Genomic DNA, 72,089 nt, shown 5'->3' on the forward strand with positions numbered 1-72,089 from the left:
GAAACAAGAATCAGAGAGAGGTGAAGGTGCTCCACAGAGAAATACGGGCATAAAGCTCACGGAGCCACTGAGTCCCTGATGCCCCTGCTGAGTCTCATTCCATGCAACTGTCTCATTGGTTAATGGCAATGGTACTTCAGGCTTCTTTTGGAAAGAGGAAGTGTGTCACCTCCAGATAACCCTCTCGACTTTCAGGGTCACCACTCCTCCTGGGAGCCTCACAACAAACTGAGAACAGGACAGGCAAGTCCAGCACATATTGCACCCGGAGGCTTGATCCCACTTGTCCAAGGCCACCAGGCAGGAACCAGAAACCTGGCTCTTCACATATCTCCTGGCTGATGCCCTTGCTAGACATCTGCTTGTGCCTTCTCTGTCTGGAGCAGCAGCAAAGGAATGTCAGGCATTCACTCTGAGCCACTGGATTTTCAAGGAGTCACAGGGTCACACTGAGCCGGAAACAAAAGGAAAAAAAAACCCACCTTCACAGCTTCCAGGAGATGTGCAGCCTGTCTCCCCGGACTGCTTGCTCCTCATCACAACTGTGACAAAATGCTATTTTCCTTTCAGTGGTGTGCACAGGTGCCAATCCAAATGAATATTATTCACACACTTCTGTCCAAATACTGTGAAGTCTTCAAAGGTTGATTAAACCTCTGACATTGTTGCTTTCTTTCTCCTCCACTCGCCACCAGGTGAAGACCTCCCTCCTGTGACCTCACTCCTCCTGTCTCCCTGTCCTTCTCCTGGCATCCCATACTTCCTGCACTGGAATGCAGGTGTCCCAGGAGAGGAGGGTGTCCAGTCTCCTGGGAGGGGGGAGGGAGAATGGCAGGGAGCCTGGCTTGGACTGGGGTTTGCTGAGGACTTAGGGAACAGGGTGCCCTGAGGGCACCTTGTGTGTGATGGGGGCTAGGGAGGGGGCTCTTAAGGGTGAGGAAAATGTGGGATTTGATTTTGATTATCCAGCAAAAATCCATTTCCTGCTAGTAATGACTGGATGGTACATATTGGAAATCACAGCCTCCCTGCTCGACTCTCCCGTGTCATTAGTCCCCAGTGGAGCGATGTCTCATTGGAAATCACACCTGGTGAAATGAGGCATGGTGCGCGACTCTACAGACCTGCCATCCTGTGCAGAATGAGACTGGCAACTTGGAGGGACCCACCCGGCACGGGCCAGGGATCCCTTGATAACTCAGAACAGACAGTAATGCTGGGTCATTTCTCAGGTTTTCCTTAATCTTACCTGTCACGGGGGTGGGGGTCAGAGCAGCTCCATACCACCTGCAGGACTTCTTCTCGAAGTACAGGGTGCCCAAGGGTGTGCTGCAGTTAGTCAGTGCAGAGGAATGACAGGGTGAAAGTCTAGGGGCCTTCCAGTGCTCATGGAATGCTACTGTCTAGGGGATGGTGTGCTGGGGATGGAACTCAGCGCTAGGCACATACTGGGCAGGTGCACCACCACTGAGCGTCAATCCAACTAGCAACATTTCTCTAAGCAGTTCTCTTTGGTTTGCTTTGGCATCCATAGCCCTTTCTTTTGGTGACAGCATTCCAAGTTTCCCTTGTGCATCTACACCTTCCCCACTCCAGTCCAGAGGTTTCCATGGGTTTCCTCTCCCCACCCTCCAGCCTACCTCAGGGATGCACGTGAGACCAAGCGTTGGCCAATTAGCATTTGGCCTTGATGGTTGATCCAAAGGTTGGTAAGGAAAGCCCAGCGGAATACCGGACAGTGGGAGGGAAGGAGGCTTTCTCTTCTTCACTGGGGCTGTTAAGCTGATAAGATCTACACGGGGGGCCACAACAGACTGCCTTGGTGCCACATGGAGTAAGGACACCAGTGGTTAGTAAAGGGGAAGGAAGAGTGGAGAAACCTATACAATCACCTGATTTGCAGCTAATGCTCCAGCAAGGTTCAGAAGGGGAGATGATGTATTTTTGAACAGATGGTGCTGGGTTAACCACAGGATCATATGGGGAAGAGTGAACCTTCGCCTCTAACCCACACCATTCACAAAAACTACCACATGAAGGAACGTTGACCTAAACACGAAAACTAAACCAATCGAGTTTCTAGATAACAGAGGAGAATATATTCACTACTTGGGCATAGTCTGTGTTTCTTTCAGCAGGATATATATGCACACACAGAAAACTAAGCATGCAATAATATTCAGTTGGATTTTATTAATTATTTTATTCTATTATTTAAGAACTTTGACTCATAAAGACACCATTAAGAGAGAGAAACAGTCAGCTATAGGCTGAGGAAGGCAGTTTCCACTGGTCTATCACAAAAGGAACCTTAATATTCAGAATATGACATAATGAACTACAAATTAGTAAGTAAAAAAGGCAGGCAATTCAATTAAAAATGCAGGTAGGGGTATAAGTTGGGAAACCTGCCTCGGGAAACTCTTTGGAAGTACCACTAAGGCTAAGCATATATATATATATATATATATATATACTCTATTTTCTGGCAATTCTACCCCTGGGTAGACATATCATATAGAAACCAGTTGCTTTTGTCTACCAAATATATACACAAATATGCTCATAGGTACTTTATTTAACATAGCCACAGTTGGAAACTTAAAGTCATTGTGTTCATCAACAACAAGTTGTGGTGTATTCATATAATGGAAAATACACAGTCATGAAGAGAATAAAGTCTTGCTACACAGAAGAAGGATACATTTCACATCTGTGACCTTGACTTTCAGCCATATGACAGTAGCACAGAGCTACCCTTAAGGGCTATGGTGGCACCAAAGGAAGACTTACGGGATGTGAAAATTCTCTATTTTGATCTGGATGGTGATTTTATGTGGCAAGATTCACTGAACTATGCACTTAAGATCTGTACATATCACTGTATTAAATTATTCCACAACTTGATTAAAAAAGGATAATAAAGAGAAAGAAGGGACTGATTCTTGAGAATATCATCTGAGCACCTGGATCCAGCCATGCCTGAAGATAAACTCCTGGGCTTCTTAAGAGCCAGTGAATTGCTTTAATTTCTGTGCCCCATTTATTTCTCTTGAGTCAGTTTGTGCTGAGTATTTCTCACCTGCTGCTAACACTGCTCGTGTCTACCATCCCCCAGCTTCTAGGTCAGTTTTACTCCTTTAGCCCAAGTAGAGGGGCAAAGTCCTACGTTAAGATGGGACTTGAGGGAGGCAAGTTTCTCAGTCTCTCTAATTCCGCTAGCAGTACACCTTCAGCAGGACTCCTGTGGGAACCCTTTGTGCCTTGTGTGATGTCAGCTCTTTCCTCACACAGCAGGTCAGGTCCCCTGTTGTGGAGTCTCAGTGCCTTCCACTACTTTCTGGTCCTCATTTGATTCTTACTGGTGGCTGTGACAGCCTTGGACCAGTGTCTGTTCTGCTCCCTACCATCTTTAGTGTCAAGGTCATCTGGAGGGTGTATAAAGTCCTAGGAAGCTGTGTTGTGGAGCCTCGGTCTATAGAAACAATTTAAGTTATGGGTGGTCAGCTCATCAGTACCATCCTGGGGTGTGTGTTTCTTGGGACCCCTTGAAAGAAACATGGCCACAACCAGAAGCAGCAGCAGGCTCCACATTCCTGGGGGACATTCTGTAGGTGTGAGTTGCTCGAGAATCTGGTAGCCCTGGGAGTGAGTTGTGTGTGTGTGAGTGTGTGTGTGTGTGTGTGTGCACACGCTGGGGCACATGCCTGGAGGTGGGGTGGGGAGAAACAGGGAGGGGTTTGTGTAAGGCTCAGGATTCCTGAACTGATTACCTTCCAGTTGTCTCTTCCCCACTAGGTCAAATTCCAAACTCCAGTGGGTACCAGGCACTGGAGAGAGACTTAAAAGGTCCCAGGAAGATGTCCAGAGCAAGAGGGTCCCTTTTGCCCAAGTCTAAGGTCAAGACTACCTACCCTGCGCAGCATTCAACACGTCGGAAATAGTCAATTCGTATCCCTCTGAATAAATGAGCCAATGAAAAGGTTTCCTGAGGATTATATAACACATGGCAAGTGCTCAACAATATGGGGTGGTTTATTATTATTCCTGAGAGGCAGGGATCCTTTTGGCTCCCGAGTCCCCTAATGCAAGGGAGTTGGGTAATGGGGTCTTGTGACGATGGCTTGCTTGGGTCAGCTTCTCATGGGGTCGGGTTTGGGAACAGTCCCCATTGTGGCCCTGTCACAGAGGATAGATTCCCAAGGAGGAACAAAGGGGCCTGGAAATCAGGTCAGGGAGAAAAATACCCTTTTGGGGTTATTTAGCGCTTGTTAATTGGTCACCTCGTTAGCAGCCCATCTGCAGCCTGATGGCGGCGAGTGAGCGGGCGAGGGGAGGGGCCGCCCTGGCCGAGGCCGCTCCGCAGACTCGGTAATAAGGACGGAGCAATTACCGGAACTTCGAGAGCCAATTCCCGTCAGGAGCGCGCCAGGCCGGGCTTTGTCCTACCGAGAGGAGGAAAAGGTCAGCGAGCTCCGTAGGAGGAGGGAAAAGAGCCCTCCGCAGCGCAGGAGCCTGCCCGAGGGAGGGAGGCAAAGAAAAGGAGGGCTCCGTGGAGGTGAAAAACTAAAGAAAGAGTGACATTTGGAAGTTTCTCCGAATGAGAGGAGGAGAATAATGAAATAAAATTACAAGGGAGAAGGAGCCGGCGAACAAACCAGGAGAGAAGACGGGGAAGAGCGTCCCAGGGGCAGGACCGCAGGAAAGCGGCCACCGAGCAGCTCTGCAGGGGCCCCGAGGACCCAAGCCCATCACAAACCTCTCACCCCAGTTTCTCCACGTGTCCAGTGAGGTCTGACCCCCTGTGGGTCCCTGGCTCTGTGCCATGCAGGGGTGTGAGCCGGGAAGGGGTCTCTGCTACTTTTCTCCATCCCCTCCCGCCTGCTCTGCACCTGGATGTTCCTCTGAATGTCCCAGCGGCCGACACCAAGGTGGAGCCCTGTGGCCAGCTCTGGTCAACGGGCTGTGAACAGCTCAGGTGTCATTTCTAAGCTGAAGCACAGAAAAGCCAGCAGATTACCCTCCAGTTGTCTCTTCCCCACTAGGACAAATTCCAAAGGCCAGATCCAAGTGACTGAGGGGAACAGAGGTCATCGCTGCCCCATCTGGGATGTGGATCATGAATGTGGTTTGTTAGACACTGACGGGTGGGCTGGCTTGCCACTTAAGCATACTGAAGTCTGTCCTGAAGACAAAGCGAGGTGTGGGTCAGTAGCCATCGTATTGCAAAGGACCAAGGCTGAAATAGAAGTCCAGGGCTGGGCCATGTGCCTGAACCAGGCGTGGTCACCTCTGCCCTGCTTGGCTGTTCTTGCAGTTCCTGGGAGTCCCTCGCTTCCTTGATATCTATGTACACTTGTTCAACACCCTCATTCACTAAGATGAAAGGACGCCTGTCTCCTTGATCGGGTGGAACCCAAGGAACTGAAAGAAACATCAGTCTTTGTGAGCTCTGCCTGTGGATCAGCTCTCTGGGCCTGAGTGCCACGGGCTAAGGTGTGGGGTCCTTCTTAATTCAGGTGCAAATGTCTTTCATAGCGTGTGGTCTGCCCTACCAGGTGGAGGCCTTCAGGGAATAAGTGGAACTGTCAAGCCAGCGTTCTCCCTTCCTAAATGCCTCAGAACCTGCTGGGCTTGGGATCTCTGATGGATGGAATGATTTCCTCTATGTTTCTTGGCCCAGGCACCAAATCAGTCTCCCATATACTCTCTCCTTCCCTGGGAAGAAGCAAGACACCAACAATGATAAACTCAAACTCTATCCAGAAAGACCCTGGCTTCAAGGGGTACATTTTTACATAGAAACAGGAGCAATATGGAGGCCCCAGTGAGAGAGATGGGGACCCATCAGCCCTCTTTCTCTCCTTTCCCGATAGCCTTCCTGCCTGCACCCCCAGACTGCCTCCCTTCAGTTCCCTCCTGATTGCTGAATCTGTTCCAAGGCTCCGAGCACTGTCCCCAGATCCTTTGCTCCTCAGTTTGCCTGGCTCCCCTCCACCCTTATCACCCACAGCAGTGGGTATTCATTATTTAAACAACCCGGGCCTCTGAAGTCTTATTTATCCAACATCTTTCCACAGCATATGTCAAAATTTACAGTAAGTGCATTCATCCCATAATAAACATTTGGCTTTGCTGGTCCACCGGCGGCAGGGCTAATTAGGGAGAGCGATTCCCTTGTTATCTGAAGGGAGGTCAGATACAGCAATTAGCATCCTCGAATAGCTTTCATAATTGTGACTTGGAGGCTGGGCCCTTTGGTGCCAGGTGGGGAAGAGAAGTTGGCAGGGAGGAAAGGGGAGACTTCCCCAGCAAGTCCTGGGAATCCAGAGCTGTTCCATTCAAAGCAGGCAAGTTTATTTTATTTTATTTTTTTTCCGGACTCCCAAGTCTCTGCTTGCAGTCTGAGCCCCCTTGACTCCTGAGAATGATCTCCCACCCACATCTGTCTACCCAGGCCTCTCTGTGAGTGTTTAAGAGGGCACTTCCTCTTGGAAATCCTGCCATTGCTTCAGACTCAAAGCATCCAAAGCAAATGGATACATCTAGAAACCAGCACTTTAGGGATTGAAAGAAGCTTAAAGATCATCTGGCTACTCTCTCATCCCCTCCCTTGATGGTGTCTAGATCATCTCTTCCAAACTGTTGTTCAGCTTTGGTGGGCTACTCTGACTCCCTTCCCTGGGCATGGAAGAGCTGAGTGCTCTGGCTTGGGTTGGGTTCTCTGGAATCCAGACTGACCCTGAATATGGCTGGGATGGTTCTTGAAGCAGGCCGTGTGTGTCATCCCTGGACATGGCAAACTTGGTTGAAGGCAGAGAAGCCAAGGGGTAGGAGCAAGTGAACATGAGAAAAGCCAGGCCCAGATCTGAAGCAAAAGGTGGTAGGAACAGAAGCAAACAGGAGCAGTAGGGTCTGGAGGACGGCTGTTCAGGGGTTCCCAAGACTCTGAGGTTCCACGATTCACTAGAAGGACTTGCAGAACTCAGCAAAATGGCTATGCTCACATTTACGAAGTATTCCAAGGAAAGGGAACAGCTGGAAATCACCAGCAGGAAAGTTGCATAGGCTAAGTCCAGGAGAACTTCCTGCACAGTTCTGTGGCTGTCCCTCCCAAAGGAGTCATGGAGACAGCAACTAATTCTTGCAGAAACAATGTGCAGCACAAAGCATTGCCAACCAGATAAGCTCATGTGAAACTCAGTGTCTAGTTTTTATCGGGGCTTGGTCATATAGACACTAAGGTTACCTCCCCAGAGCTAGGCAGGACCAAACCTTGTCCGCCCTGAGAAATAAACCTAAAGAAGAAGCTGAGGAAGTATCAGAAAAGTAAGCCCCAAGGGGCATGGAGGTCTAGGCTTGCCTGGGGAGAAACCGCCCCCATTTCCTTAGGCATGGGTTGGAGAGACCAGCATCAAGTCCAGAAAAGATCTTGCAGGGACTTCTCCACCTGGGAATGGGTTGGTGTAAGAGGAAATCTAAGGGAGGAGGCCACTTAAACATGGCACTGGAGTGAGGGCCTGCAGCTTGTTGCTTCTGCCCCACTGGAGCAGAAGTGTGCTGTTTGAGAAGTGGTAAGTATACTGTGGTCCTGGAGTGTGGGGACTCTGGCTTTTAAAGCCTGTCTCTGTGGTTTATGAGCTTTGTCATTTGTGGCACGTTACGTAACATCTTTGCGAACTGGTTCTCTCACCTGCACCCTGAGGATGGTCACCATCATTCCTGGGTCATCAGGGTACAGTGAGATTGGGCAAGATGAACATGAGGTGATTGGTAGCTGTCTTTACCACCACCATTTTCATCTCCTGGTGGAGCAGAGATCATCTTTTGATGCTCTTTTTTCTCATATTGAGATAAAACCTGTTTCTTTTTCTTCTTCTTCTTTTTTTATTAGCTTACTCATCACCCTATTCTAGCTCTCCTTCCTGATCTTCCATTTCTGTCAGTTATATTACCATTTTTTTTCAGGACTATCAATTATTCATTGGTTCATTTATTCCTTTACTCATTCATTCAAAACATGCATGTTGATATTTGTCTTTGATATTGATGTTATGCTCAATGCCAGGGATAGAAGGAAACAGAAGACTCTTCTCACTTTCAAAGGACTTATAGTTAAGTGAGGTAGCAACCAATTACATTAGATAAATAGCTAACATGGTTGGGTTGGCAAATGTACTAAGTTCTTGGTGGCTTAAGAGAAGCAGTGATGTGTTTTGTCTATTCCTTCACCTCCCAATGCATCTTCACACTTGCCTTATTCTCCCCTGGAGGTCACTTCCACCTTCTCCCCTTCCTTTCTGTTCTTACTGCTGTGTGTTGAAGGATTGTGAACAGGTCAAATCCCAGGTTGGAGCTCACAATGACTGCCAGCGCTGTCCTCCAGGGCTGTGCTCAGGGCATTCCAAGGCTGTGTCTGGGTAGGTGAGACTTGATAACTCTGCCTGTCGGAAGAGAATTTGGAAATCTGTGGCTGTTTACAGCCTGACCTACCACCTGTGCACATCCAGGGCTCAGACAAGGTGTATGCCTTGGCCTCCTCACCAAGCCCCGCCCGTGCATGCTCTCGCTGTCACACTCCATGAGTCACATCTGGGGGGTGATTCTTCACTTGAAATAGTATAGTTACTAGACAGGAATTAGCCTTTGAGATCTCTGGTGTCCCCCTTGCCATCCCCAACCTGGGTTAATACATTAGTGTTAACTTGTTGACTGACAAGCCTTCTAGGTGATTTATGGAGGGTCAATGCATCGACAAAACCTTCCATGTGATGAAAGTCCTTGCCATGTTGCCCTGAAGTCCCTGAGGAGATGATATGAGGCTAATGAAGCACACCTGCTCTCTCGCCACCTCTCTGCTGCTTCACTCAGCCCCGTGTTACAGCAATACCCCTGCCTCTTCCCTCTGCAATGCCAAGCAAAATAGCCAAGTGGATCTGGGAGGGCTCCCAGCCTGGCTGGGACCAGAGGGATGGAAGTGGAATTAAGTTGTGGTGCTCCCACTGTTAAAGCTGCCTTCAAAGAGATGAGAGCTCAGAGAGTAGTCTCTTTGTGAAAAGGGAGGATTGGGGGATCTTGGCGGGGAACAGGGAGCTCCAGGGAGAAGTCAAATGCAGAGAATTTGAGAGCCATTATCATTCCACAGATCAGACCTCCTATGATCCAAGTACAGGAGAACTGGAAGGTTCTCTGGAACAGGGAAATGTATAGTTTGGGCAAGAGCCTATGGGAGCCAACCCTGGTGACAAAGACTGTGGCTATCCATTCCCTAGGAAACTTGGAAGGGCTGACGAAGACTGCAAGGCCCTAGCTATGAAGATCTGGAAATGGGGTGCTCAAAACTGTGAAAAAGTGAATCCACAATGTTTAGAAACTAGCATTGAGGAAATGTTCAGTAGGCAGGGTTCGATGAGAAAGAAGGAAAGCGCTACTGAAAATTGTCAAGGCCCTCATGCATCACACATTTCTTCAGGCACGTGATCTGAACAGCTGCTATGTACTAAGAATAGCATTAGGCACTGGAGACACAAAGAGAAATAAGTCACAGTCCTTGGTGTGGGGGCCACAGAAGCCAGTCAGGATTCTGAAGTGTAGGGGACAGGGCAAGGAGGGAGAGAAGACACAGACTTGGAGAGGTCAACTGGGGTAGGCAATGAAGTACATAGAACACGGTGCTGGAGAATTGGCTTTACCCAGAGGCAGACGGGGAGGCGCTGGGGAATTTTACTTATGGGAAAACGTGTTTCTTAAGGCTCTGGTGGCAGCATGGAGGAGGCTTATAAGGGAGAGAGCTGACGTCATGGAAGCAACAAGAGGACGAGAGGAATTCAAGGGACATTTGGAGGAAGAATTGATTTGAGGAGCACCCAGAAGGCTGTCCTGCACAAGGAACCGTTGTCACTGAAGGAAACCACTCAACCTTGGCAGGGTAGGGAAGCAAGAGAAACTAGCGAAGAAGAATTATGACCCACAATACCAAACGGAATGAGGAACCCATTCCCTCACCTCCTGTGAACATCCACTGGTAGTAAGAGGCCAGAGAGAAAAGCGCTGCCGGCAAGTGGCTCTGGGCTCGGGAGCACACACAACTTTATATATTACTAGTTGTGCAAGATTGACACATCTCTTAACTTCCCAGAGACTCAATTTCTTTATCTTCAAAATGGGCTCAAATTCTGTCTGCCTGATCCGATGGTTTTGAGGATGAAGCGAAGACTACAGGTGTAGCATTTAGTATATGTTTCAATGAAGCAAAGTCTTGACCACTGCCAGCTACTGTATTTGTAACTGGGGATTAGTGGGCAACAAGAATATGCAGGGTCCTTTTACTTGGAAGGCTGGAAGGACAGGGTGGGAGCTGGAAGCAGCCTGGTCAGCTGAGGGTTAGCCTGCCAGCAGTAATACAGTCATCTTAGAATCTAAGAGCTGAGCACCGCTGAATGTAGAAGCAATTCCTGGGCCTTTGCCTTTTGCTGAAGTTTGAATGTATCCCCTAACAGTTCCTGTGTTGGAAACTTAATCCCCACAGTCATACATTAAAGGCCACTGGAGGTGGGCCTTTGGGAAGCAATTAGAATAGATGAGGTCGTGAGGATGGGGCTCCATGGTGGCACTGATAGCTTTACAAGAAGAGGAGGAGAGGCCTGAGCTAGCCTCTTACTCCATCTCACCGTGTGATGCCCTCTACTACGGTAAGATACAGCAGGAGGGTCTATCAGATGCCAAGGAGGTGCTGGAGTCATACTCTTGGACTTTCAGCCTCCGGAAATGTAAGCAAAATAAACTTCTATTTATTATCAATTATCTAGTCTCAGGTATTTTAGCACCAGAAAATGGATGGAGATAACTTGTGTTGCAGATATTTCTCCTCCAACTTCTCTGAGAGATTTCTGTGTCTCCTGTATTTCCAGAAGAAATATCATAGAACAAGAGAGGAGAAATTTCAATAAACTCAGTTTGTTGCCCTGACTTCATCCTGAATGACAACATAAGGCACTGTATGAAGTGCCATGTTAGAAGTCCCATGTTAATCAGAACCCAAGCCTCAGTCATTCTCTCTCACATGGAGGCTATCCCCTTATTGAGAGGTAAAGGGCAATTCTCTTAAGAGATATCTAGACCTTCTGTGGGCACCTTCTAAAGAGGACTAGGAAGTGGGTCATAAGCTTACCAGGCTGCCTTTGGAATTTACTTTCTTTACGCACCTGTCAACTTCTCTAAGACATCCGTGGACAGGGGAAGAACCCCAAGCCTCAGGTTTACCCATCATCGCTTGGTACCTCACTTTCACCGTGTGATTTCCTTATGCCTCCACTATGAAGTGATCAGGATCCTACATTTTTTTTCTCCTTTTACTCTTTCTCCTCTTTCACTCCTCCATAATCTTCTGTTTACTGAGAGCTAACTATATGCTATATTCTCGTACCATATCTCATTTAATTCCTACACATCCCTGTGAGGAGGGAGAAAACCAAGATATGGAGAAATGAATAAATTATCCAGGGTCATCTAGCTAAAGATTGGCAGTGTCAAGATTCACACTTATGGGCTGGGGTTGTAGCTCAGTGGTAGAGTGCTTACTTTGCATGTGTGAGATACTGGGTTCAATCCTCAGAACCACTAAAAAAATAAATAAATAAAATAAAGATAAAAAAGATTTACACTTACTCTGTTAATTTAAAAGCATGTAATACAATCATCTCAAAATCTAAGAACTGAGCACACTTCTTCATCTGAAGGCCAGCAGTACTCAAAATATAGCTCATGGATGTCTGGGGTTCTCTAGATTCTTTATAGGGGTCTATGAGACCAAAAATATTTTCATGATGTTTTTTGTCTTTTTTAGTGTGTTGAATTTTGCACTGATGGTGCAAAGTGAATAGTAGGTAAAACGTCTTAGCCTAAAGCAAGTTAGTGATACTAAACTGTGCAATTAAATATGATATCCCTCACTGCATTTGCAGAGCGAAAATCCCACTTTTACTTGACAATGTGTTGATGAGGCAGTAAAAAAATATTAATTTCCTTAAATCTTGACATTTATATCCATGTCCATTTGATACTATGCAATAAACTGGGAAGTATGTAAAAAAATAATTTATACTAAATTGTGTCTTAAGGAAAAGCAGACGTGTGAACTAGGACTGAATTCTTCAAAAAGTGCCCTTTACTTGAAAGAATGGCTGATGGACAAATGATGACTGTCCAGGCTTGGGTATTTGAAAAACACTTTCTTGCAGATAAATGGAGTGAGACTGTGGTTTCAAGGAAAGCAATTGACAGCATTGGTCATCATAGATAAAACTCATGTTCTAAAGCATATTAGAGTTTAGGCAATTCTGTATTCAGACTATGTCAGTCATGGTCTAGTCAGGAGAGAGAAACTACCTACCAATTTGAGTAGGGAAGGCTTAATTTAAAGAATGAACTGTTTATGAGAATAGAGGAGAATAAAGAATACCCTAAGAGTAAGGAATAGTACCCAAAGAAGTAAGAGAGTTGAGAGGACTATCTCCTTTAGGCTGGGATTCACATTCACTGGAGCAGGTGTCTATGCAGCCCACTGAGTGTGGAGAAGTTACTCTGGGTCAGAGCCCATTCAAGTTGGTGGGTCAAGTCTGGTGGGCAGGAAACTCCTGTGTAGTGTCAATGGAACTTGCCGGACACTGTGGTGAGGGAAAGTTGAACATTCTGGACCACAGAGCTCCCCAAGAATCTCCTCTGGGTTCTGGGGGCTTCCCTAGGAGAGGTACTGTAGCAGTGGGCAGATCTGCGTTGGAGGTCTCTTTCTGAGATGCCAAGGGAAGCAGCTGACATGAGATGTCATGAGATGTCATTCAGTGTCCTCCATGCTGCTGGCTGTCATGCACCAGAGGAGCAAGCTGAGAAGATCACTAGGAATCTAGAAGAAAAGCCTTTTCCTTCTCCAGTATCCTCCCACTGTTGTCTACGGTTGAAACTTCCACCTGGTAAGGATGAGATGTACCAGGATCCAGCAGGAATGAAGTTGGACTCGAGGCTGAGCAGTGATCATTTGATATCTGACACAGTCCACCCCTTTGCCTACTCAGCTTCTGCACATTCTTGAACTTCTGTGCAACATTGAGACCATCCTCTTTTTACCTAGCAAGACACAACTGTCCTCTGAACAAGTGAAACTGTCACCCTCCACCAAACAAGGAGAGGCACAGTCTCAACACATATTATATCAGTTGCTGGGTATATCAACATCTCTTTAAATTTAGTTATGGTACCACTAATTCCTAAACACTAAATTATGACGTTAATCTCCAACAGCTTGTGTACAATCTGATAATGAGGACTCATCCCCAGCAACCTGCCATCTCCCCATAGCAGGCCTTCCAGGGAACTCCCCTGCGTGGTGTAGCGCTTCTCTGCGGGCAGCGCACCAGAAGGAAGCTTCCTGGTGAGTTCCGTAGATTCCCCAGCTGGCTTGCCAGTTTGCTCAACAACACCCCTGATGATGGCTTCCCTGCAAATTCCATCAGCATCCCTGCAGGGGTTCCCTGATTTCCAGTTCCCCATTTCCCAATCTCAGCCTGAGTGTGTTCTGGCTTTGGTCCAGGGCTACCTCTCTGCCATCCAGTGGGCAGCAACCACACCTTCTCCAGTGAAGTCTGAGTCCCAGGGGCACTTGCACTGTGAACTCTCTATTGTTTAAAGGTTTTTCTAGTGCAATCATAGGTGGTATTAACCAGTATGATTTTCCAATACTGTATCATGAAATAGATCAACATTTGCGAGATCTGCATAACTCAGGGAACCAGGATTTCTAAGTGATCAATTCATAATGTAAAATTCCATTCAAAGAGTGAGATAGATCAATGGATTTTAATGTGATGGCATATGAAAAGGTTTCGGATTCCAATCTGCAACTAACCTTTGAGAAACTACTATTTGTTGAGTCTTGATATAATTTCCATGAACATAAACAATGCTTGCAGATTGGAGAAGGTTTGAAAATACTCCTCCCTTTTCCAATTACATATTTGTAGGAGACTGTATTTTCTTCAGACACTTCAACAAAACGGCATATCACAACAGAATGTATCTAGAAGTAGCTATGGAATCCAGCTGTTTTCTATTAAGGAAGACATTAAAGAAATCTGTGAAAGTGGAAAACAAAGCCACTGTTCTAATTTTGTTTTGGAAAAAAAAATTTAAAACCCATATTTCACACATTAACATGTGATGTATATTTTATTGTTATATTCAAAACAATTAATAAATGTTTTAAAATGTCTCACCTCTAGTTTCTGGTATGGTAAATATGGAATGATGTAACCTACACAGCACAAGCTCTTTGGGGCCTTGATAATCTTAAGACCACAAATCATGGGAGCCGCTGTTCTAGACTTGAGTAACTTTCCTTCCCAATGTGAAGACCCTGAACTTGCAAGTGAAGAGCAGGGAAGGTCTTGGGTCATTCTAGTCATGAGGATAACTTTGTGGCAGGGATTTAAAAATTCACAGATATTTACATTCAGTTGCCTAGAGATGCTTGGGAGAGACTCAGCCCATTCTATTGCCCTGAACTTGCCTTCTGGCATTTTCCTTCTGCTAATGTTTGATTCCTGTGCGCAACCTGAGCACTGGAGAGGAGGATCTTGTTGTTTAGAGGAAGATTGTTCTGAGAGAGAGTTGCTGATGACCTTGTGAGGAGGAACTTCAGTTGTCTGGGGGAGCAGTTCTAAGGACACCTGATGTGAGCCTCAGAACGATCTTCTGCTCTGGTTAACATTTCTTCCCTTGTCCTCCTAGGCTTCCCATCTACCCAAGACAACCTGCTGCTGCTGATCTGTACTCCCTTTTGTCTAAAAACATACTGTTTTCACCTCTCCCCAGTTGAATGTAGTTATCTATGTATCTTTTTGGATTTCTTTATGCTAAACTTTAAGGGAGGATGCCAGAGATACCCTTGGCACAAGAGAAAGGAATAAAGACTTGGTCATTTGGTACTTTCAGACAGGTGCTCATTGACCTGAGATGCCAGTGTAAAAGTCTGAGTACAAAGTCTTTGCATTGAAAGTAATGTACAGTGGCAGATTGTCTCATCTTTGCTTGTTGTATCAAGTGCAGAAGCTGTTCTTGGAAGGGCTTTTTGTGTGAAACCTGTTGAAATGTGCCCCATCCAGCCATGTTGGAGATGACCACAGTCTTACTTATTGGACAAACATCATGGCATCATTGAAGTCTCCTATAATTCTGCATCTCAGGTCCCTTAAGGCCCAGAGCTCCCAACAAAGGATGCCTAAGAATCTGCAAGGAGGTGCCTCACCCAAACTTTAAGGAGAAATTCCCTACAGCCATATATAACTTCAATGGCAGTGAGTGACAGGTGGCAGTTTCCTTGAGAGCAGCCCCACATGGTACTTTCTGTCCCAGGTCCCGAGCTGCCTGTGAGCTCTGCCTCTGTGCCCCAGGGCAAGCTCACCCACTCAGCAGAGAGGAGAACAGAAAGGGGGGAAGCCTCCTCAGTCACCTTTGAGATAAAAAGAAAAAAAAAATAAGAGAGAAGGAGAAAGAGAGAGGAAAAAAGGAGAAAATCAAAGACTAATCCTAAAAATTCTCCTTTAATCTTAGAGCTTCCAGACCTGGTTTCTCTTTCATCTAGGACTTCGAAGTTATCTAGTTATTTTATGGGTAGAGAAACCACAAGGCGAAGAGAGGGTGGTGGGGGGAGATTAAATTAATGAGCAGGTAAGCAGGTTTATTATTTCGTCTGATCCTTCCTTCCTTCCCGCTAATTTCTCTGAGCCAATTTGGGAGGCAGAGCCTATCATGTTAACTCAGAGACAGACTATTGTATCCATGTTCTTTCTGAAGCCACCCATCTGAAGGATATTAAAGATCCAATTTACATAGACATTATGGCATTGCGACGGGGGTGTGTGTGCGTACATGCACAAACCAGAGAGGGAGATGGGGAGGTAGGGAGGAGAGGGAGAGGAGGAGAGGAGGAAGAGCAAGCTTGGTACCATCCAAGGGGCCTGTGTTATGTGCATGCTCAATATGCACTGAGCTCTCTTGAGGCTCTCAAGGAAGTTTGTGATCACTCAGCAAGTTAGTTCTAGAGGTCACTGGGCCATGACAGATGACAGGTTCCAGACAAAGGCGGATGCTTATTAGATTTGTGTTTCAGACCTCGGGCTCCTGCATTTCCTTATCATTACCACTGCATTCACAGTGGAGGGAACAGGCCCTTCTGAGTTCCAGGGCTGCCTAATCAGATGCTGGATTGTATTGCCTGGCCCACGTGGGAGGAGGCACGGATGATGGTGGGGACAGAGACTGGCTTCCCAGGTAATCTTCAGTACTGAGGTCTGGATGTGGTTCGAGTGCGCCTGCTAATGGTTCATATGTGGGAAGTTTGGTTCCAGGGTGGGGATGTTAAGAATGGTGGGACGTTCAAGAGGTGAGGCTCAGTGGGAAGTCGTTAGGTCACTGGGCTCAGAAAGGATCACCACAGTAGTTCTCTTGGGACTCACAGTTAACTCCCACAAGACAGGCTGTTAGAAAGAGCAAGAGTGGCCACTCCCGTTCTCTGGCTTCCTGTTTTACCACGTGCTTCTACCATAAGGCCATCTGCCATGATGTGACACAGCCAAAGGGGTCACCTGACATTGGCCTTTCAGTCTCCAAAACTGTTAACTAAATAAACCTCTTTTCTTCAGAAAGTATCAAGCCTCACATATTTTGTTTTAGCACTGGAAAATGGTAATGCACTCAGCTCCCAAATGAACCCGACCTAGTACGTGGAGATTTTGGTTCCACACAAGGGAACCATCTTGGCAGAGGCACGTAGTCATTTCAGGCGTTCACAAAGCATGGTTAAATATGCCTATCATGTCTATTATTCTTGTTTTTTATGAACATGAAATGGGTATTTATGCCTAAAATTACTCTGACCAAAATTTAGCGGAAATGAGACAATAATACACCCAGCTATACTAGTTTTTTGTGAAGATTTTTTCAGTGAAAGTCAGTTTCTCTTTACTGATATTTATCTCACCACAGAACTTTCTGAGGAATAACTGGCCTCCTGAGAAGACTTGTTTACCAGCCTGGCCAATGTCCAGCACCAGTGGTTCCACGGGAATGTGGCCACTGTGAAGGAATGTGGTGGCGCCCACCTCTGATTCTCCAGTTCATTCAATGATTCATTCATTCAGTTGCCTTTCACTGATGGCTTCGTGTTATGGTTCATAGTTTTGTCTTTGGTTTAGATCACCTGGGTAATTATTTAGGGGAAAAAAAAAACACTTATGAATTGGTTTGTCCTGAATAAATTCAGAGGCTCTGGGAATGACTCCAAGGGACTGGTATTTTTATAGAGCATTCTGGGCTGTTCTAATGAGAGCCAGGACTGAAGCCAGTGACCTAGTACATGCCAGGCACTGTGCTTGTCCCCAGAAGGTACAGAGATGGGTAAAATGCTCTCAGCTCACAGGAAATCATCTCCGCAGCTCTGACCACTCCCGGCAGACTTAGGGGATCACATTCCTGATTTTTCAAAGTCAAGGATGAGGTGGGACCCATACTCCCTGATGACCCTACTATAGGTCTTCCCTTCTACCCCTGGCTCGTGAGCTCAGCCTGCAGACCTTACCGCTTTAGAGCAAGAGGCACTGCCCAAGTCACAGGTGCCACTGGGAACACCATAGCCTCCCAGGGTGGCCTGTGTCTGGTCTGGTGGTCTGTGAGGTCGCTCTGCCTGTAGCACAGTTGATGAAGCTGGTTCGATGACTCTTGGTCTGTTCTCTCTCCAGGGTCTGAGCCAGTTCAGTCCTTCCAGAATCTTCCAGGAGACCATACACTCAAGAGCTGCCTTACTGCCTCGTCCTTCTGTCCTCCAGAACCTCCCAGAAGACTGACACTTATTTTCCTTCTTGAAGCCTGGACTCTTATTGGAACTGCAGCAAACTTTATGGTTTGTGAAATAATTAAGTTCCTTTAAAAAGTTGGGAAAGTGGCCATGTCCTTATCGGTGACTCTAGATCAGGTGATGAACTCCATCCTCTTCAGGCTGTTATGATTGGGTCAGTGACGCTTCCTGCAGGCGGGAGTCTGCCCCACACCATGGCTTTGTTCTGGAATCCTCCATGCCCTTGTTGGGTTTGCCTCCTGCATCATCCCAGCAGCCTGCACCCCGCCTTGTCTGTCCGGTACCCACTGTGAGTCAGGGAAGTGGTACCCGGCGGCTGAGGCCAGCATCTGGTGTTGGCTGGGAGAGGAGTCGGGCTTCCCCATCAATTGTTTCTTCCTTTACTCCCTCTTCAGAGCTGGCTGCTACAGTCAGATGAGATTGTGATATTTTATCATTCAAGTCTGTTAAGAATCTGTTTCTTTCTGCGATCAAAACTTTGTTCTCGTCTTCTCAGGGACTTAAAATACTGTCCTTGAACCAAGACAGGGCCTTTGCGCATTAAACACACTCGCAGCTTCAAAGCTGTGCGTGTGTTGCCGCCAAGGGTCCCCAGGGATCGTCAATAAGAGACGTGTGTTTGCTGTAGTACAAAGAGAAGCCTTGCTTCTTGATGGAGTTGATCTGAGGGGTGGGGGCGCTGGAGGGGTTTGCTGTCTGTCTCTAAAGGAGGGAGGACGAGGGGAGGAGAGGGCTAAACTCCGGGAGGAGTTGCTGGAATCCGCAGCTCCTTTCCCAGGGAGGATCATGGTCTCCTACTGGAGCAGGGGCGAGGGGCTGCCAAGACCCCCGAGACTTCACTGTGCCAGCTGTTTCCACCCTTTGAATAATCATAAAACACCACCATTTGTACAGCACTTTTCCATGCTGTTCCACATCCGGCTGTCTTGCCGGATGCTCACACTAGCCCTGTGCGTAGGTAATGCCATTTTCACAATGGTCCACTGAAGAAATAGAGGCTCAGAGAGAAGATACTGCATGTCTGAGATCGCCTGGCCAATGATAGACCTATGTTCCTTTCTCTATCAAAGGTGGCAATTAGATTTTAAGACCTGATTGGTTGCTGAAAAAATGAGGCTGTGGAGAGAAGTATTTTGAGATTGCATCTGGCCTCAGTGGGAGAGAAGTCTGCAGTTGATGGGTAATACAAACTGATATTTTATCCTTCCAAACTTGGATTTTTGGTGCCAGGATTGAGCCCAGGGATGCTAAACCACTGAGCCACACCTCCAGCCCTTTTTATATTTTATTTAGAGACAGGGTCTCATTAAGTTACTTAGGGCCTTGCTAAGTTGCTGGGGCTGGCTTTGAACTCATGATCTTCCTGCCTCAGCCTCCTGAGCCGCTGGGATTACAGGTGTGTACCACCACGTCTGGCCAAAACTTGGTCACTTTTGAAAGTGCAAAGCATGAAATTAATGGTTATGCCTCAATACTAAGTGTAAGCGTGGACTGTCTTGGGCAAACCAGGATATTTGGTCACCTGATTAAGTAGCCATCTATGGTCTGGGTATCTGGTGAGGTGATGGGTAGGAATCGCCAGTATGTGATGAACACCTCAGCTCTGAGTTATTTGTATGATTTTTGTGAGGACTTCTCTTCTTGTCCCACTCCAAATGGATGAGCACAACCTTTCATATCCTGAAAAACACTGAAGGGGGAGGTCACAGAGCTAAGGTCATGAATGTAAGGAATGACATACGATGTTGAATAGATCTGTGACTGCTGCATCATGTCACCGCCATCCTTATCCAGCCCCAGCAGGACGATAGCTCAACATCTCTCGAAAAACTCACTCCTGTGTTATTTGACACACAACTGCTCACGGCTGGCATTCACTGCCTGATCCACATCAACTTGCTTCCACTAGTCCAGGCGCCTCATGGCTCCTAACTGCTTCCACTTCTGCCCAATCTGTTTCATGATGGCTGGTTATTTCTGAAATTTGGATCTAACTATACAACTTCCTAAAATTTTTCCTAAAAAAATCTTTTGTGGTTTTCCACATCTAAAACCATAGACTACAGGCTGAGGTCTTTTCTGATCACTTTCCATTAGTTTCCCTACAGATTACACCCTGACTTTACTATCCTATTCACCTCTTTCTGAATACAGACATGACATAGTTTTCATGCCTCTATACCTTTGTAATGATGTTTTTTTCTATTGAAATGTCTTCTCTCATCTCCTTTTCTGTCTGTTTAAGGCCTACTTACCCCTTAAAACCCTACAACTCACAGGGTGTGGTGGTACAAGCCTGTAATCCCAGAAACTTGGGAGATGAGGCAGGTGGATTCCAAGTTCAAGGCTTGCCTCCGTAGCTTAGCAAGGTCCTCAGCAACTTAAAAAAACAAAACAAAACAAACACCCTTTTTAAAATTAAAAATAAAAAGGGCTGGGATTGTGTCTCAGGGGTTAAGCACCCTTTGGTTCAATCCTGGTACCAAAAACAAAACAAAACGAAAACCCCACAACTCCTAAGAACCCTTCCCACTCCTCCCCAGACAGAACTAGTTTCTGCATGCGCACTGCATGCCATTACTTGCAAACCTACCCTTCCTAATAGGTATGAGCTCCAAGAGGGAGGGGTCTCAGAGTGCTCATTCCCAACATGGCGCCCGGCATGCCAAGTGCCAAGTAATTTTTGAGAAATTAACCAATGAATAAGTAACCCCTGGACAGAGCTTCATTCTTTTAAAGTGTTCAGGCCCATCAGAGAAATGCACTCATGGCTTGGCTTCTAGAGACTTCTATGATTAAAAGACATGGAGAAGAATGAAATTGGCCATAAACTCCGAATAGATCTGCAGCTTTGCCTTTTGGCCTCAGGTGACTCATTTGAGGTAGAGGCTGGAGGGCAACATCAAGGAGCAGTGAGGCTGGAGAACTGCAGAGGGCTCTGTCATATTGATGGCCTACCTGACTTGCTACAAAGGCTCTGCTGAGAGTGGGGAGTGAGGTGGGAACATAAGCTTCTCTCTTTAGTGCCACGTACCCTGTTCTCTACCTTAACCCTTCTCTTCTGCCCAGAAATGGTGTGGCCTTCCTTGCTTGCTCTTAGTGGCACTTTCTGTCCATCTTCTTCTTCCATGACCCTGGCCTTGCCATCTAGGGATACCCTTGGAGCTGGCTGTTTCTGATTTTCCCTCATCCTACCGGTGGACAGGTGCTTAGGGACACACCTCCCTGTTCCTCCACAGTGGGGTTGGGGGAGAATGCGAATAGGACCTGGGCCTGCAATAGGAAGTTCAATGGCTACCAGCACTTGTGAACTCCCCCCAGCCTCATTCTGAAACCACTTAATCCCCAGACCCTGGCTGGGGCAGGGGCTCTCCTGCCCCTTTCCCCTGTCCTCACCACTGACCTCGTGCTGAAAAACTATGTGCCTTTCTCCATTTTGACCCAGCACATTTTGGCAGCCCAATTGGTGCCTTGCAGATAGTTTTTTGAGCCTGAGCAATCGTCCTAGCCAACCTTTGCTCTCCTAACTTCCCTTTCCTGCCCTCGTAGGAGGATGTTTGACAAGCTCTTTCCATTTCATCTTCAAGTAGCTGACGTGCTCAGAAGCTCTGCCGCTGTCTTCCAAATGAAAAGCAGGTTAATTAAGGCAGATTTTCCAGCTTGTTCTTAAAAGGGAAAACAAAAGAGAGAGAACAGGTATCCTAGTTAATTGTTCCTAATTGTTTCTTTCCCCAAAAAATCTTCAGTGCAAAATAGCCTAATTGAGTACTTCCTAATCTTGCACTGAAGGATGGACCAGGGCTGTTGCTGGCCTAGCAACCTAACTCCCTCTCATGCCTCCAGATCAGGCTCATCTTATCATGGACACATGCCCTCCCCTGGACTAGGTCAGGTGATTGTAGTGGATGCTGTGCTGTGCAGCCCAGAACCTTCTGAAGAACTGGAGAACTTCCTCTGCAAAAGGAGCTCTGAGAAAAAGTCCTCAGCTGTCAGCCCTCTTTAGGAGTTGCTCTTGTGATGAAGGTCATCTTCCCCAAGTTCATGTCCCTTTCAGGGGACAGCTTGCATGTGATGATTGGCCCATACAAAGGTGAGAGACCTGGACCCTCCAGGTTTAACTTGATACAACTCTGAAATGGCATGTTAGTTTGGCATTGGTAGAGGCCATCGACGGACTGAATCTCAACCTGCCTTCTTCCTCTGCCCAGTCCTGCCTACACTCCCGTGTGCTACTCTCCACCTAGGGGTCAGCTTGCTGGGGAACCCGACCTGTAACAGTGATCTTCCTTGGTGCATTGTCCTTTCTAGCTGTAATCATCAGTGTGCAGTGGTATGTCAGATGCCAAGAGAGGCATGACAGGAGGGGTTTAATGCATCAGGCCACTGTCTTCCATTTAGCAGAGGTATGCTGGTTGGATCTTTGCAAACTTCTCTATCTATTCTTTCTTTCTATCTATCTATCTATCTATCTATCTATCTATCTATCCATCCCTGTATCTGCAGTAGATGCTGCCAGTGCCCTGTCCAGATTCCCTTTCCTGGTGGATGCACCCATCTTCCAGCTGCTACAAGCAATTCATCTCAGCACCCTTTTCTGGAAAATTGCCCTTGGCCAAAGAGGAGCTGCTTCCCTGGGAGGCTATGCACCCACTTGCCTTCCTTGATGGTAGACCTCAGCCAATGACTGATGCATGAGGCTAAAAGGGTAGCTCTCTTGCCTCAAGATGGGACAAATACTGTGGAACCACCCATGAGATCAGGATGGAGCTAGTTTTCATCCAGAGCACATTCTTGCTTAGCTTTCTTCCAAACCCTGTTGTACTTCCTTCCCTCAGTCTCCTTCTTCTGAGTATAATATCCAATAAATAGCTTGGAAAGAAGTTGTCATCTCAGGTTCTGATTTTTGGGGAGCCTAACCTAAACATTTGGTATTGAGAGTGGTCCTAAAAAGCAAGCAAAACAAACAAACAAACAAACAAACAAACAACAACAACAACAAAACAAGAACTAAGTGAGGGAGTCTAGAGTTGGGTTGCAATGAAGACCCCCTTGGTGGCAGCAGGTGGAAGGAACATTGAGAGTCCCTGGAAGGCTACACCACTGTGACTGCTAAGACCTGTGCGTAGGTGAGCTGGGAAGGGGATCCAATAGCTGGTTCAATGCCTTGGACGTTTGGAGGGTGCATTAGTCTGGTAGGGCTGCCAGGATGAAATACACTGGCAGGGGTTTAAACAATGGAAGTTTCCTTCTCATAGTGCTAGAGACCAAAGTCCATGATCAAGGGGTCTGCAGGTTTGCTTTCTCTTGAGGCCTCTCCATGGCTTGCAGACTGCCATGTCTTACTATGTCATAACATGGCCTCTCCTCTGAGCAGGTGTGTCCTGCTGTCTCTTTCCCCTTATGAGAACACCAGTCCTCTTGAAAAAGGGCCCACCCTTGTTTTACCCTAAGTATCTCTTTAAAGCCCCCATCTCCATATACCATCACATTGGGGGTTAGGGCTTCAACAAGTGACATTCCTGGGGACACAAAATTAGTCCATAGCAGGAGGTTTGGGGAGGGAGAGAAGAATTGTGGGAATTGGGTGGTTTTTGCTAAGCACCAATGATTTGTTGAAGAGAGAAAATGACAGGCTCAAATCTATAATTAACAATTTAAAATAAAGTGCCAGCATTTAGAGAGATCCTCCATTCCGCAGCCAGAGCAGACAGGCTGCAAGCCAGGCGCAGGGCTTAATGGTCAGAGTGGCAGAACTTCAAAAGGAGGACTTCTCAGCCTAGGTGAGTCATGTATGCTGAAGGCAGGACCCTGAGAGGGAAGGTGTGGGACCCTCACACTTGGAATGGGACTATCTGCCCAGAGATGGTAAACATCAAACCCCCGAGCTTCCCAATGTGGGCCTGCCCAGATGACCTACTTCTCCTTGTTAGAGGACAGAGTCTCCTGTTTGCTAAAGATGATGCAAAGGCTCAGATGGGGCCTTGTGACAGGCCAATGCCCTCCCCAGATCTGCTCCCTCCTGGCCACCAGATCTTAAATTTGGGTGAAATCTCGGCTCAATCAGACTGGGGAATTTCTGGGCCTGCTCAGGGATTAGAGGATTACACCCAGAGCTGTAGGATCTGGCTATCATAGAGGAGAGCCAGAGCCGGGAGTGGATCCAGAAGGGCCTGAGGGAGGGAGGGAGCCGTAACATAAAGCTGGATAGGGAGATTGTCAACATAAGGCACTCACCCATGACACCAAATATACCACCCTGGCAAGGACCCCAAGTGAGGGTTCTAATACCCTGCTGAGATGACTCTTGAAAGCTTGGAGAAAGAAATGGCTCATGTGAAACAGAATAGAGTTGCCAGAATTGCCACAGTAAACTGGGTAGGAAAAGATCAAAAGGCTTAGAGAAGCAGGCACGTGACAGTGGGTCTGCTTTATGATACCAACAGGTCTACTAGCCAACTGTTCCTCAGGAAGCCCTGGGCAACACCCTGACTAACCAACTGCTCCTCAGGAAGCCCTGGACAACACCCTGACTAACCAACTGCTCCTCAGGAAGCCCTGGACAACACTCGAGGGTGATGGGTTAGTGAGAGGCACCAACATCAATAGTAGGACCAAAGGATGGTAACATCCCAGAATGTCAGAGGGCAGCTGGTAGCACCTAATGGCCAGAAGCAAGGTGGACATGGTACTATCATGGCCAGCAAGGCTGGGAGGGCAGCCAGGGAAGTCTGGCCTGAGGGATATCTGGAAATGATACATGGATCATGGCGTTCCTAGAGGCAAAATACCTGGGCAGCCAGCAGGGATACTCCTTTATAGAATAAGAAGGGATCCAGGATAGATGAGCCTAAGGCCACCTTCAGCCTTCCCAATAATAAGTCAGGGTCCCTTGCCTGAGTGTTGGACCACACCCAGAACTCATTAAAGATGAGGTCAAGTTCCCTGAAGAAGGAACCCGTAATACTATGGAAAGCATGCACAATGGTGATTCCCCCAGTGTGTCCCCAGAGGACTGAGAGTTTTTTACTTGTACAACCAGCACTGGAAAAAGCGAATACCCAGAGCCCTGTCAGGTCTGTTGGAAGCAAGAGCTGAGGGGACACTGATCTCTGGAGACACAAAACACAATTATGACATCCAGGGTCAGAGTTCAGAGGGGTCTAGTTAAGAGATGGAGTTTTGGCCTTGGTATGTCTCAAAATGGTCAACCTATTGGTCATTTTCCTGGTTCCTGAAATAGAGTTGGAATAGACATATTTAGCAGGACATATAAATTTCATATCTGAACTTCAACCTATAGAATAAGAACTAGTATAGGAAAGGCCAGCAGAATGTCCTCAAAGTTCCCCCTCTCCATTAGGATAGTAAATGTGATGTATCACCTTCCAGGAATGATGGAAAAGATCAGTGATGTCCTAACTGATTTAAAAGATACTTAGGTGGTAGTTCCAATCATTATATAGGACAGGTGCTTCCCGTCCTATATAATTCATTAGTCATGCCTCTGCCAAACTCAGGTAGATCACGTCAGATGACAATGACTACCGCAAAGTTGACCAAACAGCAGTCTCAGTTTTAGCAGCTATGCCCGTCATCATATATTTTACTAGAGCGGATTAACATGGGCTTGGGTCAATGGTATATTGCTATTGATCTGGTGAATGTATTTTTTAATCCATCAGCAAGAAAGATCAAACAAAGTTAGCATTAATATGGAATAGATAACAATATGCACGTGGTATCCTATCTCAGGTAGAATGTTAATTCTCTGTTTATAATGCAGCCCAAAGTGTCCTAGACTCTCCAGACATCTGAATGTTAACTGGACCAAAGAGAAGTGACCAATATTCCAGGCGCCATGGTAAGGTATATCCTTTCCAGAGGGATGGTGATAAACTCTAGAGGCTTAAGGTCTGCCACACCACTAAACTCTTATGGCAGCAATGACGTAGGGATGTCTCCTCCCAGGACAAGCTGTGCTCCTTGTGCCCCTGTTACTAAGAAAGCAGCATAGAGCTGCTAGGCTTCTTTGAGTTTGGGAGGCAGCATATTCCACACTTGGGAATTCTGCTACCCACTATTAATCAGGTGATGCTGGGCAGCTCCTAACTTTACACCAGGCGAGTCACTTGGACCAAAAGAAGGACTCTCGCTAGATGTTGAGGATGTTGAGGTAGAAGAAAACCAGTGATGGTTATGGCCCTGGGAACAAGCATCAGGCTGCAGTTCATCCTACTAACGCTCTGTGGTGGTATGATAGGGTTTGAGTTTGTCCCTTGAGGATATTCATGTGTTGGGAGCTTGATCCTCAGTGTATCACTGGTGAGGTGGTGGGACTTTTAAAAAGTGGGGATTAAGGCTTTTCCCATGGCACCCTGGTTAGGTTTCACAAGAGGCCAATTGTAAAAGCCTGAGCAGGCTTCACTGTTAGAGTCTGTAAACAAGTCAGGATGGCGCCTGGCATTTTGCCAGAGGGAGTGGTTTGTGAAGTAACGCCAGTGAGCCATTAAGTGTGGAGATTCCTTATTGGTTGACTGCTGTATCTAGTTTATGTTAATTAAGATAAGCTGTGTGTAATGTATATATACCCCTCCTGTCCTACAATAAACGGCTCCCACTCCTGCTGTATCAATGTACACAAGTTGTTCATCACCCCCCGGTTATTTTGCCCAGCCAGCCGGGCTGCGGCACTTCACCTGCCTCTCTCTGGCTTCCTGTTTTGAGATGTGATCTCTTCCTTTCACCTGTGTTCCCACTATTGTAATGCCATCACTAGATGTGATGTCCTCACTAGAGCTGAATCAACCTGGTGACATGCTCTTGAAACTCCAGAACTGTGAGGTAAATAAACCCCATTACTTTATAAAGTTAGTCTTCCTCAGGTGTTTCATTATATTAATGAAGAACACGATAGGAATTTGTCAATATCTTCAAGATTTTCTAGTTCATTGAAGTACAAATTTTCAAAATAGTTTCTAATGATCCTCTGGACTTCAGAAGTATTTGAGGGGATATCTCCTTTTTCATCTCTCACCTTGTTGATTTGGGTCTTTTCTCTCTTTCTTTTGATTAGTTTGGCTAAGGATCAATATCTCTAACAATCAGAAAAATGCAAGCCAAAACTTCATTAAAATTTTATCTCACTCTAGTCAGAATGGCAAGTATCAAGAATACAAGTAATAATAAATGCTAGAGAGGATGTGGGGAAAAGTACACTCATACTTTGTTGGTGGGACTACAAGTTAGTACAACTACTGAAAACAGTATGGAGATTTCTCAAAAAACTAGGAATGGGGGTTGGGGTTGTGGTTCAGTGGTAGAGCACTAGTGTAACATATGCAAGTCCCTGGATTTGATCCTCAGCACCACATAAAAATAAATAAATAAAATAAAGGTATTGTGTTAACTACAACTAAAAACAAAACAAAACAAAACAAAAAGCAAAACAACAACAACAAAAACTAGTAATGGAACCACCATATGACCTAGCCACATCAAAGTTTATAGCAGCACAATTGACAATAGGCAAATTATTTTGGAACCAGCTCAGATGCCTGTCAACTGATGAATGGATTAAGAAAATGTGGTATATACCCAATGAAGTTTAACTCAGTCATTAAGAAGAATGAAATTATGGCATTTCCTGGTAAATGGATGGAATTGGAGAAAATCATGCTAAATGACATAAACCAGACTCAGAAAGTCAAGGGTTGAATGAATGCTTTCTCTCATATGCAGAAACTATATCAAAATAAGGGAGGGGAGGGGATCTCAAGGAAATAAGAGAGAGATCAGTGGAATAGTGGAAGGGGATTAAGGGGAGGTAGGAAGGATGGGAAACGAGAGGAGTGGTGGAATGAAATTGAACAAACAATCCTATGTACCTGTATAAATATACCACAGTGAATTTCACCTTTATGTATATCCATAAAGCACTAATTTTAAAAACTACAAATAAGTAAAAGACCAGTAGAGGAAAGGAAATGGGAGATGGGAGGGAAAGGGGAAGTATTGGGGACTGATTGGAGAAAATTATATTCCATGTTTGAATAATTATGTAAAAATAAACTCCAATATTATGTATAACTGTAATGCACTAATAAATATACACTCTGTGTGTGTGTGTGTGTGTGTGTGCGTGCATACCTTTCTTTCGTATGTCTCCCAGGAAATTGTGACCTACGAGCATTCTGGAGATGCTGTGTCTGGATGGGATACACCTAGTGGGATAAACCAGGGCTGTGTGAAGTGTGTCCTGTAGCAGAGGCTCTTGGTGCCTGACCCAGATTCCCTTAACTCCCCGTGAGTTCTGGCCACCTGAACATGACTTGGGACAATACAGCCTTCAGACTCTAGGAGCTGACCTCAGCCAATCACTGGCATGGAGGGTGGGGGACCAAGGTCCCGGAGCAGGACCTGGCTTTGTGGTGAATTTGGTGCTTTCAGTTAGCACTTGCCCGTGAGTTGATCTAAAGCCACTTTCCAGTGAAGACCACATTTTTACTCAGCTCCCAGCTTTCCTGCCATCTCCTGCCATCTCCATTACTCCTTGGAGCGCTTCCTCAATAAATCATGGCAGCAAGAATCCCTGCTCAGAACCTGCTTCTAGATAATATAAACATTTATGTGTGTGTTTGTTATCTTTTTGAGCACAATATCTCTTTCTTCAATGCCAGCACCCAGTACCTACCTCACGAGCACAGATGTCACATTTGCATCCCCTGGGTCATGTTCATTGACTACGGAACTCACAGATATCCAAGCCCAATTTACCTTTCAGTTCTTCCTGTCTCAGTGAAGTAATTACTATCCACATGTCTTGAAGAATGGAGGATTTTGCACTAGTTCAAACTGAATTAGTAGGTGGAGTCAAATAGCATAATTGTACATCAACTTCCTGAGTTCAATCAGAGGCGGGGTAGGGGGGTGGGGGGTTATTTATCTATTGTTCTCTCTTCCACAGCTCAAAATCAAAGAGAAATGAAAGGAATTAATCTTTGGCTCTAAGACTTCTGAGAACCCAGGTTTTGGAGGTTTTTAAGGATTGTCAAGGAGCATTTTGACAATACCTATTTTTACCTTGTGTGTTTGCTTTTAAACAGACTCTCCTGCTTAAGATAAAATTCAACTGTAATAAACTATTAAATTATTCTCTAGCCTAGACTCTCCGTTTCAGATTAGGCTTCCCCACTTTGGTCTGAATTAGTGAAGTTTGACTAAATGTGGACAGCAGATGAATTGCAAATTATATGTAAATGTGTATAAATTAGCACCAGTTATTAGAATAATTTGCATCTACAGCTCTATAATTAGGTAGCAACCTGGGAGAGCAGGGCAGTGGGCAGGGGACCCAGGAAGCTGGGAAGGCGGCCCAGAAGTCCTGAGGTCCCCACCTCTATGTTAATGAGGCTCAGTGTTCCCTTCCCAAGGCCCCTTAGCACAAGACTGTGGGATCTGAAATCCATACCCTGTCTTTTGGACTTCTGGTTCTTGCTAAGACTGAGGAATCTTGTTGGTGCTGCTCAGGGGATTTCGCTTTTCCTGTTCGCTGTAGCAAAGTGAGAGGTCATGCCATTTGGAACGAAGAAGTCTCAGGTCTATTGCTTTCAGGGTGACTTTGGCCAAATCACTCACTGATCTTCAGTTTCCTCATCTAAAAAAAAAAAAAAAAAAGAGTGCAATTTGCAACAAACATTTGCTCCCATATTATTTTCTAATCTAAGAGCTCGGATGAGATTATATGTGCGAATGGTGTCTTCTGCGTGCATTCAGTTTTATTAAGATACCTGAGTTCATCTAGCTGACTTGTGGCAGATCCTGGATTTAAACTCAGTTGTCAGGCTGCACATCCCTCTCTATGGCCACCTCCTATTGCCTCAGCAGGAAGCAGGCACTGAGAACATTTATCCCAACACTGTCCACCCTCCCAACTCTGCTTGGCCTCCTGCCTCCTGGGTTTAAGGTCTCCAACAGGCTTCTTTGTGCCTTCATCACACTTACTGGTAGAACATGCTTTAGTAAGTGTCCAGATATTCGGGTCCAGTGTGTCCCATGGGCTTACATCACTTGTTTCTCCTTCCCTTTCCCTTTAGCCTGGAACCACAAGGGGAATGGCCCCAATCTGTCACCTCCTTGTCTGTGGCCATCCTTAGACAACTCACCCTTGAGGCAAATGGAGGTGGCTACAGGGCCACAGGCATCGGAAGGCATCAGAGGAAAACAACCACCTGCTTGGTGGATGACTCAGATGAATTTTCTTTATAATGGATTTGCCATGAAAACACACGTCTGCTCTGAACCCAGCCTGGCAGTCAATCGGTGGCTGAAGGAACTCACCAAGGAGCATAAGTCATCCCTGGGCGGACATCCGAGGGGCGAGCACCTGCATGGAAAGACGGAAAGGTGTGAGCTCAGACTCCCGTACCGGCTCCTGCCTGGGGAACTTGTAAGCCTTTTGGAGCCTCCTTGTATCCTTCACAGAGCAATTGTGAGGCTCAGTTGGGATTTTAAGTGTAAATAGAATTTTCTGTTATTTCTTCATATCAAGGACCTCCGGCTCAGACCAGTTGGGTCTTCCTCTCCTGCCAGCACAGCCAATCCAACTTTGTACCCGCTCACCCTAAAACACACACAGTGGACACCAGCCATGGAGGACTACTGGCCATCCCATCTTTTCCTTTTATACTGCCATCTCTTCCCCCAATGACTTTTCCTTCCCCATTTGCTAGGCCAATGTCTACTGATTAATTCATCCATTCAACAGATTGACGTTTATTGAGCATTTGCTGTATGCCAATCACTATGGTATGCCCTGGGACACAACGATGAGCTGAAAGAAGATGGTCCCTTTCCTCGCAGAGCTTACCTCTTCTCAGCTTGCATATTCCAGCCTCCCTAGACACCCCCTCTCTTAGATGGACATACTCCTTCCTCCGCACCCCGCCAGTGTCTAAAGCTCCTCCTTCTATCCTTACGCCTTTAACGTTGCTCAGAGTCTGCCCCTCATCTTTCCTTCCCCTCTCCCTCTCCCTCTTTGCCTCTCTTTTTTCTTCTTTCCCTCCCTTCTTCCTTCCTATTGGCAGCCATCTTCTGTGTCCTTCCTTGGAATTTATGAGGCCGATCCTTGAAATGAGAAGGTGACTACTTTCAAACAGATGAAAGAAAGCCCTTCTTTTCCCAGCAGATAATTAATTTGTGTCACTTGCTGGTCGTGGAATATAATTGAGGCCAAGGGCTTAAGAAGGCCCTGAGAAGGAATTAGACACGTAGTCACACCAGGGGGAACGTATCATTCACTCTGCTTCCCCGTCCCGGGAGGGCGAGGTTAGCGGGCCCTGCCCTGCGCTGGGGAGCAAAGAGCTTCTCGGCCCATTAAGAGGCCCTGGCCAGGCACAGATCGCCCTGCCCACATGGTGATGGAGGTCCGATGCCTGCAGCAGGGAGTGGATGGAGAAAAGGCCTTGGGTTCAAGTCTCAGGCCTGTCATTTGACGAGCTAAGTGATTCAGACAGATTCCTTTATTTCTTGGAGCTCCTTGGAGCCAGAACTCCTGTGTGTTTCTCCTTCAGAGGTGCTGAGAGGCCTGGGGACCCGCAGCAAGTGAAACAGCTCAGCAAGCTGTAGACAGTGAAGGACTGAGTGCTCCATGCCCCGGTGCCCATTTTTGGTCATAGTGAAAGGGGGAACACTGGAGAAGAACGGAGGTTGCCCTTAATGTCTGCAGCTGCTGACATCTATCCTAGCTCGACAGAGCATCTTGCAGGCATACGGCAATGTCAGGAGAGATCCTGGGAGCCAACGTGACCTCAGCATCCTGAGGCCCAGGCCTGCACCTTGGGGAATGCCAGGGGAAGTTAGGTAAATACTGCATGATACATATAGAGACCCGAGTGCAGATCTGCAATACTGCAGCTCCTGAAAATCCCACCATTCGGGGAACTGTTTTGGTTGAAGCTGATTTGGCCTACATTTTGCAGAACCCCTATTAATGACCCATGGATGTTGATGCTCCTTTGGTGGAGATGTGACAAAGCAGTATCCTGGGTTGTGACCTGTGAGACATTTCCTGCCTCCATAAAATTCATGCAGCAGCAACTCCACACGAACTGGGGAGGGGAGTGGGGTGTCCACGGTCACAGCAATAATTGCCCAGCGGTTCAGGCTGTGCTGCTTTGGAATGTCCTATTGAATCTGTCTGTGATCCTCATCTTCCTGATTATGCCTCATTAGGGTAGGTGACATTCATCCAGCTTTCCTGGGGCAGGGATGGGTGGCATGGGACCCAATAGATAGAGCGGCCCAAGTGAGTAACTGGGAGTGCACTGCAGGGGGGGATGTTGCACATGTTGCAAACCAGGCCTGTGCGACCCCACGTAAGTGCCATCTCAGGGCACTGGCAGTGGGTGTGTTAGCCTGTTCATTCTCCCCCTAGAAAGACAGCAAGGACAGCAAAACCGTGCAGTGCCATTCAACACGGCTACACACACACAAAAGCATAAGTACTTAGCCTGAGCCAGGCTTTGTGTTGACTCCTGAAAACACAGAGATGACTTGGACACAATCCCTGCCCATGAGGTGTTCTCAGGCCAGGAGGAGGGAGTAAACAGAAAACAATATTGACAAGTAATAGCACCTGTTCTCAAGCATTGGCCTTCAGTATCGCCTGGGAAGTTTGCTAAAAATTCAGAACTTGGTGTGGTTTGTTGTTGTTTTTAGATATATATGACAACAACGTATTTGGGCATATAATACGCACATGGAGTACAACTGATTCTAGTTAGGATCCCATTCTTGTGGTTGAACATGATGTGGAGTTTCACTGGTCGTGTATTCATATATGAACATAGGAAAGTGATGTCCGATTCTTTCTACTGTCTTTCCTATTCCCCTACCCCTTGCGTTCCCTTCATTTCTCTTTGTCTAATTCAATGGGCTCCTATTCTTCTTCTTCCCACCCTCCCTTGTTATAGGTTAGCATCCACATATCAAAGAGAACATTTAGCCTTTGTTTTTTGAGGACTGGCTTATTTCACGTAGCATGATACTCTCCAGTGCCATCCATTTACCAGCAAATGCCGTTATTTCATTCTTTTTTTATGACCGAGTAATATTCCATTGTGTGTGTATACTACATTTTCTTTTCCATTCATCTGTTGAAGGGCATTTAGGTTGGTTCCACAGCTTGGTTACTGTGAATTGAGCTGCTATAAACATTGATGTGGCTGTGCCACTGTAGTAGGCTAATAAAAATTCGGAACTTGGATGCTTGGCCTCTATTCCCAATCTTCAGGATCAGAATCACTTGAGTGGGGCCCACACACCTGTATATTATGACATAGGATTAGACTGGGGAATTACTGAGTTACTGTCACAGGGCTATTGGGACAGGCACCAAGAGCATCAGGTGGACTGTGCTGCCCTCCCAGGGTCTGTGTTGAAGATGCTCACATGCTGGTGGGAGGAGTGGGGTCAGAACACCACGTGCGAGGCCCGTAGAGCAGAAGAGGAGTGTTGACCATTCTCAGCAGATTTATTAAAATGAAGTAAAAAACATGGACGACAGAACAATTATCCACCCAAGTCCACTATCCCAGGCCTCACTTCAGAGGCAGGGAGGAGCCAGGGTTTGTGCAGGCCTGGGACCAGCTGCACAGGGGATTTCTGAGAACATCCTGATAGGAGCAAGAGGCACCACTTAGATGCAGAGGTTGACTTAAGCCACACAGTTCAGTGCTCTAGACAAGGAGGACTTTGGGGCTTCTGAGGTTCTGCAGAATTGCATGGCTCTTTAGCCAATATCCAAATTCCTTGTTACAGCAGCTCCTTTGGACTCATTCACACTAAACCATTCACTTTCTTACAGACTTTATTAATTTCCCGTGGGCATGCTTTATTCTTCTCGCACCGGACATATGACACCTCCTCCGTCCCTGCCCTTGTGCTGTGCGAACAATAGATGCTCAACAAAACCTGTGGCTAATTGCTAACTGATCTGCTGCAGTGGGGAGCGCAGATGCCAGCTGTGGCTGTTTTGTCCTCAATTTGGGTTCATTTCCACCTTTAAAGAGCTTGTGCATTATTATATTATCATATTATGCAAACCAAATATCCTAAAAAGACAGATAGTTAACAAACAGACTAGTAGATTAGGGATGGCCTGTGGGATTCATCCTAATCAACCAGCCTACTTATCTGCCTGTGATCAGGGCCCCCGAATCTTTATCACTCAGCTGAGTGAGGCAACCAGGTTCCCCGAGGAGTAGAGTGGGATTTCAATTACATATCCATTTTTTTTTTTTATCACATCACTGAAATAACACGGGCTCCCTGGCTCTAAATTGCTAAAAACCAGTTTAAGTTAAGGAGACAAATAGATACTAATTACAGAGCAAAGTGGAAAGTGGAGTCCAAAGCATCAAGACAATTGGCTGAGATGCCTCCGTCACCGCCTCCCGTGGGAAACCAGGAGAAAACGCCTCTCCAGCCTCTCCACTCTCTGCATCCTTGGGGTGGGGGGGGTAGGAGTATGGGGGGCGGGGTTTCAAGAGCCATCTGTGGAGAGAAGTTTGGAGGCTCCTCTTTTAGCCCTGGCAGGCTACTAGCTTGAAGACCACATCATCTGCTTCTCTTGCATGATCATCTGTGCTGTCGAGTGCATTCTCGTCTATTTAGAAGCACCCTGTAAATTCTAATCAGCACTGCAGCTTCTCAGTGAAAAGAGTAGTCATACTAAACGCGTAGGTGGCAGGTGACCTGACTCTCGCCAGTTCCAGGACCAGCTGGTCATGTGACTTTGGACAACTCAGTTTGCCTCTTGTGTATCAATTTCCGTTTCTTCTGGATGATGAGATCCAGTAGTGTACGGGTGAACTTTTAACCTGATCTACAAGGACAAAGGCAGTGTTTTGTAGCTTCTGCCAATTCCCCTGGTGTAAATACTCTCATCAGGGCTGATTTCAAAACTTCCAACCTGATGTTATCAAATGTGAAGCTGGGTACAAACAGCCACCGTCAGTTCTTTTGAGTTGGTAGAAGACAGTACCAGTGCACCATAGCTATCTTCCAGTTCTTATTATCAAATGATAACGTGATGCTGTACAGAGCTCATCCAATCTCTTCCCCATCAGGGTACATACATATCTCCAGTTTTTAAAGTTGGTTGACAAGAAATAAAAAAACAAGAAAATCACCCTGGTTTCTGTCCTTCTTGGTGGAGGAGAAAGGAGTTTAAAAAAAAAACAAACAAACCAGTCTTTTCAACATTCGATAAAAATGCAACATTTTGTTCATGATCACATATGTTTTTAATGAATATATAATAACATTTATTAATAATATTAATTATGTCCCCATTTCCAACGTGCTTCCCTGGCTCCTTAGCAGACCCTTACCTGTCTTCTCTGGCACCTCTTTCTTTTTTTTCGCTGAATTGGAGGCGAGTGTCTCGTGGCACTTGCCTTATCCTACCCCACTACAGCCACTGGAGAGCTTATCCTACCCCAATGAGATTGTGAGCATCTTGAAGGCAGGAGTTAGAGCTTATTAACCATTTTTAAAAATTTTCTGCAGGGTGCTTAATATGTACTTTAAAAATTTTAATTGAATTTGTATGACTAGAAGGTGATCCAGTCCCTTAATTCTTTCAAACATGAGTTCCAAAGTTACAGTCTATTGAAGAGTAGGTAGGATAACGTTAGCCCTAAAGGTTGGTGTGGAGAGACGTCGGCATCAAAATTCACAGCGTGCTTTGAGCAACGCCAAACACACCCGCACCTCACATACAGCGGCCAGCTTAACATTTTGACTGTTTGCTCACTTCCGAGAAAGCATCCACCCATACGTGCATTAATTTTATAACTGAAATTAATTGAATCAGAATGTCCAATATGGTCTAAGCACATGGGACACTGCTAGATGCCACAGACACACAGAAGGCACAGCCTCTGCCATAAAGGAGCTTGGAGTGGGGCAAGATGAATACACTGGAATCTAAATAACTGGTGCAGGGGTACTCAGGGCCTACTCACCCGAGCCTTGGCAGCTACAGCAGGATTGAGATAAAAAGAGCAGAGAGAAAAGAAGAGGGAAGTAGAGACACACAGGGAAAGAGGCAGAGGAAGAAAGATGAAGAGGAGAAAGAAGCCGCTGTGGGCAGCGGAGGGAAGGCTAGAATGCGGCGAGAGCGCTGCCCTGAGGTAATTGCTGAGCCCCCTCCGCCCCGGGTGGGACATCATATTATGGGTTATCTGAGAACCTAAAGAAGGAAGGCCCTGAGCCCCTGCTGAGTCTGGACTCTGTCGGATAACCACCGGAAGCCACCTCCAACTTTGGAAGAGGAGGTGGAATGAGGACAGATGCTGGGACCAATCACTGTAGCCAGAGAGAGGTCGCAACTGAGCTCAAAGCCCACAGGGAGATGGCGGGGAGGGCAGGGGGTCCTGGGTTCCAGGACCACGTGGTGGCAAGGGGATGGGATGGAAGGGATCGGGTCCAGAAGGAAAAATCAGGATAGCTTGGGTGGGGGTCAAGGTGCTTGCCAGTGAGAGGTGGAAGGTGGTGGGTGGTGGGTGGGTAGCCATGAAGGCATCACGTAAGGGGAATTAGAGCTGGACCTAGATGTCAGTGAGAGACCCAGGGGGACCCCCGGGCCAGCTCCTCTTTCTCTCTCTCTCTCTTCCTCTGTTGGGCCCCAGGTTGGTCTCTCTGGCTCCCAGATGGACCCTTCTCCCTCCACAGCACCTCAGCTCCCCCCTCGCCCACTGTCTTTTTGTGCCTTTCCCTCTCCTTCAGCTTTTCCAAGGCAGCCATGACCTTGAGCCCACCCACACCCAGTGACTCCATTGCCCACTCTTCACATCTTCCCACCTCTACGTGAGGGGATCCGATGGCCTCCGATGGCGCGCCTGGCATTGCAGCCACAGCCGGCCTGTCCTGGCTGGTCTTGGCTCAGGTGGTGGTGGTGATGGGGTCCAACCAGAACCTGGGTCACATGACAGGAAACCTCAGAGCCCAGGTACTACAGGCAGTGCCTCAACAAAGGCTGTTGCTGAGACGGCACCTGAGGATTATCTCTACAGAGTTTTTGGATTTAGCAGGTAGAGATGATATGGATCAAATATGACTAAATAGTCACAGAACTGGCTAACTGGAAAAGTGGGAGTGACAGTGACAGGGAAACAGGGAATGTAACAGGAGACTGGGTCGGGAGCGGAGAACGATGCACTCATTTAGGGGCAAGTGGGCTTCACGGACTCACTTAGCAGTCTTGACTGACTACCTCCACATGCCAGGGCCTGGGCTAGGTGGGTACCAGGACACGCGTGGACTTCAGCATTGAAGATGATAATTGAATAGCCAATAAAATAACAGTGATAGCTCTCGTCTATGAAGCTTCAGGAATCTCCAATGTGCCTTTGATGTACTATCTCCTTTAGCCCTTTACAATTATCTGTGAAAGTCAATCTTATTATTATTATTATTATTTTTTGCAGTTGAGGAAACTAAGGCTAAGGAGATTAGAACTGGGGTCTATCAGGGACACATCTCAGGTAGTGCTCACCGTGTTACATGAGGACACTGAGTCTGGAGCTCCCCAGAGGCAGGGCTGTGGATGGATATTTGGAATCTGTCTTCGTAAAGGTGTGAGCCACAGCTAGGAGAGGGAATTACCTTCATTAAAGAAGAAACACAGATTTTTCCTTTGAAGAAAACTCATGTTTAATGGCAGGAAGAGGAGAAAGAGGTCAAGATTAAGATTCGAGAGCAGTAAAGGACTTAGTCAGGAAATGAGGATAATGTGGAGCTACTGAGAAGGAACGAGAAGCTGCTGGTGTAAATGTCAGGGAGATTAAGGAGACTGAAGACAGAGGGCAAAGGCTCCAGGTCGGGTCACGGGGAGGACTCCGGTGCCCTCACTGGTTACACGAGTCACTGAGGACACGTCTGAGCTGGCTAGTGACTGCTGTGTGGAGAGATGAGTAGGCATCTTTACAGATGCCATGGAAGGGATGATCTTAGGGTGGTTGTCAAAGTGTGGCGCCCCACGTTGACGTCACCGGGAAACCTCTAGAAGTGCCAACTCTGCAGTGGAGCCTTGTTAAGCAAGGCATGGCTTCACTCCAGGAGGCTCTGATCACCTCCAGGTTGAGAAGCCCAGGTCTGGGAAGACACAGCCCATCACCGCACCTGGAATGTCACGTCGCACTAGGCATAGAGAGAGAGGGTACGAAGAGCCCCTAGTGTGTATTCAGAAGGGAGGAAGGAAGGTGTATGGAAAGAATGCCTGCAGGGTGCTCACCCTTCGGTGGAGGAGCCACAGCTCCTTCAGATACGTACTGAGTGAGTCAGACAGTGGGCTTGGCACATGAGAATAACAATGAGCAAGACACAGCCCCTGCCTTTATGCAGGTTGCATACCAGTGGAGAGAGACATATAAACACACAAGAAAACTCCAGGTGGGCACAGAAGTGCAGCGTGAGGAAGCGGGGAGGGCTGAGGGTTTATTCTAGTCAAGGAAGGGCCCATGGCGTAAGTGGTGCTTGACAGAAGTCTGAATGCCAAAAAAAGAGCAAGCATAAGAAGGAACAACAGGTAGAAGATGGGTCTTGGTAGAAGGAGATGTAAGTGCAAAGGCCCTGGGACAGAAACAGACTTAACTTGTTCAAGGCATAAACAGAAATTCAGTGTGACTGGCAGCTGGTCAGAGAGGGGGAATATGGTCAAAAGTGAGGCTGAAACTTAGATAGGCAGGACCATCCAAGTTAGGATCCTAGGGCAGTGTGTTTAGATTTCACTGTAATTTCAGGATAAGAAGTTTGTGCAGGGTTTTAAGAAGAAAGACATAATCAAATTTCTATTTTAAACAAATTTCTCTGAGGACCCAATCAGAAACTTTACACATCTGTTCTTAGCAGCACCATTCTCAATAGCCAAAAGATGGAAACGACCCAAATGTCCGTTAACAGCAAATGGATAATCAGAATGTTATACATGCACAACAAAATGGTCTCCAGCCACAGGAAGAAATAAGCCTGTGATAGAGGCTAAACATAGGCAAACCTTGCAAACATGATGTTAATTGAGACAAACCAGACACAAAAGGACAAACACTGTATACTTCCATGCATGAGTTCCCTAGAGTAGTCCAATTCACTGACAAAAATTAGATCAGAGGTTACCAGCAGCGGAGGAGAGAGGGATGGGAAGTTATTGTTTGTTACATGGATCTAAACTTTTTTGGGGGGTAACTTTAAGTTCTGGAATAGGCAGGGCTGTGGTGAAACAACACTGGGAATGTGCTTCATGAGTTGTTTACTTAAAAGTAGTTCAAATGGTAAATGTTGGTTTGAATATGAGGGGTCCCCCAAAGACTCAGGCGTGAGACAATGCAGGAATGTTCTGAGTGAAAAGATTAGACTAGGAGAGCTCCAATATAATAAATGGATTCATCCATTTGGTGGATTAATAATTGGAATGGATTGATGGGTGTGAACTGTGGGCAGGTAGGGTGTGGCTGGAGGGGGAGGTTACCGGGGCGTGGCCTAGGGAATGACGTCACCCCTAGACCCCAGCCCTCAAGCTGTCTCTGCCTGGTCTCAGGGCGTCTCCACCTTGCCCCTCTGCCATGCCCCTCTGCCTCACCTCGGGCCCAGGGCTATGGACTCTGCTGACCATGGACTGAACCTGTGAAATCGAGAGCCAGAACAAACTTTTCCTCCTCTCCGTTGTTTTTGCTGTATCTGTAGGTCACAGTGACAAAAAGCTGACTAAAACAATATCTTACCCCCATAAAAGCATAACACAAACAGAGGATTAACTGTGGCTGCTGCAAGATTAGATTGTAGGATGACATGGGTGACAGAAGCATAACGCCAACAGGGTTTGTCGTGGCCCTGTTCAGAGGGTGTGCCTGGGCCCCAGTGGTGCCTGCAGAGAGCGAGAAACATGGCTGAATTGGAGGCGAGGAGCTGATTGGGCCGTAAGCGTGAAAGAGGTGAGGAAGGAGGGTCTTGTGGACAGACAGTGACTTGAGGCACAGGCACATGGCGGTGTCCTGAGACTTTAGGGAGAAATAGCTGAAGAGCGATCAGAGGGAAGGACTGGCTTAGCGCCATCCAAGGGGCAGGTGGGATGGTAAAGAGACAGGTTTGAGTTCAATTAAAAAAAAAAAGTAAACAAAAGCAATTTTTTCTAACAGAACCTCTGAGCACAGATGAGGGCGTGTGGGGCTGCGCTGAGGCTGCCATAAAATGACATAGGTGGGGTGATCTCCAGGAGCCCCTCAGTCCTCAGGTTCCCCCACCCAAGTCTTTGGGGGCCTTTGGAAATGGGATCCCATGGCAAGTTGACAAAGGTGTCAGATTTTTATCTTGTTTTTTATTTTTTGGTTACTAGGGATTGAATTTAGGGGTACTCGACCAATCAGCCACACCCCCAGCCCTATATTGTATTTTATCTAGAGAAGGGATCTCACTGAGTTGCTTAGTGCCATGCTGTTGCTGAGGCTGGCTTGAAACTTGCAATCCTCCTGCCTCAGCCTTCAAACCACTGGGATTATAGGCATGGGTCACTGCACCCAGCAAAGATGTTAGATTATAGAAATTGGCAAATGAGTCAGTTGATGGACACCTCACATTTGAGACAATAACCAAGAAGAGCATATCAAGGGAAGTCAGTGGGGTCAAAGAGGAGTTTTCTGTTTCTTCCTCCTTCCCTTCCTATTCTCCCCTCCCTCCTTCCCCACCCCACAATCCTCCTTTTCTTCTTCCCTTCCCTCCTTTCCTTTTTTTCTGAGATGGGAAAAAATCATCTCCTACTGTGTGTCCTCTAAGAGGGCCCAGGAGCCAGGTGACCCAGGCTGGCTGGTCATTTTAGATTGGAATCGGAACCTAAGGAACGCATCCCTCCCTCCTAGCCGGGGCCCAGCTCCAGGATCCTGCAGCCGGCACAGTGATGCCCTGACATATCACAGACAGCCTCCTGGCTCAAATCACTTCCTGCTGTGCACCCATAACACACAGATTGGAGGTAACTTTACTCCAGAGAACCAATTAGCACAGACCCAGGCTGGGTAATTACAGTTTGATAAGATCCTAGCAGCCGATATCCAGGGCAGATAAAGCACCAGGAAGCCATTTCTCAGCAGGACTTGGGGGACAGGAACACAAGTCGCTTCTCCTGCTTTTCTCTGCCCTTGGCCCTCCTACCCTCGTCTCTTCCAGATTTTAAACTGGCCCCAGAGAAAAAGATGGTAGAGGGGATTAGAGAGGAAAGTTGCTCAGGGACCCGGAGAGGGCAGAGGCTCCTCTGCCAGGCCTAGGCCTTCCTGTGGGCCAGGAAGTGCTGCTGTTCAGAGCCGGGCAGATGGGCCAGCTCCCCAGGGGAGCTCCAGGGTTCTCACCTGAGTGCACAGATAAGCTCAGGACCACACACCCCGCACCCTAGACAGGCAGATGCCATACAGCTCTGCTTGCAGTGGTCTCTGGCCTGGAGTCTCCCTCCACAGACCCTCAGACCCTCCAGGGTTTCCAAACTCCATTCTTCCCGTTGCCCTTGGATTTGTGCTTCTTCTGGGAGTGAAGTGGTTCCTCTTCATGGTCCTGCTTGAAGTCGCCCTTTCACCTATGCAGACCTCCCCAACCACCCCACACTGGCCTCCCCCAGTGGCTTGAGTTTTCCTAATCCACTGGATACACAGCACTAGCACTCGAAGGGACTGTTTTAAAATGCACATTGGGTGTGCCACTCCCTTGCTTCAACCCTCAGTGGCTCCCCACCACCGGATGAATACGATACTGTCACACTCAAACACAGTTCCCTCACCCCCAACTCTCCTGTGCTGCCTCTTCGTAGCCACACTGTTCCCCTCTCCTAGTCCCTAATGTGCATGGATCTGTTCTCTACACCTACATCTTTCTCTTAAAGATTGATGCAGTATGGAGCCTTTGAGATCAACCCAAGTTGTTGCGTGGTTCAGTCGTCTCTCCTTTTTATGGCTGAGTCCATTGCCTGGATAGAACATACACTAGAAATCCCTTTGTCTATCCTCTATTCTGGTGAAATGGCTCCTTTGTCTCCTGATATCTGTGTGTGTTGTCTTCTAGAAACTCTTTGCTCTCCTCCTTTTTACCTGCCAAACTTCTCATCCTTCTCCAGATATCAGTTTGAATACCTCTTTCCTAAGAGATCCCCTCAGACTCTAGACACAGTTAATTCTCCCATTCTCGGTGCTGTCGCCCACCCAGAACTTGTTCCTCCCACTTCGGTGTGGTCTTCGGTTAGATCACCTGACTTCGCCATCATTCTGTGATCTCCACAAGGGCAAATGGGCTGTTCCCTGCTATTTTTTTGTTTTGTTTTGTTGTGTTGTGGTGCTGGGGATTGAAGCCAGGGCCTTGTGCCTGCGAGGCAAGCACTCTACCAACTGAGCTAGATCCCCCAGCACCCCCCTTGCTATGTTTTGATCACAAGGCAAATCCTGATAAATGTCTGTTGAACGTGGGCAAATGATTATAGCTCAGTGGTTAAGCACTTGCCCAGCAGTTATGAGGCCCTGGATTCAATCCCCTGCACCACAAAAGATAAAAAAATTTAAAAATTATTGAATGAAAGAATGTTAGATTTTCTTTGTATCCCCAGAGCCTAGTAGTGCATTCAACTTTTAGTAAATCACAAGTGATGTCTGAGTGAGTTAATGAAGAACCTTTTTCTGGTGTCATCTCTCAGCAGATGCATGCATTCATTTTGGATTCGTCTACACTGCTCAGGCTACTCTGCCTACGCTTCCTAGTGTTCTGAGTCACCCACTTCCTTTTTTTTTTTTTTCAGAGTAACAAAAAGAAATTGAGATGGTTTATAATAATGACACTCTACAATAAGATAGAAATATAGATAAATGGTCAGGTTGAAGTGGAATAGCGGAGGAATAGAAAAAGGAGACCCAACAAGAAGCTAGAACACAAAAGTTCATGCCATAAAGTCTGAGCTTCCTAGCAACCAAGACCAAAGGAGAAGTCGGCCGTAGAAATGTCGCATTGTCTATTAGTGGCAATTATATCCGTTTCCCTGGAGAAGCTGGAGCTAAGGGAAATTCCCCACGTGGAACTTCAAAACAGGGCCCAGAGATCTAATAGGCATTTTTTAAAGTATCATTCTGACGTTAAATGCAATAGATACACTCACATAGATTTTCCTTAAAGGATCGCTTCAGTGCAAACTTAAAACAGTATGCCTGAACACAAGTCAGTAAATCTGCTTCTACAAGGAGCGAAAACCATTTGGTCCAGATACACAGCTCTGATTGCCTGGCTTGAGCCGGGGATAAAATCTAGTACACCTATAGGAGTAGATGAGCTGCGTGTCCTTCAGATAATCCTTCATGAATATTATTTCTTGCTCCTGGGCTTTCCATGACAGCCAGCAGCAGACAATTTGAGTTTGTTTCCTTTCCTGGTGAGGGTGTGGAGTGTTGGCATTCTGTATTGTCAACACGGGATAGCTCCACATCCTTCATAAATCAATCAGGGGGCTGCAGGGTTGGCATCCTCCTGTGAGATCCAGCTGCCTAACCAAGGATCTCACCTGAGCCGGTTGTCATCACCCCCATCCCTGCCCCATGCTCATGGGGGCCACCTTCAAGAAAAAGGTCAGGGAAGAGAAAAGGTACCTTTTGTGCCTCAGGAACATGCAAGACTGGGAAGACCCTTTTGGAGATTTGGGTTAGTTTCAGGAAGATTTGAAAGAGAGAACTGCAGAGAACCCCAGATTCTGAGATTAAATATGCCAAACAGGATGAGAGCACCAACTAATATTGGCGTGCAGAATGCATTCCCATATAACAGGGTCTTCTTATTGTGCTCACAGATGTTGAGCTGGGCAAGGCCCACCTGTGTACGTTTTACAGATGACACGAAGAGGCTTGCAAAACTAACTGGTTTGTCTGATATCACTAGGCATAACAGGTCAGAGCTGAGATTAGTTTTTTTTTTTTTTAATTTCAAATCCTGTGTTCCTTGCAATCCCCATATAAGACACCAACATATTAGACTACTACATGCTAATACAGTATAATGATTTCCTAGAAAAATAACAGAGGCAACCTTTCTCTTTGGGTTGAGAAGGAAGATTTGGAGATATTTCTGCCAGGGAGAGTGATGAGTCATAAGAACAGATATTGAAGAAGACTTTCGAATTTTCTTACTTATGATTCTTAAAAATGTGAGTGCCACTCTTGACCTAGGAGCAATTTTGGGGATGTCCATTCAGATTTATCTGGGTCTCCCTGGAGATGTAGGTATGAGCTTCCTTTTGCCTTCCTCCCTGGCCTTCGGTGGTCAAGCCTGGGCATGTGAGCAGGCCTGGGGACCTGCCATTTATTTGTTCCCTCTTTTAACAACACTTGTTGTATCAGAGCACAGATGCATCAGTCTCAGTGGGAGATATTTTTCACCTCAAAGAGTGCAGATGAAGGGCTCTAAGAAAGGGACACGTTACAGAGGTGTGAGCCGGCTTAGGGAACCAACAGGACACGATGAGGGATCAGAGCCCAGAAATATCAGGACAGCCCAAAGAAACAGAGCGCGGGAGCTCCTGAACACTGGAACTGTGCGAGACACGAGGCTGTCTGGCCAGAGCTCTGGGAGAAGAGGGACCCTCCCGACAGACATCTAGAGTCAAAGCAGCGACCTCTCTTTCTGCCTTTGATCTTTCTCTGATGCCTGCCTTGGCCCCACCCAGAAAGAAGCCCTGGTCAAGAGAGCCTGGCAGGTGCAATAGCCAGAGTTGGCCTCCTGAGAGCAGAGCAGGGTGGAGAAGGTGGAGAAAGGACCAGCGTGGGCAGAGGGCAACTGGACAGTATCCAAAACCCTTGGGTCTCTGCTCTGTTCCTTGTAATAGGGAGGCCAGACAATGGATGCATAAATGAGAAGATCATGGCACAGCGACTAGTAAAGAATGAGGGGAGAAAAATAGAGGAGTTAGAAGTGGGAAGGGGAGCTGTTTTAAATACAGTGGTCAGGGAGGCTCTGAGGAGGTGACACAGAGCAGGGACCTGAATGAAGCCAGGGAGTGGCTCAGTGGTTGCCAATCAAGGGTCCAGCAGCCTGGTTCCAGTGAGGAGAGGGATGATCTCATCTGGGAAAACTGAGGGGGACCAAAGTGAAGGCTGGTTCCACCATGTCCCCCACTCCGGCTGGGTGTCCCCTGCACCCAGACGCCCTGCTCCACTGAGCAACACTCGCCTGGGAGAAGCACCCGAGATCCCCACCCGCTCTGCCGGAGCTCCCGTCCCAGCGTGCTGGGCTCCCGAAGGTTCGCTGGCAGCCGCAGGCAGAGCCCCGCACAACCATGGCAACAGGCTCGCTCTGAATGAGGCGGAAGCGTGTCAGCGCCATGCGGGGGCTGCAGAGCTTACTCAGCGAGAGACAAGCGTGGGGAAGGAAGGCCGCTGTCACCAATTGCTAGGCAGTGACCCAGAAAATGCTTCAGACTCCCGTGGCTTCTCCCCAAGAGTTGGAAGAGAGTGGCAGCTGGTGGACAGGTGGCGGAGCACCCACACTCAGCTCTGGTTGTTCTCCACGGTGGTCTTGGGGCTCAGGAGTCGGTTATAAATGGTATCTCGAGGGACTTACACCCACTTCCCCAGCTCACAGTGTCTCTCCCCCCACCACCACCACACACACACACACACACACACACAACACACATGGGCATGGGGCAGAAACACAAAACTAACCTACGGTGAGTCCTGGAAGACTCTCTGGAAGAAGCAACATTTAGGCTGAGACCAGAAGACAGAGGAGGAGTTAGCTGAGGGAGGAGAGTGCAGACACCCCAGGCAGCGGACAGTGTGGAAAGGCACAGGGGGAAGAGCTCAAGCTCACCTGGGACCAGGACAGGAAGTGGGAGACATCCAGGAACAGGGGTGTGGCAGGTGGCCTTGGTGAGGAGGCCTGGGAGGTCCACATTCTCCTCTACTCCCTTCCCGTGAGCTCTCCACGGGGAAGGTGACAATTGCTTTTCTTTTGCGAGTGCCTTGCCCGCCTCGATGACTGTTTCCATGGGTTTCTGGGTCAGAATTATGAGGGACAGCAGGGCTGGAATGGAGGCTCCATGATATTCAGCAATTTGGGGATTCATAGTCGAGGGCCAGGACTGATGTATGGCACACCCCTTGGTGGTGGCACACTCAGCTGGCTCAGTGACAGTGCCACCTGCACACCTACAGCCACCGGTCTGCAGCCTGGACGGACCCCAGTAGAGTGAAGAACTGAAGCCCCTGGCCTTGGGCCTGTGCCCTGGGCCCCTGTGTGTGGGAGTACACGTGCTCAGCTGCCCTGGGCCCTGCCCGGCACCAGGACCTGGGGCAGAGGCCTTGGATCTGGAGTCCTTCCCTCCCCCAGTTAGACCGTGGCTCCCCAGACAGGCCCGCAGTGCTGTCTCCAGGGTGCTCTTTCTCCTCCTAAGATGACAAGAGGTTGTAATTTCTCAAGTTTGAAAATCTTGTTTTGTGGTTGATTTGCTCTTGGATTTCCCAGCTCTCCGGATGGCTTTTTATGTGCATTTTTCTTCACGCTTGTGTCTTCTCTCTCATGCTCCTTCCTTCCTTGTTTTGGGGGCCTTCTGATCTGGCCTGAGCTTTCTTTTCTCAAACTCTGTCTTCTTCCCTTACTTTCTTTGCTTGTCTGCTCCTCCTGCTCTCCTCCCTTGATCTCCATCCCCTCCCATCATCCTCTCATCTCCACAGCAACGGCTCTCCAGGGAGAGGAGCCTCGGACCCCAGTGGAGCTGGCTTGAGGGCTCCGACTTGCCCTGTCTGTGCCTCAGGAGTCAGCAGGGTGAGGTGGCCCCACCACTCACCTGCCGGGAACACAGGAGGGGGAGAGGACGGAGATGCAGACTCTGAAGGAAAGAGCAGCGATTAGTCACCAGAGGGAGAAGAGAAAGGAATTGGTCAAACAGCAGGTTGTCCAGGAGAGCGCACACAGCCCAAATCAGGCCTGAATTTAATAAGGGAAGGGAATTAGATGCAGGCAGGGGAAGGCCTTGCTGCTGGCCCTGCTTCCCCCCCACCCCAGCCCAAGGGGGAATTCCAGGGAAACCGCACCTTCCAGGGGCCTTTGCACCTGATGTTTGTCCTTCCTCCAATTCACAGTCTAGAGAGACAGACAGACAGACACACTCCAATGATTCCACCCAGTGGACCAGCACATAAAAAAATCAATCCCTGCAAAGTCCTTTGGTGGCCCAGCTCTGCCTGGAGGGCTAGGAGAGCTTCACAGAGCATGGCCTCCAAGAAACTCAGGAAGGAGGGAGAGCAGGCTGTCAGGCAGGGGAAGGAGGAGCCCAGCAGGAGGAGACCGCTCACTGCCCTGTACCCTGGTGGGGTGGTGTCGGGGGAATGAGGGCACGTGGGAGCAAGAAGGGGAAATCCAGGACTGGCTGGCAGCTCATGTACCCTTCAGGGCTCTGGTGACAAGAAGCAGCAGATGGAGCACTCCGAGGCTCCCAGATTCTGGGATGAAGGAATTGTACTCTTTCCCTACGCTGGTGGATGTGACTAAGCCACCCAGCCCAGGGGAAGCTTCCAGAGAAGGAAGGGCACCAGGAGGCTTCTGTTTAAGAGGCCTTAGAAGAGTCTAGGTTTTTGGAAGGTGGCGGGTGTGTACATCTCTATCTAATGGACAGCCCCCCAACCTTGCTTTTAAAGCAAGATCATGGAAGATCATTGACTTCCCACCCCCTTCAGTTCCTCAGGTCCTCCTGTTCATTTCCACTCAACTATAATGCCCACAGGCTGGAGTCCACCGGCTCCCTGCCAACTCTCCCGCCATCCCTCTAGGCAGAAATGGGACTAGAGCCCCCAGGAAGCTCGAGGAAAAAAATCAAATCAAAATACATTTAGAATCAGTTTTCTCATACATGAGTCTAATTTGGAAAGCAACTTGGGAAACGTTATCAAGAGCGTGGGTAAAACCCCTGACCACTCCCACCACCTTAAAGATGGAATGCAAACGCCTTGGCGTGGTGCACAGGCTGCCCTTCCTGTGCTCAGCCTCATCTGCCATCTTTATCTTCTCAAAACCAACCATTTCTGCCCCCACATCTACGTCCCCACATCATCAAGTCACAGCAATTCCTAGAATACATTCTGTTTTCCTCTCAGTTCTGATTTCAGCCTTGCTATTTTCTCTGTCTGGAGTTTCCTTCCCCACTTTGTCTACCAGGCTAACATTTCCTAAGCTTTTTACAATTCAGCCTTATTCTGGCATGGTTTGCTTGACCGTGCCCCTCCTCCTCCGCTCAGTAAGACCCTGGGGCCCCTGCAGCACAGTCTGTTCCACAGCTGGAATGTTTCTTAAACTACATCACTTGTTCATCCTTGCCCCTGCTAGACTGTGAGCCTCGGGTTGGCAGAAACTAGCCTCTGTACCCTCATTGTCAGACTCTAGCACAGAGCAGGTGTTCAATAAATATTTTGTGAAAGCATGGATGAGTCGTTAAAGATTATTAGATCCTCTGACCCACTGAGGTGAATTCTGTGAATTTATCCTAAAGAAATATTACAAAAGAAGGAAAAAGACGTGCGTGCAGAGGCTCAATGGAGGATTATCTTCATTAGCAGAAAACTAGAAACAATCTAAATGCCAGCAATAGGAAATTGTTAAGTGAGTTACAGACTGTTGTAGTAACATTAAAAAGAATAAGTACTGAGACTATGAGAGTATGTAACAAGGTAGAAAATGTTTCCCATACAATCTATGGTTTAAGAAAATGGTATACAAGTTGTATGTTCACTCTGATTATAATTACGTAAAACTAGGAGCAAGAACTATAAGAGAATATACACAAAGAAAATTAGTTGTTGGACCAGGTTTAGTCAACTAAAGTGATTTATTTTTCTTTCTTTAAATTTCCTTTTAATGCTATTATGGTAATACGTACACAAGGAAAGGAAATAGCAATTCAACTCATGAGCCACACAACTCAGGGCTCTGTCTCTAAGAGGGATTTTGAGGAATATATTGTCCTTTTGTGAAACAGTCTCAAAAATCTATAGATAACCCTCAAATGCTCTGGCTTTTCCCACTGTGGCCTGTGAACCATAACATATTCAGACATCCTTTCTTTCTAATACCTTTATTTTGTTCATCTATTTTTACATGGTGCTGAGGATTGAACCCAGTGCCTCATACCTGCAAAGCAAGGGCTCTGCCACTGAGCCCCCATATTCAGACATTCTTAATGCTTCTGTGTTTTCAGCTCATGATGGTTTAGAGTCGAGTAATATCTACTTTTTGCCTCTTTTATGCCAGGCCTATAAAGGCTTTTCTTTAATAAATCTGCTTGGGATGCTTCCTACCCCCATCCCCTATCACTTTAATCGCCCTGTGATTCTTTCTGGGAGCTGCTCCTTATCTGTGGCAGTACTTGCATGGTAACTATTTACCAAATGCCTACCACACGCCAGGTAGAATGGCCAAACATCCCCGTTTGCCTGGAATTATTCTGGTTTTAGAACTGAAAATCTGTCTTGGAAAGTCATTGGGTCTCAGGAAAATTGGCTTTGTCGATCACCCTAGTACCAGGCTTCACTTTATAGGCTGGAGATAAAATTGTCAACTAAATGGGCAAGTTTCTGCCTTCAAAAAGCTTATATTTTAAAATTTGGGAAATTACCCCAGAAAGTAAGAAGTAATTTGAACATGCTGCCACCAAGGTTGGCACCAACTACTAGGAATGCATAAATAAAAGTAATGGTTTTTGCACACATGTGCACATGTGTATGTATGTGTACCTGAGTGTGTGCATATGTTTGAGGCAACAGATGATCCACAGGGGAGATGGCATTTGAACTGGGCATTGAAAGAAATGTTGGTGTTCTTCAAACAGATAAGAGAGGTTGCTCCAAGGTGCTATCTGGTGTCTCGGGTGTGGTTCTACATGCATTTGCTGTGTGGTTGTTCAGTTACTTTTCCAAGGAAAGACAATGTTCCTCCTTTGTGTTCAACACCCTTCTCTGTGTGATCCAGAAGTTGGACTTTTCTACCATTTGCTCACTGTGTTCTAGATTTTTGGAACAAAGAGGAGTATCCAGGCATGAGCCCCTGTTCTTGCTCATATTTGCCATACATGTACATAACTCAGAAAACAAGTCTGCTTTCTTCTTGCTCCTATTGGCATCTTCTATGCTTTTTCATATTAAATGCCTGCAGTGCCCTTCAATGTGAGATGCATGAGGAGTAGAGGCTGTTATGGACTGTAGCATATCCTTCCAAATCTCTGTGTTGAAGCCCTCAGTCCCAGTGTGATTGCATTTGGAAATTGGGCATATAAGGAGGTAATGATCGTTAAGTGAGGGCAAAAGGGTGGGGCCTGCTAGGGGCTCATGCACAGAGGGAAATCATTGTGGAAAAAACAGGGAGGAAGTGGTCTTCTACAAGCCAGGAAGAGAACTCTCACCAGGAACAGAGTCTTCCAGTCCCTTGGTCTTAGACTTAGACCTCCAGAAAATAAATTTCTATTAAGCCACCCAGGCTGAGGTATTGGGTTAAGGCAGCCTAAGAAGACCAAGACAGGGATGCTTTAATATTTCCCAACCACTGTCTTCCCTAACAAATTGCAACACTTAGGAGCAAGGACTCAATCTTAGGCCATGGGTCTTGCATTGGGCTAAGTATGGAGCTGAGTGTGATATAGAGAAACAATAAAAACCTATTCATTTGTTGAGAAAGAAACAGGAAAGAAGAAACCTTATGTATACGAGGAAGGATCTAGGGTCCTCCTTAGGAAACACCCATCACTAATTAAGCCTAAGTCTGAAGGAGAAAGTGAGACCCACTTCCCCTTTCTCCTCAGATGTTTCTTCTCCCCAAGAGCCAAGGTGTAAACCATGCTTTGAAGGTGTTCTGGACATTTGTTGTAACTGAAGGTCAGAGTCTGGAGACCTCCCGTGCTCCAGAATCCAGGGATCTTTTCTTGGTCATTTGATAAACACATACTGGAGTGGAAACTATTTCATATAGCATTCCATTTGATTCTTACAACCAGGCTTGGCATGGATCCTTACTTTACAGGTGAGAAAACCGAGGCTCAGAAGTCAAGGACCTGTGCAAGGTCACAGAGCTACTAAAAGAGACCCTGCCCTCAAATATAGTTTTGTCTCCTTCCCAAGCCTGTGATTTTTCCACCTTGTGCTCTAGGGACAAGGACACATCATTTGGGTCAGCTTAACACAGCCTGCCCCTTTGCACGGCTCCTGCAGGAGTCCCTTCTCATTCCTGTCCTGTGGTCAGGGAGCACATGTCCTCCAGTGAGAGGAAACCCCGGAGCTATTCATTTGACAATTGCTCCTTTTAGTCCAGATTTGTTTTTTGATTTGTTTTCTGTTTGTCTTTTCTTCTGGAGAAGGAGGGAGACGTGGGGGAGCCTCAGCCCTTTCTGAGAGCTCTGTGTTGATTTCTCTTTCTGTTGTGTAGGGATTTTAAATGGCGAGGCTTTGATTTTCCTGCCTCCTTGGGAGACTTGTGCGACTTTTTTAAAAGCACACTGGCACTGGTAGCATATTTCTGCTCGATTTTGCCTGCTGTGGAACCCCAAGGCCTCAAGGCCGAATCTTGACGGTCTGTTTCCCTTCTCTACACCTTTCACAGGGTGTGTAGAAGGCATTGGCTCAGGTGGTTCTCTAAAGGTGGGTGAGAGCAAGAGGGAGTGTGGTGGAGAAAGCCTCAGAATAAAGGACATCTCTAGACGACGTGTCTCGGCCAGTTTGCATTGGACAGCTGAAGCTTGAACACATGAGTGTGCCCCCCCCCCCCCAGGGCCATGAGAAACCACTCTGTGGTCAGATGAGGAGGTGGGCAAACACTTGCTTTTGGTCAAGTGCGTACACCTGAGGGAGCAGGCGCCGAACACAATTGATGTATGCTCAAGCAGGTGGGGTGAGGAGGTGTAGGTCAATCACACGTATGTGAATACACAAGTGTGTTCCCATGTCTGTGTGATATTCAGGTGTACAGCCCTTCATGAGGCACATATGATCGACTTCCTGTGAGCAGGTATGTACATGTGCCAAAAAGATGTCAGATGAAACTGAACACGTCCACCCATAAAAACATGTATGGAACCTGGAGAGAGCATGAAGAGATGCAAGTTCAAGTCTTCATCCCTCTGACTATAGTAGTAGGTATTTTTAAGCATATGTAAGAATGAGCCAAGATACACGTGCATACATTTGCATTTCTCTGTGTGTGGGCATATGCGCACACCAGGGTGTGTGTCTTTGCTTTGGTGTGGGTGCATGTTTCTGAGGGTGTGTGTGTGTGTGGTAGTGGTGAGTTTAGGGGGGCGCTCCTGAGCACATGTTCTGAGGGACCGTGGAAAGAGAGCAGCCTGAATGTGCATGTGAGACTGTAAGGGCACCTTTGCAAGGTGCTCCCCTGTGTTTGGGTTTGCTGTGTTCACAGCCCTGGAGAATTTAAAACAACAACAGCGACAACAACAAAGAGGAATGGAAGATGGTGTAACCCCGCATACATTTCTGGAGCCTCAGGAACAGTCCCCACGCTAGCTCTGATTCCAGCAGTGTCCGTTACCATGGCTATTGCTAAAAAGATGCTGCTGGCTCCTCTGTTTATTTTTAAATCCCCATCCCTGTGACACCCTGTTCTGAAACTCAAACCCCATTCCCTCAGTGCTTCCTTCCCTCTCAGATCAGAAAATGAGAAATTCCCTGCCAGGCTCCAGGGGGGACTTAGAAGGATATCCTCAGCCAACCCATCATTTCAACCTACCCATTCTGCCCTCCCCCAATTCAGGTGCATCCGGGGATTACGTAGGACCATGAGGCTTTTGGAAAATCTGAAAGCTCACTGAAGATGCTTGATTTCCCTCCTGCCTTCAGGTGTGACCTCCTGGCCCAGGCTGAGATTAGGTGACTGCCAGGGTCCGGAAGGGGAAGGAGATGACAGAGTAGAAGCTGCTGATTTCATGAGAGCTTAGCTCACCAACCCAGGCAGAGGAAATGGGAGGTGGAGGGAGCTGCAGACAACAGGGCTTGGCCCCAGCCTTGGGTGAGCCTTTGTGCCATCTCAAGCACCCACTTTGTTCCTTTGTTCAATATGTGACTAGGTGAGAAGGAGGCTGGAGGTACTGAGAATTGCCACGAGAGAGCAGGAAGGCTGGGCAAGACTGGTTTGGAGGAGTGTCTTCTCCTACTCACAGGGGTCTGGCTTGCTAGCTCAGGCCTTTAAAGGCAGTTGCTCAATGAGTTAAATGCTCACCCGATTAGGAGCACTGAGCTGAGAGCCCACAAACCTGAGTGCTTCCGCACAAGATGCGCACTGTGTGCAGGCAATTGGTTACCTTTTCTCGGCATTGCTTTCTTCATCTAAAAAATGAGGAGCTGAGATTGAATCATCTCTACATATCCTGCACTGACATTTCATGAGTCTATTAACTAATTGAATTGGATGGACATTATGGAGAATGTTGAACAACAGGCTAATTTTTCTTTAAACATTAACCAGATCCCCTGGCTGTGTCAGAGTCAGGTCAGCAGAAAGGAAAATATAAACAATTTTACCCTTTTCTCCTTTCAGAGGTGAACAGATTAACCAAGTCATTCCTGAAACCTGCAAAGGAGAATGTGGAGGTGTCTCCTCAGTCTGTTTCCTGGAGGTTGGAATGCTTTGGTCACTGGCTGGTCCTTTAAACTAAGATGGCCATGAACGCCCTCCATCTGAAGTGTGGAGGTCAGTTGCTGCAGCTGCTCTGTCCCTTCTGTTTCAGGCAAGAGAAATTAAGGGGCTACAGCAAAGATCCAAGTTTGAGAACCAAGTCCTAGATCCTCCAACAGAAGCAAATAACCAGGATGCATCTTTGTGGACACAAGGGGTATGGGCACTAGAATTTTCTCCCTAACTGCTAGCTTCCTCGATCACCCTCTTGATAGGCTTGTATTTCTTTCTGATTGACAAGTGTTATGGGTTGAATTGTGCTACCCTAATATTCACAATTTGATGTCCTAATCCTCTGTACCTCAGATGTGACCTTATTTGGAAACAGTGTGTACAGATGTGATCAGTCAAGGCAAGCTCCTGTTGGAGTAGGGTGGGCCTATAATCCCGTACTATTTGAGTTCTCTTGTACAGAGAAAAATTTGAATGCAGATATTCACAGAGGGAGAACACCATGTTGACATGAAGGCAGAGTCAGGGTGATGCTTCTTCAAACCAAGGAGTGTCAAAGATTGTCAGAAAGCCATCAGAAGCTTGAGGAGAAACATAGGACAGTTTTCGCACCAGCCCTGCCAATGCCTTGATCACAGGTTTCCAGCCTCCAGAACTGTGGGGTGATAAACTGCTGTTGTTTCACCCAGTCTGTGGGTTTTGTTACTGCAGCTATAGCAAACTCATACAATAAGAGATACCTCCTGCTGGAGAAAGCCTGGAATCTCAGCCATCTCCTCTTCTACATGCCCTTCATAACCCATCCCTGCCCAAGACACCATCCCAAAGTCTTAGGTGGAGGCACTATAACAGCAGGTAAATATCCTCAAAGAAAGCAACATTTCCAGCTCACTTTGGCTTCATAGCTACTACTATCCATTAGGAGGGCCTTTCTTCTATCCTACCTAGATCCCACCTACTGCAGCTCTAGCCCATTCTGCTTTATATTGCCCTCAAAAGAGACAATGATCAACCAGAACTCCCACCTCCAGAAAGCCATCCTTTGTTGTCTAAAAATCACACGTGGAATCTCCTTTCCATGACAGCTGACAGCGCCCACCCTCTTGTTCAAGGTAAACCTTACACTCTCAGCCCCACCCCATGCCCAGCCTCTCATCCTCCCAACATCCCTGTGTAATGACCTTCTCTCTGACATCCCACAGCGGGCTGGGCAGGATCTGTCCCCCTTCCCCACCCCCGGCCCTCGCCCCATCCCTCACCATCCCGGGGGGGCCCCCAACACGGTCCTTCCAAAAAGACAGCACTTGTTTGTGTGCTGCCTACGCCCCGTCTCCAAACACAGCGCTGAAGCAGTCACGAGGACTGAGCTGCAGCGCTGGGAATCGCAGTGACCGATGAGAAGGCCTGATGGCTTGTGCACAGCTGCTGAAAGGGGTCTTGACACTTTAAGTGCTCGTCAGAGTGAGGAATGACAGCGGCAGACAATGAGACACTTCCTCTTTGCCTTTTGCTGGCTATTAATAAGTGTTTCTGATTCTGCAGATGTGGGAGAGATTCTGGGCCACTGGCTTGGGTGTGCTGTGTGCGGTTTTTTCCTCACTTTGTCTTTCTCCCGGGCTCTGCTTCCCATTCTCTCCCCTGCTTCCCCCTCCACCACTGCCTGTCTCCTTCTCTCCTAGGCGCTGCTGGCTGTTTGTCTTGGAGTTGGATTTGTTGGTGCCCAGGAAATGGCATTAGGCAGCTGGTCTCAGACCTGCTCTTGGCTCTCGGCTGGAATTGTATTCCCAGCCTGGACCAACTGCCAAATCCCACTCACCTCCCTGGGGCAGGAGAAGGGAGACGTAGGGGCTGGGAGAGACGTGGGGAGGAGTGTGCTGCTAGAAGTGGGGAAGGGGCTGCCAGGAAAGGCAGCCATAGGGCCCTTAAGACAGTGCCAGCTGGGACAAAGGAGTCAGGCCTTGGGGACAAACTCAGCAGGAACTAGGAGGTAGATTTCTGCTCCTTCCTTCCCAGCCTGCCTTCTTCCCTTCTGTCCTGTGCCCTTCTGTCAGCCTTGACTTCAGGGAAGACACCAGCGGCTGGCTGCAAGCTCCTCCACAGCCCCTGCTGGGCCTTGAGAAGAATGCGTGACCATGTCCATGAGAGGTCATTTGGCGTCCCACGCCCCCTGCCTGGTTCCCTAGTTTCGTTGTTCTGAAATCCACTCTCTTCCCAAATCAGGGTGACCCATCATCCTGACCGTCCAGAATCAAGTGGTTTCCCAAGTGAAGGAGGGAGAGCTCCAATCCTGCTCCAATCACACCTCTGACCCCTATCTGGCTTCTGATGTCCCTTCCCAAGAGTCACCTTCTCAGCTGTAAATTCAGTCTGTAGGAACAGGCAGTAGGTGGTGAAGTGATGTAGAGGGTGGCTGGAGGTGACACGGGGAAGAATCCTCAGACGGAGTGGCTCAGCTGCCTCATCCCAGCCAAAGAGAAAAAGAAGATGCCCAGCCTAGAGATGCCCTCAACCTGCCAAACCTCTGGCTCTACAGGTAAAATCAAGACTTAGAAGGGCCACAGGAAACCAAGAGCAGCCTGCTGCTCTCAGGGCCCACCTGGCCCTCTGCTTCCTGTGCCCTCTTCCCTCCCTCCTTCCTCCCTCCCTTCCTCCTCCAGCGCTCCCCCTCCAGCCAGGCTTCATTGGAGTCCAGTTCCAAAGCCTTATCCCAAGCCCACAGCCTTTGGATCTCTTTATTCTGATTCAATTACATACACAATATGAGCCCTGCAAACAGAAAATTACACGCTGCAATAATTGAATTCTTTCTTGGACTTGAAGCTTGCTTGGCTATGGTGTGGAGTGGGTCCCAGATACCCGGCCTTGCCCCAGGGTTCCGCCTCCACAAAATCATAACTAAGATTTAAGCATCATTTTATAGTTACTAATGCTTTTACTATCTCTCTTGAATTTTACAACTAGGTGAAATAAGATATATAGCTGGCCCTCCACATCTGTGGGTTCCACGGCCACAGGTCTCACATCCATGGGTTCAACTAACGACTGATGGAAAATGTTCAGAAGAAAAAAAAAACACACATCTGTACTGAACATGCAGATTTTTTCTTGGCATTATTCCCTAAACAATACAGTGTAACTACTATTTACATAGCATGTACATTGTATTAGTTATTATAAGTAACCTAGAAATGATTTAAAGTATATGGGAGGATGTGTTCAGGTCATATGCAAATACTACACCATTTTACACAGCATCTGTGCATGTGGGTATTCACTGGGGGTCCTAGAACCAATTCCCTGTGAATTTCAAAGGACACACACACACACACTCCATTATTGTTATCATTTCCTTTTTACAAATGAGGAAACTGAGACACAGAATAATTATGAATGTCCAAAGTGGCATAACAAATAATTGTTCCACAGCCAAGAACTAAGCTCAGGTTTCCTGAAACAGATTTCATGGTTCCAAGTCCAGCTTGATCCCCATTTCCTGCCAGCTTGACTAGCACGGGCGCTGTCTTTGTCCCCCATGGTTTCTCCCACAGACACAGGCTGATGAGTGTCAAGAGCTATGGACACAATTGATTCTGACTCCAACTACAAACCAAAGCCACTGTTTCAAAGCCTGGGAGAAACACTTACAAATGAAGATGACTGTTGGGCACCCTAAACAGAATTTTTCCCCTCGTTGGTTTACCACAACTTTTCCCTCTAGGACCAGCAAAGTGACTCCTTTCCTTTTACTTCCTCTGCCCTTCCTTTAAAATAAAGCTGAACGCTGATTCCTTAGATATCTGCAGTAACTAAGGCTGGGACTCTGTGGTTCTTGTTGGTATCCCCCCCCCACCACCACCAGTTATTTGTTCTCTCCTTGGACTCTCATTATAGATTCAAGAACTAGGAACTGTGGCTTCTTTTTTAGAGATGGGGAGCTGCAAGTTAGGGTAGCAAAAGGGTTCACCCAAGTCCCCACTTCCAATACAGATGTTTTAGTCAGTTTTTTTTCACTGCTGTGACTAAAAGACCTGACAAGAACAATTTTAGAGGAGGAAGGGTTTGTTTGGGGGCTCACAGTTTCAGAGGTCTCAGTCCACAGACAGATTTCTCCATTCCTTGTGGCTCCAGGTGAGGCAGAGCATCATGGCAGAAGAGTGTGGCAGAGGAAAGACACTCACATAATGATCAGAAAGAGGAGGGGTGGGGGGACTACACTCACCAGATACAAAATACATACCCCAAAGGAATGCCCCCAATGCCCAACTCCTCCAGCCACACCCTTCCTGCCTTGAGTTACCACTCAGCTAACCCCATCAGGGGAGTAATTCACTGATGGGTGAAGGCTCTCATACTCAATCTTTTCACCTCTGAATGTTCTTGCACTGTTTCACACATGAGTTTTTGAGGGACACCTCACATCCAAACCATAATGTCAGACTAAAACTGTGTCTACCACCTGCAGGACCTGGACTCTTAACCACCACCGTGCTGCATGGCTGGTAGGGGTGTGGCCTCTCCCTTCCACCCTACTTCAGACCAACCTCATCTTTGAACAGGACTGTTGAATTCTCTCCTCAATGATCTCCTTGGTTTTGGTCTTCTGTTCGTTAAATACATTCTCCATACTCAGCTATAAAGTTATTTAATAAAGATCTCTGACAAAGCCAGGCCCAGGCTCCAAGAATAACTCAATCACTCCCACTACTTACAGGAAAGTACCTGGACCAGGTACTCACTCTGTGATCCCTACTTTCCCGGTCTTCTGCCTCTTTCTTCCTTCCATTATACTCTATAGTTATGTTCAAATGCTTACAATTCCTTTGCTGCCAATATCAAGAGATTTTACTTTCCACTGTTTTTAGATAGACTTCTTCCTAGATTGCCCTTTCTATTTTCTGGGCTTCATTTTATTTCTTCATCAGGGCTCAGGCTAAGCATTATCCTCTTCAGAAATCCTGCACCAGCAGTGGTGCACACTTGTAATCCCAGTGTGGCTTGGGAGGCCGAAGAAAGAGGATTGAAAGTTCAAAGCCAGCCTCAGCAAAAGCGAAGTGCTGAGCAACTCAATGAGACCTGTCTCTAAATAAAATACAAAATTGGGCTGGAGATGTGGCTCAGTGGCTGAGTGCCCTTGAATTCAACTTCCAGTATCAAAAAAAAAAAAAAAAAAAAAAATTCTGTGTGAAACCTCAGGTCTTCCAGGTTCTCTTTGCTGGGGTTCTATGACCCCCTGTATATAGCTCTTTGAGGATAGTTAACTGTTCCTGTGACTGTAATTCCTAGCTCTGACTTCCAATCCTTGACCACTATACAAAAACTGTCTCATTCTCTCTGTGACCCAGCAGCTAGCAGTTTCTGGCTCATGGCAATCACTAGTGAGATATTTGTTGAAAGACTTTAAGTTACCATATTTAGCTGGATGACATTACAAACATGATCATATCCTCCCAAACACCTAGTCTCAGAAGACTTTTTGTGGGTCCTGACACTCTCGATACAAAAGGAAGCATTTGTCCCTGTAGCCTTGAGTTGTAGGCACCAAAGAAAACTGTTTCTTAGAGCTGCAGAATAATCTTAGAACAAGAAAATCTTTATACTTATTTATTTTTAACACATCACCAGCTTGTCACTGATTTCCTAGAGGGTCCAAGAAAATAGGACGGAAAGTTTGAGATGAGTGTAAAGTTCTCCTGTCAGTCAAATCTACCCGACACACAGGTAGAGAAACAAATGTCCTCCCTCCCAGAACCTGACAAGTGTTCTAGTCATAAAGGAAAACCTGGACAAATGAAGACATTTACTACAATCCTGATTTAAAAAGGTTCAATATTGCAAAGATGTCAATTCTCTGCAAATGAATCTATAAATATTAAATGTCCTCCCTATCAAAATCCCAACAAGATTTTTCATAGAACCTGACAAGCTAATTTTGAATCCACAGTGAAAAGTAAATATCAAGAAAATCAAGATAATTAAAAGAAAGAAAATGGAAGAGGGACTTGCCCTGTCAGATATCAGAGCATACCATAAATGTATGGTATTTAAACAGTAAAATTCTGTGATAGTGAGTTGGAAATAGACCAACAAGGTCGATAGACTAGAATACCAAGTCCAGAAATAAATACATATAGTTTCCAGGCACATAATACATATTTGTTGAGTAAATACATATGGCATTTCATATCAGTGGCACGTAAATTAGAGTGGGGCAACTGACTATCTTTATGAAAAAAAACATATATTATTTATCTAGTATCAGTTACAGAAATCAATTCCAAGAACTTATTAACCTAAATATTCAAATATCCCAAATGTTTAGAAAAGAGCGGCTCAGCGGTGGAGCACTCACCTAGCACGTGTGAGGCCCTGGGTTTGATCCTCAGCACCACATAAAAATAAACAAATAAAATAAAGGTATTGTGTCCAACTACAATTGAAGAACAAATACTTTTTAAAAAAAATATTGAATAATTTGCTTATGACCACAAGGCAGGGGGACCTCCTTATATAGATGAAAATAAGTCAAAGATAGAGATAGGGGTTGGCAGTTATTGTGCAGCGCCAAAGCAGACCCATCTTATTTTTTTTTTGTGTGGCGAGAAAAAAAAAAAAGCCCACAAAGTTTTGCTGGAACCCAACCCATCCACTTTCTCCTTTATTGTCTGTGGCTCTTTTTGTGCTATAACAGTAGAGTCAAGTAATTGTTGACACAGACTGTGTAACTTGCAAAGCCAAAAATATTTGCAATCTGCCCACTCATATAAAGTGCAGTGACCCCAGAATAGAGTTAAAAGATTGACAAATATAACTACATCAAAAAATTAAAACACTGTAGTCACAAAGATGCTATGGCCGGAGTTCAAAAGGCAACACACAGACTGGAAGGAAATATTTACAAGACATACAGCAGACAGTGGATTATAATTGAGGTTATGTGAAGACCACCTACAAATCAGGGAGTTACTGACACAAAAGAGATAATAAACCCAGAGGAGAGTGGGCAGAAGATCTGGACAGGAAACTCACAGAAAGCATTAATACAGCCAATACAAACCTGATGGTGTAGTCAGCCTCACTGGATATATTACTCCAGGCCCAGCAGAAAAGGAGGATGAAACTAGGAAATTTGAAAAAGGTTTAATGAAGGAACTACTTATAAAGATGTAAACTGGAGCCAGGCATGGTGGCCACACCTGTCATCCCAGCAACTCAGGAGGCTAAAGCAGAAGTATCACAAGTTCAAGGCCAGCCTCAGCAATTTAGCAATACCTGTCTCAATACAAAAATAAAAAGGACTAGGGATGTTGCTTAGTGGTAGAGCACCCTGGGTTCAGTCTCTAGTACAAAAAAAAAAAAAAAAGATATGAGCTTGTAAGCTAGATTTTTAAAATAGATACACACACAAAAAAAAACAAGGGATGATACAGTACCCTGAGGCTAAAATAGCACTAACTGCCCCCTGAAGGCATTAATAAGTGGACTGTATGATGTTTCAAAATATTTAAATATAAAGAGAGAGGTTAAAAACAGAAGACATACAACTGTAAAGTATAAGCATAAGAAAGCTGGGGTTATTATATTTCTTCCAGGAAAAAAAAGTAGATTTCAAGACTAGAAATATTATTAAAAATAAAAAAGTTATTATATAATGGCACAATCCATGTTTTAAAAACCTCAATAGTCTTAAATGTCTATGCACCTAATAACAGGGCTTCAAATATAGAAAGTAAACTAAAGGAATGGTCCACAAATAAAATGTTTATTTTAACAACTTCTTCTCAATAATTAACAGAACAAATAGCAAAATGTCAACCAAGATATAAATGGTTTGATAAAAAGGGAGCTGTTACCACCACAACAGTGAAGATGCAAGAAGAGTAGTAGATGCCTAGAATAACTATATGGAGAGGACCATCTGAGGGTATCTATGGCTTTTGTATAAATTTACATTCACATAGATGTTTTACTTATATAAAAATATATGACTGTTTTGCATGTTTTACATAAAGAAAATACTATTTACACTGTTATACAACTTCCATTTTCATTCAGTAATATTGTTGGAGAGAAGATGATCGATTATTTTTTATAAGAATATATTGATTTATTATTTGTGAAATAAAAATTCACTACCATCTACATCAATAACAATAAAATCATCAAACAAAAAACCCATTTCTGCTCGTAATTCCAGTGGCTCAGGAGACCGAGGCAAGAGGATTACGAATTCAAAGCCAGCCTCAGCAATTTAGTAAGGCTCTAAGCAACTCAATGAGACCCTGCCTCTAAATAAAATTTTTAAAAAAGGGCTGGGAGGTGGCTCAGTGGTTGAGTGCCCCTGAGTTCAATCCCTAGTACCAAAAACAAACAACAACAAAAAACAATTCCCCATACCATCTGTTCTAGTTTGTGTTGTAGTTGCTCTGATACTCGAGTTCATTGATTCTATATCTACTTTCCCTTTTGGATTATAAACACCTTAAGACCAGGAAATGGTTTTTTTTGTTTGTTTGTTTTACCAAGGATTGAACTCAGGGATGCTTAACCACTGAGCCAAATCTGCAACCCTTTTTATTTTTTGAGAAAGGGTCTGGTTAAGTTGCCTAGACCCTCACTAAATTGCTGAGAGTGGCTTTGAACTTGGGATCCTCTTACAACTGCTTCCCTAGCAGCTGGGAATTATAGGTATGTGCCACTGTGCTTAGCACCAACTGTGCTTTTGTAGTGGAATTTCTTTGCTTTGTTTTCCAATCTTTATTCCTTCCTGGTAATTGCCCTGACTTAGGTTCAATCTGTGAGTTATAGCAGTGCACTCTAGGGACCTTACTTGTAGGTAGAGTACATGGGCAAATGACCCACATTGGACCAATTGGTGTGTCTTCTTGGAAAATGAGAAACTGGTTGTAGAGAAGGCAGTCCTGCAATATCAATTCCCACATTTCCATTTTGAGGACAGGAGAAGCAGAGAAAGCTGGGGCTGGAGAGCAGGACAGAGAAGAATGAAAAGATTTTCAGAAGGGAAGAAAGAAATGCTTCCTGATGGTCTTTGAGAACCTGATTCTGATTTGCTTCAGCCACAGCCTTGTACTTTTGTATTAATTAAGTCATCACTGCATCTTTGTAATAAATGCCTATGTGTTTACCAACAGCTCCAGCTGGTTTCTGTTGTTTATAACCATAAGGGTTCTGACCAATAGTGAAGAGTTGTTCACTTTTGCATGTCCCACTGTACCTACCTCATAGCAGGGCCTGTTTCCTAGTAAATGCTCAACAAATGTTAGCTAGATTGGACCAAATGTGGCCATCCTTCCTCTCCAGCACTCCTGCGGGTGCTCACCCCGTCTCTATTGGATACGTCAGTGTTTCTAGCTCATTGCCTCGCAAGACACTCACCCCACTGATGAGAAGCCCAGGCTGCTCCACAGTGGCTCTGGTGGCCCCCTCTTTTCCGTGGCAACTCTGCAAAGTCGTGAAGTCTCTCTCCTGAGCTAAACACCCCCAGATTCATCATTTTTTTTTCCAAAAGGCACTATTTCCAGATGTTCATTTCCCTGATGACACTCCTCAAGCAAACTCCCGTTTGTCAGTGTCTCTCTTGGAATGAAGTGCCCCAAATGGACTCTTCAACCCTGGAACTTCTGTGGCCTGTGAGGGATGGGCAGGCCTGGGAGAGGTCCCAGACAGACTCCACAGGGCTGAGGATTGATGAGGGGCTGTATTATTTTTCTGAGTATTTAAAAGAGAATTATTATCTGTAGGGAACGGCTTGAAAATTACCCCCATATATGAACTCTTGGCTATTAAAGGTGTGTGAGTATGAAATTTGATAATACCTGTAATTTGGTTTGCCGATGTGAAGCCCTAAGTACAAAGTATTACTATAGCACAAAGCACACATCTCCCCAATCAATCCCATAGTCCCTCCGTGACTATGAATCACTCACACTCAAGGGGCAGCTGGCATCCCTCTAACTTGGAATTGAACTGCAGACTTTGCAAAGTCAAGTGGAAAGTAAGACTGTCAGAGCATCCTGGAGCTGGGAGGATACCTTAGAAGGGATCATCTAGTCTAATCCTCTCATTTTACAGATAAGCCACCTTAAATCCGTTCTGGAACAAGTGGGGCATTAATAAATAAATAAAACAAAGTAAATTTTACCTACGAGGAAGCTGAGACTCAAAAAAGTGAAGTGGCCGGCCCAAGAGCATGGGATAGGTTGGAAGTGGAGCCAAGACCTGCCTGTACAGTCCACAGGTTTTTTGCCCTGCAACCAACCCATTGCTAGAGGAAGTCACACTGTAGGGGCAGCCCCTAGGTGCTAAGAAGCTTCTCATCTTCTCTCTGAGAACAGCAGGCACAGACTAAGGGCCATTTGCTAAAAGCCAGAAATCTAGAAGCAACTGAACTAATCAAAACTTGCAATTAGAGAGCATACATCAGCCAGGCTGCCCACCCGGAACTGGTTTCCTGACCAACCCTGTTCCCCAAGGGCAGCCAGGAAGTTAAATCAATATTGAAGTTAAATTCTCCCCTCTTCTTAAAGGTTGGACCTGTGAAACCGTAAGGGACAACCATTGATCTGAACACAGTCTGGGCTTTATGTGCCTTATAGACCTCTTCACTTCTCTATTCACCCTGACTCTCACTTTCTCTTGTCTTAAGACTTTAGGAGACTGAAGTTGTTTCTCAATGCAACGAGCTGACAGAACGTGCTTCACCCCTATCAGGTGACTTCCCCAAGTTCTAGCATCTCTTGTTTGTGGAAGAGAATTCACGTATCTCATAGGGAACAACAAAAGCCTTCCCCCACTGTCATTGTTCAATGTCCAGGGATGCCACCAAAGCTGCAGCACCAGCAGCTCTGCGATGTGGCGTGGAGCCTGCAAAGAAGCCCCAGCTCCCCAGAGGTATTCAAGGGTAGCAAAGACCAGGGGTCCCTGGAGCTGAGCTTAGATCCTTCCGGAATTGCAAGGATCTGAAACTTCATTTCTAGCTGAGAACTGAGCGGAAAGAGGGACATTGCTGGGGTTTTGGAGAACAACACGTGCAAATTCCATGATTTACAAAGTCCACAAAGGAAGTAACCAAGAAGAAAAGAGATGACTGCAAGAATGTCAGAGAAACCTAGATGACTGGACTGAAGAATTCAAGCCTGAAGAATTCGACCTCCGAGAAGAGCTGCCACTCCAGCCCACACCAGCCTTGAACCTCCCCATTGTCCCACCAGCATCTTTTCCAAATAGAATACCTCTTTAGCTGGTGGCTTTGCTCGGATGCCCAGTTTCCGATGTCTTTCAGAAATAACGTTTATCTGGCTTTGAAGGTCTTATTCTGGGGACATTTCTTATTTTCCTTCTTTCAAAAAGAAAGAAAGAAAGAAAAAACAGCAGCTTTGACTAGTCTGAGGGTGACACGAACCGCCTGATTTTTATGCAATGTTGCAAGTGCCTTTCAGCAACACAATGGCAGGTTCTTTGACAATGTCATGCGTCTATTCAAAACAACCGGCATGCCAGTCAGAGGCCTGGGCGTTCGCACAGTGCTTGTTCTCCGTAGTGATAAGGCATGTTAGATTTTCCCATTCTATTTGAGAAATAATTCTGATCTTTTTTAAGTCCCCTGCTTTTTTGATTATTTTTTTTTCTTGCCTCTTTGCTGAACAATAGGACCTGTCCCCGTTTGATTCCTTACGTGATGCCTGTGTGGTAACAACTTGAGAAAGAGAGAAAAGAGAGTGGGGATGGGCCGGGGAGAATGTGATGGCTTAACAGCCCCTGCCAGGTGCTGGCCAGGAGAGGGAAGGCATTAGGGAGGGGCTGGGAGATTAGCACTGATAATTCCATTGGGTTGATTTGTGTAGCTCCGTTTGTTGGAAGCCTGGGCGTTCAGGAGGATGGGTTAATTATCGGGCCTCCTGTTTCTGGTCCCTGCGGCCCTCCCTTTCTGCCTTTAGCAGGTTTGCAGCACCAAGCATAGGTGCTTTCTGTCCCTGCTGGAAGCATCATGGATCAAAAGAGAGCAAAAGAGAGCAGAGACTGGGAGAAGGTTGGGATGGTGTAAACCCATCCAGTTCTACAAATGGAGACAAAAAGAAAAGCCCCACTAACTTCCATGCCTGGCAGGCAACCCAGCTGGGATTTGCTGGTTCGAATTCTCACGTCTCCATGTTGTTAGTTTTAGTTGTACCACAAGCCAGCCCCAAAATTTAGTGGCTTAAAACAACCATTGATTTAAATTGTGGTTCTTCTGGGTAGCTCTGGGCTCGCTGGGCTGGGTTAGGTTGACTTTAGCCTGATTTGTTGGTGCACAGGTGGGGAAAGAGGGCTGAGTGGCCGGCCCAGGTGGCCTCACTCACACATCTGGTGGGTGCTGAAATGAAGAGGGTGGCTGGCTACGCTCAGCAGTTGGTTGGGGTGTCTGGGTTACGAAAGCAGCAAGAGGAAAACACCAAAATGACATGAGCATTTCAAACCCCTGATTCATCATATTTGTTAATAATATTCCATTGGCCAAGGAAAGTCATTCCATAGGTTCAAGGAGTGGAGAAACAGACTCCTGGATTCCACCTCTGCATCAGAGGCTGGAGGAGAAGCAGTGGTGGCCAACTTTTCAATCATTTGCTACAACTTGAATGACCTCTTGCCCACGAAGTCCACTGGTTGCTGATTCACATGTCCTGAGCTTCAGGACAGTGTCCTTCTTACAATTAGCACCCAATGGCCCTTGAGTTGTCTGGGCTCTCTGATTTCTACTACACGGGGCCTGCTGTTCCTTGCTTTACACTTTCATTGTGTGGCAGAGTGTTAGAGCTAGCCTACCTCCTCATTTTGTAGATGAGGAAATCGAGGTCCAGAGAAGTAATATGATATGAGTAACATCGCCCGTCTAGTTGGTAGGGTACCTATGGCCCCAGAGCCCGACTTGGAGTCTGGGCTGCTTGCTCCTGGGTCAGACACCTGGTGAAGTTATTACTGCTTTCTTCTACTACTCAAAATAAAATGGAAAATGCCTCAAAATTGGTGTTTTGTGTCTTACCTATCACCCAAAAAGGATTCCAATTGATTCTTACACTAAAACACAAAAATGTACGGAGACTATGGAAGGAGTGCAGAAACTTGATATTCTCAGACTACAGAAAGGAGTACATTACACCATTGGGCTGATTTACTCTTGAGTTCTGGAAGCTGAGGCAAAAGAGGGATATTCATTAAATTACATAGATCTTGATTTTCTAACAAAAGAAAGTATACAAACTCATCTGTTGAGACACTTTAGTTTTGCTGGCACAAAACTCAGTAGACATTTGCTGGACATAACTCTCTCTACGGAACATTGAGCAGCATTTTGGACAACATTCCCTTTCATAGTTCTAGAAGAACATTTATTTGCTGTGCCCCTTACCCCCTACCCCGAAGTGCCTGGCATGGTATGCTGCCCACAGTAGGTGCTCAATCAATGCTTTGGGCTGACTGGTAAGTGGCATCAGCTGTTTTGACTTCTCACCGGGAGTCAAGGCTGTATCCCTGGGTGAGTGGACAGGGCTATTTGGAAGGCTAAATTAATTGATTTACTATTGATTGGACTACAAATAAACCTCTGTCCAATATCTCTAGAATTCACAGCTCGCTCAGTTGAAGCGCCCTTCAAATTCCATCTGGGTTTTAACTAAGCAACTCAGCTTTGTAAATCACTGCAGACCAGACCAGCGTTCCAGCAGCTAGAGCCGCACTGAGCAGATACTTTCATTTTTCTGAAGACCCTCCTGACTTCTCCCCTCTGCAGGTACTTTGAGGATCAATTGATATAATATAGGCACAACTTTTACTGTAGGTCTAAAAAAAAATCTTATTACAGTTTTGAGTATGCTTTACCCAAAATTTTTGGAACGAGAAGTCTCAGATTTCCAGTTATTTTGGATTTTATTTTCATATATATAATAAGATATCTTGGGGATAGGACCAAAGTCTAAACATGAAATTTGTATATACACCTTATCAATATAGCCTAAAAGTCATTTTACATAGTATTTTTAGTGTGTCAGTGGCTTTTTTGGGGGGTATCAGGTATTGAACCCGGGCCTCTTAACCACTGAGCCACATCCCCAGACCCCTTTCCTTTTTATCTATTTTATCTAGAGACAGGGTCTTGTTAAGTTGCTTAGGGTCTTGCTAAGTTGCTGAGGCTGGCTTTGAACTCACTATCCTCCTGCCTCAGCCTCCCTAGCTGCTGAGATCATAGGCACACACCACCTCACCCAGCTAGTGTACCCATGTTTTGATGCAAATGGTCAACTGGTAAGAGGTAGAATTTTCCATTTTGGGCATCATATTAAATGCTCAAAAATTTCAGACTTTGGAGCATTTTAGGTTTGGAATTTTTGGACTAGGGATGCTGGACCTGTAATACCCTTAGGCTCTCAGTGCAGAACTCTGGTTAAACTTGATCTTTAATCTTGGGGCTTGATCATCCAATTCTACCAAACTGAGTGCCTTGTGGAAAAGCAGCTGAAGAGTCACCACATGAATAGACTAATACTAGGGTGCTGCTATCCTCCCGGCAGTATGGCGGCTTCCTGCTCTGCTGCAGCCTGTGTTCTCCAACAGCCAGGTCCAGGGCTGTGCATCTCAAACTATGATTCTGGTTGGACAGGTCTAGGGTAGGGATGGATTATCTCTAAGAAGTTCCCGTGCAACATAGACACTGCAGATCTGGGAGCCAATCCCGAGTACCACTGGTGGCCTCAGAACCTGGTACTATGCTGGTAACTGGGATTCCTTATGTGGCCCCAGTGTGCCCAGCTCCAGAGGTCCTGACTGAGCAAGGAATGCAGCTCTGAGGGTCCCATACACCCTTGACCTTCACAGCAGGTAGATTAAAGGGAGGGCTGGAGAGTGGAGGCGGGCTTTAATTCTTGTGTCTCTGCCCTAAACAAAGGTGCCTTCTGGAATTCAGAGTGTGATGAGGGTTAGAATTCTACATTCTTCCCTGGCTTGTTCCCACGGGGTGTCTGAAGGGGGCAGGTTGTTAAGCAGCTGGGCTTCTCACCATTTAACTTTTTTCTTTAATATTTAAAATTTTAAATCTAATTTATTTTTAACTGGTACACAAGAATATAAAAATTGTACATATTAATGAGGTACCATGGGAAGTTTTAAGACGTGTGTACAATGTATAATATTTAAATTCGATTTGCACATCTATCTCCTCGAACATCTATCATTTCATTGTGATGAAAACTTCTCTAAAAGTTTCTTCTAGCTTTTTGAAATTTACAGTACACTGTTGCTTTCCACTCCTTTAAATCAAAAAAATTAAATTAACCAACCCAAGGATGTACTCTTAACTAAGTGCCTTCAGACATTGGCTCGGTACAACCAGAAGGGTGGACAGTTTTGCTGATCCCTTTGTACAGATGAAAAAGGCAGAATCACAGAGAGGTCAAGTACATGTCCTGAGGTGATTCAGCCCATAAAGGCAAGTCAAAGTCAAACTCAGATTCAGATCTCCAAAATCTACATCTTTCTAGGACACCGTGTGAGCATAAATATCAATAAACCAGAGAACAGCCCAGTAAGGAGCCCCTATTCTAGGGCCCAGCAGGCTCCAGTAGCCAGGGGAAAAAATCTATCACCCCACTGAGAGGAGAAAGGACAGGAAGCCTCTCTTTTCCTCACATTTCCCAAGGAGCCACCTGGTCTACTGCAAGCCTGTCGCACACCTTGAGTCAACAGGGACAGAGCAGGGAGCTCACTGAGATGCTAATCAATGACTTAGGAAACTGACAGTGAGGGGTTTTCACTTAAAAACAAGTTAAAATATGTCACTAGTTTTTTATTATTTTTTAAGAGTGAAGTCAGACATGAGGACTTTAGCATGAATAACCTCAGATTTATGTGCCGATCAGATGGATCCTTAAACTTCCTAAGTGCTTAAAGTGTACACATTTTAACTTGAAAAATTACCAGGTTTGTCTAAAGAAAAATTTTCAAACATAAAACACGGAGCTCATTTGAAGGGAGAAATTCTCCAATGGAGTGAACGCAGCCTGTCATAAAAAAGTTAAACCAGGCATAAAGGAAAATGTCAGATGTGTGGGAGAACCAGCTGCCTCTCCCCTCTCTCTTTCTTTATTTTTATAACCTAGATCAGATTATAGGAGAATATATGAACGTGTGAGCCCGGGCATCAGGAGGGCCAGGAGGGAGTGAACCTCAGTCCCCTGGTGACGCGAGCACTCTCCTGGAGAACACATTCTTTTAAAAACTTCTAAATAAAGCCCTCTAGAGTGGCACATTTATAACCAGCAAAGAATTACTCAAATAAGAGATGCTGTCAGCTATTTATTTTAAAAGCTTTTCTTTTTTTTTTTCCTGAAGGAGAAGGAAAAAAAACAACAACAACAAAAAACCAATCTCTCCTCTCTTCACACTCCTTCAAAAGAGTTGTGCGTGAATTCTTTCCTGGCTTTCATCTCCTCCTTAGAAGGCGAGCCTGTCTCCTGGCCCCAGGATGAGTTCCGCTCCTCTTGCTCCTTCTTCTCCACCCCAGATGAGCCATCTGCCCACCTTCCAGATGACAACAAAGGGGACCTGAGGCTCTGGCCCATGAGAGTGTGTTGGAGGTAAAGCAGGATGGAGTATAGGCTGCAGGGTGCCCAGGGGTTTGTAACTACCTCCAGACACAGTGCCCACTGTGGTGAAGGCCTGGTCCCACCTCCAGACACAGTGCCCACTGTGGTGAAGGCCTGCTCCCAGCCCTTGGTGCTAATGGAAAGGGATAACACCTTTAGGATGTGGGGCCCAGGGGAAGGAAGTTAGGTCACTAAGGACAAGCTCCTAAAGTGGGTACTAGAACCCTGGCCCCTGCCCGCTCTCTCTCTCTTTGCTTCCAGCCACCATGAGATGGACAGGCCTCCTCTGCCACCCATTCTGCCACTGAGCTACCACAGGCCCAAAGGAAAAGGGCCAAGTGACCTTGGACTGAAATCTGAAACTGTGAGCTAAAATCAACGTTTCCTCATTATATGTTTATTATTTGGGGGTATTTTGTCACTTCCCTGGAAAGCTGACTAGCAGAGAAAAAGGAAGGCAGCAAGCAAGAGGAAGCCAGCTGAAGAGGAGAGGTTGGGATGGGAGAAGCGCAGAGGAGCCCCTGGTCTATGGGGCAACGTGGGACTAAGGGCTGCACCCAGGCTCTGCCTCACGGTCTTAGGATTTTTTTTTTTTTAAATTTGAGTTGTAGTTGGACACAATACCTTTATTTTATTTATTTTTTTATGTGGTGCTGAGGATCAAACCCAGTGCCTCACACGTGCTAGGCGAGCGCTCTGCCTCTGAGCCAAAACCCCAACCCCTCATGGTCTTTTTTAGGAAATCATTTTTGGTCCCATTTCTAGTCACGTCCAAGTTGTAAACTCAAAGCCAAGAGAGCATTAAGCTGTCAGAACTCCAGTAGTATTAGTGCCACCCTTCCCTTTGTAGAAAACCCTGGGTGGAACCGGGTAAGAATGGGTCTTCACACTGGGTCCCAATGAAAAGTTAACAAGGATGAGGTTTTAGTCATAAATATGATGAAGAAATTTATCTAAAAAAATATATTTTTATTCAACTCTTTTCCATGCTAGGAATCAAACCCAAGGCCCAGCGCATCCTGGGCAAGCACTCTACCCCGGATCTACATCCTCAGCTCCTGGAAGGATCTTCACCAGGAATAGAATGGGCAGTTAATACTATGCTAAAATGCCAGTGATAGTTTGACTTCATTTTCTTCTTAGCAGGTGTCATCTGGGGTGAACTGGACACCTGATGGGCTAATGCCCAACTGGTGTAGTGAGAACGCTGCCCCGACCTGCTGTGACCTTCTGTTAGAATCCTGCCCATTCCTCCAGCACCACCTCGAGTCCCTCCTCTATCATGGACCCCTTCCAGCTAGGACCGATCTTCCTCTAGGCATTTACTTGCACCTCAGAAACAGCCCTTGTCTCCTTCTGGACGGGGTTAGTTATTTGATGCACACCCAAGGCCAGGACGAGGCCTGGTTCACATTCATGGTGCCCACAGTGTCTGGGGCAGGGCAGGTAGGTGTTCCTCAGAAAGCTTTGGAAAGTTCCTAATCTAGCTGGTGCACTGGGTACCGTGGGACAGCAGGCATGCTCCAAGCCCTCCACCTGTGTTTGTTCAGATCTTCTGAATGGCCCTATAAGGTGATGCTATAGTGGTCCACGTTGTAGAGATGAGTCATCTGAAGTGCAGGTTGAACCAGCTTGTCCAAGCTCACACAGCGTGTAGGTTGCAGAGGTGAAGTTTGAACACAGGTGTCTGTAGCTGGAGCTTGCTTATTCAATCATGATACCAAGTCTCTTAAATCCTCACTTGCTAATCAGAGTCTGGTTGGAACAATTAAGTCAATATTTTTATCATGTTCAGTAGTCCAAATATAAGACCTAAGACCATTTATTAGCCTTAAAATGATATTTGTTTGGTTCTGCCACATGTATTC

At 46.4% G+C, this 72,089-nt stretch overlaps 1 long non-coding RNA gene across 1 annotated transcript; it reads right to left on the bottom strand.

Moving 5' to 3' along the window:
* Window positions 1-6,309: 6,309 nt before the first annotated feature.
* LOC125613904 lies at window positions 6,310-30,313 on the bottom strand. The gene is made up of 3 exons (XR_007344480.1): window positions 30,067-30,313; window positions 29,373-29,558; window positions 6,310-8,444 (listed from the first exon to the last, which is right to left on the bottom strand). It is a non-coding gene; the product is annotated as an uncharacterized LOC125613904 (long non-coding RNA).
* Between the last annotated feature and the right edge of the window lie 41,776 nt (window positions 30,314-72,089).

The sequence above is a fragment of the Marmota marmota genome, unplaced genomic scaffold, assembly GCF_001458135.2.
Source record: "Marmota marmota marmota unplaced genomic scaffold, marMar, whole genome shotgun sequence".
Classification (NCBI taxonomy): Eukaryota; Metazoa; Chordata; class Mammalia; order Rodentia; family Sciuridae; genus Marmota; species Marmota marmota.